This window comes from Coptis chinensis, chromosome 3, assembly GCF_015680905.1.
Source record: "Coptis chinensis isolate HL-2020 chromosome 3, ASM1568090v1, whole genome shotgun sequence".
NCBI classification, from domain to species: Eukaryota; Viridiplantae; Streptophyta; class Magnoliopsida; order Ranunculales; family Ranunculaceae; genus Coptis; species Coptis chinensis.
The window spans coordinates 113,219,634-113,291,290 of NC_141458.1; the positions used below are offsets into that span (position 1 = coordinate 113,219,634).

The following is a 71,657-nucleotide window of genomic DNA, read 5'->3' on the forward strand; positions in this document are numbered from 1 at the left end:
CGCCCGTATTTTTAAAATACGTTTTTATCTATTTAATTAATTAATTTAATTATTTATTTTAAAAATTCGCTGGTTTGGACTCGGGACACGTGGGCCTGGTTTTTGGGCCTGAGTCTGTGTTGGGCTTGGGTTTCGGACCCAAGTATATAAACACATTGTTTTGGACAATAGGGTTCATGGAGAATAAAATATATTAAAAATGTAGGCAGCTTGTTTACTCGAGCATTGGAGCACGACGATTCGGGCTGGGAGGATTCGTCGAGCTGTTACGTCAGGTGAGTAGAGTTTATCTCTCACCACTACCTAAACGATAATTTTTGTCTGTTTAGAATTTACAAATTTCATAAACTATGATTTTCGCCTGTCTATTATTTACGGATTTACTGTCGAGTGTTTCCGACCAGTTTTTATAATTTATGTGGTTCGGTCGATATGTTTTAGTTTTTTGAACTGTCAACGCTTTGTGGAGCAAAGCTTCGAGGAGCGTCAATGGCGGCTCCTCTGTCCGTATGCGTGACTGTTAAACTGTGATGGGTTGTGGATGTATGTTGAACTGCCGGTGGTAGTGGGGAGTTTGGGCGTTGCTTGAAACTTCAAGGGCGCGAGAATGGCGGTGGCCGAACCGGTGGTGGGGCTGTTTTTTTGGTTTGATTGGTTGGTTGTTGAGGTATGATTGAAGTAGCTAGTGTATTGTGCGTGGGGCTGTCGAATGGGGGATGACAAAGCTTGAGAAGGCTTTAATGGCGCCGAACGCCATTACTGTGATACTGAGGGTGTGGGTTTTTTATTTGTGATTCTCGGGTTTGAACTGTGTTTTTTTGTGTTGTGGGTTGTTGATGCATGTTAGAAGGTTGGAATTTGTGTGGGGCTGTCGATTGGAGCTTGGAACAAGCTTTAATGGTGGCAAACGATTTCGGATCTAGTTTAGTGATGTTGGGATTTAAGAATTTGAGGTTTTAGCTTTTATTAAAGTTGTAGGGGTTTTATAGGGATTAAAATCGGTGGGTTTTGTGTAGGTGGTGTGTGGAGGTTGTGGTGGTCGGTTTTGGTGGCTGTTGGTGGAGGGAGAAGATGAACAGTAATTTCGGTGTGGGCTTGGGCCTAATTGGTTGGGCCAAACCCCTTATTGTTAGCTTGGGCCAAAATCTTTTAGTTTTGTTTGGGCCCGATTTTAATTAAGTTGTTGGACCAGTTCTAATATTAGTCTATGGGCCCGTTTCATTTGTTTTGTTGGGCCGGTTTCAATTAAATTTTCGGGCCGAACTCAGTTGTGTTTTGGGCTAGTTCAGTATACGTCTTTGGGCCAATTTCTAATATTTCTTGGGGCCAGTCCATAGGACTTAAAATAGATCTATATGGGTTTTCCAATGTTTAGACTTTCGAGTTCTAAGGTTTGGGTTCGGCTAGTTGGGTCCGAACCGTTTCCGTAATCATGAGCCCATGAGCCATGCACATTGACCTTAGCCATGAACCATGGCTATGACTCTGAACCTGTCGAATATGGAAACGACAGTTTGACTTTGACAATGACAGTTTGACTTCGACCATGATGCGTTGACATTGACCGTTGACCGTTGACCGTTGACTTTGACATTTGACCGTTGACTTCGACCATGATGTGTCGACTTTGACCGTTGACCGTTGACTTTGACCATTGACTTTTCCAGTTTTTCTCATATTTGATTTTATAGACTATTGTAATAATAAAATGTTGTCGAACATTATATAACGTTGTTTGTCATTATCTAATTATGATTTGACGTGAGTAGTGTGTAAAACATATATATATTGGGCTTTGATTTGTGGATCGTAGGGATTTGTTTAATTGTGCTACATTTTATGTTGTAAATTGTATGGACAAATCAAATGTTGAAATGCTGTGGAAGCTGATATAAATTTGGTTGTCATTATCTAATTAAGATTTGACGTTGATATTGTGACACTATGTAATATGTTGGGATATATATATATTGAATGCAATAGTTTTGGAGACATAGATGTATAAAAGCTTTATTATTTTATATGTGGGATGCTACTATGAGGTAGTATAATATGTGTGGATATTTTCCCACAGATTTGTGGCGTAGTGCAATAATATACTGGCACGTGAAATAATGAAATTGGTTATTAGATATAATCGAGATATTTCTAAATATTGTGGCTTAGTGCAATAAGGTAAGGTAATTGACCCGCGTTGATATAGTGGAATGTTTATGAGTCATAAATGTATGACACCTGAATAAATTACGTAACGAAAATCCTAGAACCTGACTACCACAACTCATGTGATCTGCCCTGTGTGGGCGTATTTGATATATAAGATGTTGATATATAAGATGTTGTATATATATGAGATGTTGATTGACCCATGTGTTGGGCAATCGTAGCCGAATAGTGGCTTGATATATAAGATGTTGATATATAAGATGTTGTATATATATGAGATGTTAATTGACCCATGTGTTGGGCAATCGTAGCTGAATAGTGGTTTGATATATAAGATGTTGATATATAAGATGTTGTATATATATGAGATGTTGATTGACCCATGTGTTGGGCAATCGTAGCCGAATAGTGGCTTGATATATAAGATGTTGATATATAAGATGTTGTATATATATGAGATGTTGATTGACCCATGTGTTGGGCAATCGAGCGAATAGTGGCTTGATTATTCCGTTCGCAAATATTGGAGCGAGACGCGATATTTTATGCGAATAGGGGCATTACTTATATAATGGCTTCCGTGTGAGGGATTTACGGTGTCGCGGCATCCCGCTCGAGGTGGTTACGCACGGAGTGGTACATTATATAAGGGGAGGCATGTGGATGTACATGTTCGGCGTTGGGTAGCGATTGTGGTAGCCAGGAAAACTAGGTAAGACTTAGATACGACGTGATTTTAGGGACACACAAAGAAAGCCTTAATAATCTAATTATGGTAATATGTTGGTTAGTAGTTTAGTTAGAACCTAAAGCGCTTCGCGGAGGAACTAAATGCCTTTTTATTATGCGTATGGTATGTGGTATTAGTTGTTGGAAGTTAAGGCGCCTCAGTGGAGGAACTACCTGCCTTAATTATTATACTTAAAGATGTTGTATTAGTCGTTGAAAGTTAAGGCGCCTCAGTAGAGGAACTAACTACCGTATGGTTTGTGTATATATTTTGTATAAGAATAGGTTGTATTTTAGAGCTACTCACACCAGCATTTTTATAATGCTGACCCGATTTGCATGTTTGCTTATCGGGTGTGTTCATTAAATGAACACAATTGATAAGTCTTGACAGGTTTAGTGTTGAAGAAGATTGGTTGCTGCTTGAGGTTAGCATTAGCGTCACATTGCAAGATAGGCCTTGTTTTACTTTGAGGTGATATAGAGTTTCCGTCTAGACAATGTATTTGTACTTTCATTTGTAATTTTAAATAAGGAGTTATTGAAAAGAGATTTGTAACCTAATCTTATTTGTAAATTTTTGTAATGAAGAGGACATTTGTTTAATTGAATTTTTTATTGGTTTTTAATTATCGGCATATTTGAAACTGTTTATGGGTTTTTGGAAGTTGAGAGTGCGTCACACCTCGGAAATCGAAGAGTCGGGGACAAATAATGTTTTTCCGAATTCTGTCGAAATTCGGGGTGTGACATACCCACTCTTTCCTTTTTTTTTACATTTTCTTTAACACTTTTGTTATTATTAACCAAATGATGTTAATAATATGTATGAGGCTCAGACTGAATCTGCAAGCCATACAGTCCAACACACTGAACAATTGCACGACTTTAATGTACCTCCACATTTAGATAGTGAACAGTTGCACAACAGAAGTATACCGCCACATTCTGATCCTATTGTTGATTCAAAGTAAGTCTTTAATATCATCCAGACTCACGTACAATCAGAAGTTAACAGGTTGAGTAACCGCCCTTTGTCTACGACATTGTTCCTAGATCGAATGAATCTAGATTTTGTCATTGGTACGTTGTTTAATTATTATTATTATTATTATTTATTTTATTTTTAACTATTATTCTTTTTTATTCTTTTTACTCAATCTTTACATTGTTATCAGATAACCCAAGTACCATTTTAAGTGCACCAATCAGAGACGACATTGATGGCTATCATAATGACATTGATGTAGATAATATCAACTTCATAAATGGCATTCAAGGTTTGATTTTTTATTATGAATGTTTTTTCCGATATTACCATGTGTATTGGTTTGTAACATATATTTTATAATGTTCAATAACTACGTATACTATTGCTAGGGCAAGAGGATGAGATTAAAGGCAAGGGGGTTCAACACTCTTCGCTCTATAAAAGTTCCCTCATTACAGAAATCTTATCACAACTATGTAAGAGGCTTCGTTGACACTCCAGAATTTCAGTGACATGAAATAAGCAACATGCGTGTCTACACTCACTGTCATGCAGAGTTATTTCCATCTGAATCCCATCAATTTTGTTGTCTTGGAGGTAAAATTAAACTTCCCCTTTTAGATCCTCCTCCAGAATTGATGTATTTATACACAACACAGTCGGAACAAGGTGCGCATTTCAGGACAGACATCCGTGCTTACAACCATGTCTTTGCTTTCACCTCAATAGGAGTGCACTTCAATGAAAAACTAGCTAGCGGTAAAGATGGAGTATACACTTATCGATCCCAGGGATCCATCTACCATAAAATTGGTGGTTTTATACCTTCACATGACCAATGACCGCGATTTCTACAAATGTATGTCTATGACACCGATCATGAAATGATGAACAGACTATCTGAAAATAAGTTGATGAATCCTCAAGTTCTATCAATTTTGCAGAAAGTTCTTGATCGAACCCTTTCGTGCTTGCTCTTCGCCGCGTTGCTAGATCTGAAAATTTAATGGATGTTCGATTACATATCAAGGAAGTGCCATCTGACAAACATCGTTATACTTTACCAACATCTTCCCAAGTAGCTGCCATTTTAGTTGGGGGTGAGAATCCTGATGAACGTAAAGAAAGGGATATAATCGTAGAAACTATGACTGGTGATTTATTAAATGTGCCTGACACTACTGGCTTCTATGCCCCCTTCAATATCCACTACTTCACCCTTATGGAAACTTTGGATGGGATTTGCATATATCCAGTGATGATGCTCAAAGAATCAGTTGTCGTGAGTTTTATTGTTACCTGCTCCAGATAAATTATACATTCTGATGTTAATTAATTGTTTATTTGTATTACATGCAGTTAATTAATTTATCTTTCTGTTTGACAAAAATACATATTACTTTTCACTAGATCCGGGATAACCACGACTCAATATTGCTTCGTGGCGGTCGGCTTCTACAACAATATGTAGTCGATATGTATGTCAAGATTTCAACTCAACAATTGATTTATCCGTGACAACCAAGATACTTTAAGAGCCGAGTTATACCAAGGGTTGCATGACTCCGTACAGATGGGTGAAACAAATGCAGGTAAGACATATAAGACGTTTACACACGTCTGATTTGCATTATACATTGTTTAGACGCCCGTGACTTTTTTATTTTTATTTTGATTTTTTTCTAATTATAATTATTCTTTTTCTTGTGAAAAGGAGATTATAAAAAAAAAATAGTATTGCCCATTATTTATTGATTTTCTGTTGGAAATTGAGACCAATATTATGGAAGTGACCTAAAAGTAAAGTTGGACAGTATCCAGCCTATATGGAACTACCATGTTTTATGCATTTAGAGTTTTCTTTACATAGTTAAGATTTTAAAACTATTTTACTGTGATTTGTTCAGTTCATTTTCTTATCGAGGATAATATTCCTGTCCTCATTTGATGAAACATTTGTTTTTGGGTTTTCAATCTATGTATCTCTGATAATTATTTGAGAACTTTGGACTTTTAAATTTCTCTTTATTGAGATTTATCTCCTCTATTATTCGTGAACACAAACACAACATGTTATTGAAGCTAGAAGACATTCCAACTTTTGCTATGATTTTAGGTCACCAAAATTTGTTGTGAAATAACATGATACAAAACTGTGATGTAATATCAATTGGTACATCATTAGACATTTTTTTTCTTTCTTAAGAAAATGAAAGAAAATTTATTTGCTTATTCATTGATTAAATAATTCAATATCTCATGTTGTATGTATGTGTACAGCTAATGTCGGGAGACGAACTATCTCACCGCCATCCTATATAGGAAGCCCATGAGATATGCATGAAAGATATCACGACACAATGGCTTTGGTCCAAAAATTTGGAAAACCGGATATATTCCTCACCATGACATGTAATCCAAATTGGTCAGAAATTACAAAAAGGTTAAAGGAAGGTCAAACCTCACAAGATAGGCCTGATCTTACTACAAGAGTCTTTCATGAAAAATGTGAGGAGTTAAAGAAAGATTTGTTCAATAAGGGTGTCCTCGGAAAAGTTATCGCCCACGTACATGTGATCGAGTTCCAAAAACGTGGTTTGCCACACGTTCATATGCTCTTAATCTTGGATGAAAATGACAAGCTTAGCAACCCAGATGATTATGACATAGTTGTTAGAGATGAAATTCCTAATCCAGACAGTGAGCCTGATTTGTACAACATTGTCATGAGGCATATGATTTGATAAAATGACGCCTCAAAATGTATAGAGGAACTAACATTCATGATGTAAATTATACAATGTTTTTAGTACATTTTAGATGTGCTAGAAAAACTAATGCCTTCTTAGGGAAGGAACTAAATTGTCTCGAGGCGTAAGGGTTATTTAACTGTTCTGGCATTCGTCGAGACGGTTAAGTAACTGGATTAAACAATGAGATATCTATATTGTTATGATTTTCAGGTTATAACAGGATTTAAGTTTATGAAATGTTAAAAATACAGAGGAGATTCTGCCGAAATTTTTGTAAGATTATTCTGTCTTTGTTTAATTTGGGTTTCGCTTAGTTGGTCCGATCACATCCCGAGTTTCATAATGACTGTAGATGTCATGTGTCTTTGGTAATCAGTCATTATAAAATTTGGGGCGTGACATAGTTGATGACTGATGACATGCACCTTGGTATTGCCTTAATATGGTAAAATATATAAGTAGGAAACTAGCAGTTACATGATTCATCATGGGTTAGGGGGTAACGAATCAAGCAGTAGCTAGACTTGCTAGCAATGTTTTTGAGTGTGGTTGATGATGCTATTTTGAACTTTGCCCCTCCACTGAATGTATAGTGGAAAAAACTCTATGGGGTATTTATGATACAAGTCATTGAATGCAGTTGACAAGGTGTTCCTCTCCACCTATATTTTGGCACATTTAGCCTCCAAAGTTCCTATATGTTTTGGTGATGAGGGTATGTTAGCTAAACTTTTTGAGTGATTATATTGCAAATTGGTTCACGGGGGATTCTATAAACTGCTTATTCCATTTCTACTCTCTTTTTTATTGTTAAACTTCTATTTACTCACTCTACCGAGTGACTTTATATATATAATGAATAACTTTTGTGGATTGACACCTTTTCTACGAAGGTCTATCTGAATACGTTTATTTGTTTCGATGGTCCTGTGTCCTTAGGTCTGCTCAAAATAGCTCAATGCATGTTTTTTTCCCCTAATAACGCAAGCGACACCATACAATGGAAAAGGACATGCATGATTCTCACCAAAAGATATCTCATGGGAAGTGCTTCAGCGGTCACACAAGAATGTGCTTTTGTTTTAACCATCACAACTCCATTATGCAAAAGAACGTCATCACATTAAGAATTTCATATACTATCTTGAAAAACAACGCATTAAAATCAAACAAGAGGATGAAGAACCAAATGCCAAGAAATAATGTCTAGGATTTCAGGTAATTTACTCATTCAATAATAGTCATAAATAAAATATTGAAATAATAAATAATTGACGCTTAAAATTATTCTTATTGCAGGACAGATTGCGATTAGCTCATTAATAGACTCCTAACATATACAACGAAGTGCGCCAAAAAATTTATGTTGCAGACATACAAAAAAATGCTCAAGTTATATGTTGAAAGTTACTTTTATTAGATATTTTTGTTATTCCAAGGGATAATATACCTACATTAAACTCACTCTTCGGTCATTGTCTTTCATTTAAACTATTTGTGATGAAGCTTACTGCAACAAACATACTTTGTCAATTGTCTTTCCAATATGCAACATATGTTGGTAGTCAATTTCACTTGAGTCTTTTAGTCAGCTGTTCAACGAATATATCATATTCTATGTTGGCTATATTTCCATGGTGGTTATAGAAACATTTTTACAATGGTGTTGTTTTACTTATATTCTTTGAATTGATTGTGTTCAGCTCATTGTCTCATATTCTGCTACAGACTTTCTTTCAGTATGATTTACTGATTACTGAGTAGTTTGCTTTACTTGGTTGTTGAAGCTCAACCTTTTATCCAATGTTGCACATTGTTTGATGGTCATTTGATTTTGAGCTTAATGCTTTAAAACTTGGTGAATCTGTAGACTTGTAAATGTATCGATCTATCATTGAATCCTATGGAATAGGCTCTAGCCAGAATGTCATGTTGCTAGAACCAGCAATATTTGAACAATAATTGATGGGATCAGTGCAACTCCCAATCTTTAGGTCTAGAGAAAACCCGCGACGCAAGCATTCGCCAGAAGGTGCTACTAGGTCCCATACTCTTTCATCGGCAACCTGACAACTTATTGTAACATGAACAATAATAATCCAAAACTAGAAATAAAACCCCTTAAAAAAATTAGAACAACATTAACCCTTCAAACAAAGTATACATATATTATAAGCAATGAATCATTAGCTATCAATATACATATATTATTTATTCAAGTAGACTTTAAGTTTTTGAGTCATTAGCTATCTATGTAGCAAGTCCAGCCATAGGGCATAGGCTAGTACAAATATTATTTCTTAGCCAATCAGTTTCTCAACTTCTTGCATCATTTTTCTACGTTTTAATTCATAGTTTTCATACTATTACGGTATTCCCCGCCAAAATGATTCAAGCAATGAAGTAGACTGGCAAACCTACACGCTAGGCTAGAATTGAGTTAGTGAGGATTTCAATGGGCTTTATATTGCACAATAGTTCACAGACCCAGTTCCAAAATACTACGTTTGGACCAAAGCATGGGTAAGCCCATTGGTTTCGCTATAGGGCCTCAGTATAATGTGTACTTTTCAAGTTTTCAGTTAAACAAATTTCAGTCTTGGTACCAGCCAGTGTGCCACTCATACTGTCATACATTTTTCCTTCAATGGACGTATGATGTATCAGTCGAAATTTGGTAAATAAAAACTAACTATCACACTGTTATAATTAACAAGAAAACATTTCTACATTTATTCAAATTTATTTACAAATGAATTGAATAATTTAACAAACAAATTGAATGACAAGCATATAAGATTGACTGTTGAAGCCATTAACTGCGAAATGGAAGCCTAATCAGAGACCAGCAGTAAACGGCACGCCTGTGGCAGGTAACCACGACCGACCAGCTATAAAATTCCCTACGGTAAATTTTGACGCCTCAGATGGATTAGTTATCACACGATAACCACCCCATTTGACTCGTCTAGTAGTCGGTGAGCCTGGTCCCGAGTTCTTGAACTCTGCATAGTATAATGTATCAAGAGCAAAATTTCCATCCCATGGCAACCATCCTGCAGGGTCAACTAAGGTGTCAATATACGTTTGAAGGTAAACAGTTCTGGAATACTGTTTCCATGGTCGTCCAAGATATGTTCTGTATTGGCTCAAAACTGGCGTCAAATCAACTGCAGCCATTACTCGAGAATTATGTATTGCTATCCCGGTATTTTGATTTGGATCAGTTCTACCTTGTGCTGTGACCACATTTTGTTGTCCTAACATTCCTTTCCTTGCAAAGATCATGCAATTTTGAAAAACTACTGCTGCATTTCCGAAAATGAAATCAACAGTACCATAAATGTAGCACTCTTTGTAGAATTGCCTTTGCGAGTGAACGTAAAGAGTGTCTTGATATCCTTCAAAACCACAACGATAAAACACAGATAGATCTGACCCTGATCGGAGTGCAACTGCTTGATGATTTTGTGGCCCAGCTGTATTACGGAATGTTATTCCACTAGCGATAAATCCTTCACCAGTCACCGCTGTAAAAATGAGTTATGGCTTGAATTAGTGACATGCATTTTAATACTCAATTTTGTTAGAAAGAAAAATGTTAAGACTCGCTTACATACCAACAGTTGCAGAGTTGAATGTGGTAGAACCTCCACCTACGCTTCGGCTACCAGTGATAATTGTGCTCTGCATTCCATCACCAACAAGCATGATGTTTTTCAAGCTGTTCCCAATTACAACATTTTCCTTGTAAGTACCAGCTTTGACATGTATCACAAACCTACCACTTCTCTTCGTCTTTGACGCAGCATCAATAGCTGCGTTAATGGTTCGATAAGCCCCTGAACCATCTTGTGCTACGACAATATTAGCCTGTGATGCCGAAGCTTGTAAAAGCTTTCTATCACCAGTTGTTACCCAATCTGGATATCCGTTTGTATAACTCTGTTCCTCAGTACTAGGAACGTTGTTAATAGCCAAGGTGTTGCGTACTAATTTCGATACATTATTATTCATTTGAGGAAGCACAAAATCTGATACCCCAAGCTCAAGAAAACCGTTCCTGCAAGTTTCAAGATTTGTAAGTGCTGTACTTAACCATGTTTGTGCGTCGACGTCAGTGCAATTGGTATTGGGATTGATGGTATGGTTAAGTTGGCTGATTGTGTTTTGATACAGCTCTAAACAATCAACCCATGCAGCTTTCTCCCTTTTATTTCTGCATTTTGGTCCCAACCATTGGTTGTGACTTTGCGCAGTTAAGGCATTCTCAATGGTAGCTTGAACAGCCATATTTCTGAATTCAGATTTCTTTTTGGAAACAACAGATGATCGAAAAGAATGAGATTTGAACTGGTCTTTGCAAACTTCTGGGTATGGAGTTTTAGCGCACCACCAATTAATATCTTTTGAGACATTAGTTGACACTGTAAATGACATGAAAGAAGTAATGGATAGCAACGTTAGGAGTAGTTTTGTCATGATCACCATCAATGAATAGGAAGCAGGGCTAATTGGTGCTTTTTTTATTGAGATGTTCTTAATATTTGATTCACTTATATAGACATGAGATTGAGTTGCAAGACTGTCGTTTTCAACGTGGGTGGGTGACATTTACAATTCTAAGGTATTTTATAAGTTGTTATATATTCTTCATTATCAAAAACTGAGAGTTGGATATATGTGTATTGTAAAGTGTATGAAGTGAGTATTATATCAATAGCAGAGTAAAAATCGTGTTAATGTTGAATATTTCAAATCATGTTTCTGGATTTCTGCCAAGGACTAGAATTTTAAACGCACAACAAGCCTCTAAAGATCTCAAACTATGAACTAATGTACAGCCATGCAACAACGCGGCGGTGGTTTTTGCTTTTTTTATTTCAGCTACAAAGTGAAGATAACAGCAACTTGTTTCAGTGATGACTTTTTCAATTGTAGTTTGGACTTTAATTGGTGGCGGAGTACGCGTTTGTTTCATTCAAAGATGTGAAAAATAGAATATGTAACATGTAACAGATACTTATTTGGGGGAAAATACACAATGATAGATAACAGAAATTGTTAGTTATAGTTCTATGTACTAATCAAATTTGAATAAGAGGTGCTCTATATATTATCTGTGTTAGTACTTGGTAGTCTATTTGGATCAAAGTTTATCGATCTGCTGGACTTTGCAGAACTAACTTAATATATTAAGTGAAAATCTACTAATGTTAGTGTTCGACCTTCAGACGTGTGATGGTACATTAGTTAGACTTTGTGATGGGCATTAGGTCACAATGCTAACCTTGAATACATTTGATGGTTCTCAAGAAACGTATGATACCTTGAAAAAATGATTGCACTCAAGAACCATTACAGATTCAATAATCTTAATCAGACTTGATGCTATCTCATAAGGTGATAACGACTACTACTTTGAATTACAATGTCAAAATACAATAAAACTGGCATATACGAGAAGAACGACTCAAAAATGTACACGATACAGTGATACACAGCTAGCTCAAACTGGATAAGAAAATAACTGTGCGGCAATTATAATATGATCTTGGCCGTTTGACTAATTAGTCAGTCTAATTTTAGTTTGTTCATTGACTTCAATATATGTTATACTATGTCTTAGAAGTTCATCTATCATAATATTTAAGCAGATACAAGCAACCTTATTCTTTAGTTTCAACGAAAAACCAGGATAAATAATCATAGATTGGCATCATATGATTCGAAGGTTTGATTTGTTATGTTTCCGGTGCCAGTTTTTTTTCTTGATTTCATACTTGTTCGTTACCAAAGGGTAAAGTATGACATAGGTGGAACTAACTGGGAAACTTCCTATCTAAACTAACTTCAATAGACAATAGTTTATAGTTTATAACTGTTTCATGACTTCCTGTAGATTTGAGATCCCATGAAATAAACTCATTATTAGAGTATTTCCAATGCAAGTTAGTGTTTTTCACCTCCATGTAGGTTCAATTTCCCCTCTTTGCTACCGTTTTGGTGAAAAGCAAGGTGAGGGTGTCCAATGCAGAGGTGACTTTGAATCTCGGACATCCCATCCGAAGTTTAAAAAAAATAAAAAAACATGCAAGACGAAATGAAATATTCCGTCCGGAAAAAAAAATAAATAAAACACACGAGACAGAATAAAACATTTCGTCCGAAGCTCAAAACTCAGTGAAAATCTCAGTAGCAAGTGCTACCCTCGTTGTGACTTAGTTACAAGTCACCAACTTTGTTACCTTTGCATTGGGCAAGAATTTTTTGGTATTCAGAGGTGAAAACTCTCAATTTTTCCTCATAGTGACTTGTATTGGAAATGCTCTTAGAGGTCCCAACAGGGGAAATAGTAAATTTTTCAGCCAATGATTACTAAGAGAGAAATATTATGAATCAACCAGCCGATCTCAGGGGTCAGTGTGGTTTCATTTTCAAGCCTTATGGCCCGTTTGTTTTTTTAGTCTCTGAATGCTAAATACTGAATGTGCCCACCCTTTTGATTGCTGAATGTTAAACACTGAACTCTGAAAACTTGTTTGTTTTATATCAATTAATTCTGAAATTCTGAATACTGAATATAAATCATTTAATTTGGACGATTTTACCCAAGTTTGTATCTGCTTTTTTTTTTTTAACATATTCACTTTTAATTTAAAAGTAAACTGTAAATATAAAATATGTAGTTTTTAGTAATTGTATACCAAATATTAATAATAGTGCAATTTCAATGCATTTTGTACGCTATAAATATTGCAAAATGCAAACAAATCTAATCTCCCTTTTGATTTTGATTTTGATTGAATAGAGATCACATCGATTTTTTTGGAATAAAAAAAAATCACAATAAAAATATATTAATTAATTAACATTTTAAAAAAAATGTAATAAGGTACCCTATGTAATATAATTAAATTTGGGAAAATTAGAGTAAAATATAAATGAGGGGGATTAGATTTTATGGAATTAATAGGTGGCCAATTATTGTACTTGGTATAGCTTTAACCATGTTACTGCTTCAGACCATAGTATTGCCTTTTGGAAAAAGAATAACCAACCCATCGACCCTTCAACCTCTAGAGATCTTACGGTTTTGTACAAAACAACCAACTCTACTCTTATCCTCTCTCCTCTCTCTCTCCCTCTTCTTTATTTTCTCTCCTCTTTTATCTCTCTTCTTTATTTTCCTTGCTCCCACTAAAACCGCATATTTATTTGTGCAAGAAGAAGAATCACAACTTCAATTTCCACAGGAGGATGATTGGAAGGGCAATAGTTGGAATTGGGTTTGAGGAGTTCGTTTTTCAGCATTCAGGGAAAGTTTGAGCGCGGAACGCTGAAGAGCATTAGAGCCTTTGAATGCTTGATTGAAAAAACAAAAACAAACAAGAAAATGTTTCTGAACGCTGAAAACAAGTTAGTTGGAGCTTTCGAGCTTTATGAAATGTTAAGAAAAAAAAACTCATAAGCTAGCTTTCATAATTAAATTCAAGTACGTAATATGTGCCTCTTCAAAGTATTTTTCTTGGGTGATCGATCTTGGACACATCCATAAAAACACTCTCATACTCCATAACTAACTAAATGTTTTGTCATACCCCCAACAACCGCCTTAGTCCAATAATATCTCTCAAATTAATTTGGGGCATATTTCCAATAGGCGCAAAAAAAAAACACATTTTTTTTCAACAATCTTCTTCTTCTCTGGCCTATTCGTCAAAATTTGATTTCGATTTTTTTTTTTTTCATCCTTATTAGGTTAGTTGGTATTCATCCCCATTACTAGTTGATCGATTCAAATCAAAGGTGGGTGTTTGTATGTATATTAGTGAGAGCAATATTGCTAAAGAAGAGGTTATTGGAGAAAAAATCAAGATCATATTCTTTTTTTTTTATAGAAAAAGAATAACACGTTCTTGTTCTTTTTCAGTTACAAGTGAAAAACTTAGAGTATCTAGGGTTTAGTATTGGGTCCTTAATAGTGCCACAATGTATATATTCTAATAAATAAATTGTTTTGTCGTCTTAGGTACGCCTAATAAAAAAATTGTAATTTAGGAATATAAATGTGTCTAAAACAATTTTATTTATTTATTTTAAAATTGGGGTATGAGAGTGTTTTTTAGGGTGTGTCCAAGATCACCCTTTTTCTTTTATATATTTAGAAGTTTTTTTGTTTTTTTGGCGACAACAGGACTTGCGAAGCCCTGATACTGCCCAAAACAATTTGAGAAAAAAAATAAAGTGAAAAATAAATAAATAAATAGATATAAAAGTAGTATGCTCTTGATTAGGAGGGTACATGAGTATCTGGTTGTAACCCTAAAAATTGTCACAGAAAGGGAAAATCTCATGTCCTGTAGTGGCATCGACCAACGTGTCAATACGACCGAGGAAGAGGAAAACATGCAATCCTTCTTACAGTGTTTGTTCACATTCATATAATCAACACACGTACGCCATATCCCATTCTTTTTCTTGACTGCAACAACATTAGATATCCAAGTGGGGTATGTGATCTTTTGTATGTACTTGGTCTTAAGCAATTTATCCACCTCTTTTGTACGTTCGGGACCCATCTTTCTGAGTTTCTACTTAACTGGCACGACGTTCGGATCCAAATTGAGCTTATGGCAGGCTATGGAAGGATCAATTCCAGGCATATCCTCATAACTCCAAGCAAATACATATCGAAATTCTTGTAAGAAACTTATCAACTCTTCTCTAGTCTTTGGGTCCAACATGGTGCCAATTGAGACAAGTCGAGGTTCAGAACCATCACCTATGTCTACTTCGTCAACTGGTTCCAATGTTGGTGGAGTCCTCCTCTCATCCGACCCTATAGAATCTAATGGAATTACATCCAAAGGTGCCGACATTATGCCTTGAGAGGGGGACTCGTTCTATAATTGCTATTTGTCGGGTACTGAACCTGCCCCCAGTGTTATTGGAGCTATTCCAGAACCACTTTTTAGAAGAGCTGCATAGCATTGCTTGGAAGCTTGTTGATCTCCTTTGATCACCACAATATTGCACTTGTGAGGGAACTTCAATGTTTGGTGATAAGTACTTGGAACCGCCTTCAAGTGATGAACCCAACTCCTACCAAGAATAGCATTATATTGCGTAACTCCCCTGACAATCGTGAAGTTGACATTCAAAGCAATGTCAGCAGCCTTGACTGTCAATTCAATCTCTCCTACTGCATCGGCCATGTCACCATTAAATCCATACAAAGAAGATTTCACGGGACAAAATTCAGTTTATAGAATCGGCATTTGTTTGAAAGCATGATAGTTGAGTATATCTGCAGAGCTCCCAAGGTCGATAATTATCCTATGCATATCACACCCAGCAACTTCTAAGGACATAACCAATGCATCCGAGTGTGGAAAGAAAACTCCTTTAGCGTCGTCATCAGTGAAAACAACTGTGGAGTTAGAATTATGGATGTGATTAACTATGGACAATTCCTTGGTCGGTTTGGAAGTGACATTGTTAATGATACGCAAATGCTTCGCCTGTCTTTCCTGGTACCTTTGCCCTCTACTCAACTCCTCAAATGGGCGTTTCGAATTGCCCCCAATGATCGTGTGAATCACTACCTTATCCGTTCCTGTCTCCGTATTGTGTACATTGGTGCCAGGAATTGCGGCAATATTCTAAATTGGAGTACCCATATTCATCTAGTAAACCTTGGTCTACGAGATCCTGAATCCCATGTTTAAGAGACATATAACTCTTAGTTCCATGACCGTCCTGTTTATGGAACTTATAATACACGTTAGTGTTCCTAGCTCCAATAGCGCCACCGGGCTTCATCTTTGGAGGGTTCTTTAACATGTTCTTGTTCTTGATGGCATTGAAGATGTCCTCATAAGGATGAGTTAAAGTGGTAAAGTCCCTATCTAGCGGGGGTAGTTGCTCATTTCCTGACATGTCGCCAATATTTTGCCTCTTGGACTTATCTTTATAGGAATTCCTGTCGACTGACTTGTGCTCCGACTGTGGTTCCTCAGACTTCCTATCATCATAATGACTAGCATAGCTCCTACCGACAAGAGCGGAGGTGACACTGATTATCACTCTTTTATGAGAAGATTTCCTATCCAATTGGTCCTTTTCTAGTTCCACATACTTATCGATCCGAGCATGCAACTCTGTCATGTTGATCGTAGGCTTCTTTTTCTTCAAGGATGTGTATAGACCAGAAGTGGGATCTAATACCTTTCTAAAGGCCACAATGCGACATTGTCAACATGCAATTGAACCTTATTAAATCTTTTGGTCAAATCCCTAATACGCTCGTCCTTCCAGATCTTCATGTCAAACAGTGCATCAGTGGTCTTAATGCAGGGCTGGTTGCAACTAAATTTCGCAATGAAATTGATGGAGAGCTCCTTAAACTCGTGAATGCCGCCCCTGGGCAGCTTCGTGTACCAGATGAGTGCCAAGTTTGTCAAACTTGAAGCAAAATACTGACACAAATAATGATCTTCCTTAGAAAGATCCACCATTGCTTGACGATAACTGAGCACATGAGAGACCAGATCTCCTTTGCCATTAAATTTAGAGAACTTCAGTGGTTTATAATCATGGGGGATGTATCTGCTCATAACATGTCGTGAAAAAGGAGTTCCAATGTCTCCCTTGATGGCTGACTGAACGACTGACTCATTCATCTTAGTTGGTTTCGAACCTCGTAGTTCTTCCAATATTTGCGCCTTGAGCTGCGCAAGAGTAGTAGGTTCATGAGTGGGAGTTCTTTCATTGTTGTACCTCGAACATGGACTCTCATAGTTCTCATCCCGATGATGACGCGGTCCAGGTTCCCAAGATCGAGTGGAGGAGTTTGCAAAACTGGATTGGGGAACTGAGGGATTCCGAGGCAATAAAGGTTCCCTTGGAACTGAAAGTCTTCATCGTACCGAGGGTGACCTGAGAGCTGTGGATTTCGAGCAAACACATTTGAACGTCCATCCCTAGTACCTCGAGAACCATAATACCAAGAGAAGTTAGTTCCGTGTGAACTCGAGTGTCGGGTTGAATCCAATTCTGGATTATAATCCAAATCTGGTTGGTCGCTATGGTACCCAACGAAGTAGGGGATATAGGGCACAAGGACGTAACCATCACCATGGTCGAGACTTGGTAGCTAGAATTGCCCCTTCGAGTTTCCATCAGCAGGCAACACTCTTGGAGGTGAACGACCCTCCTTCGTACGATAGTAGTCTTGGAAAAAACGCAAACGAACCTCCTGTAACGCCCGTATTTTTAAAATACGTTTTTATCAATTTATTAATTAATTAAATTAATTATTTTCAAAATTCGTCGGATTGGATTAGGGATCGTGGGCTGGTTTTGGGCGAAGTGCATGTTGGGCTTGGGTTTGGACCCAAGTATATAAACACATTGTTCTGGAAAATAGGGTTAAGAGAATAATAAAATATTAAAAATGGGGGCAGAGCTTGAAGCTCGTTTGCTCGAGAGGTGGAGTGCGACGGCTCGGACTCGGAGGAATTTGTCACACCCCGAATTTCGACAGAATTCGGAAAAACATTATTTGTCCCCGACTCTTCGATCTCCGAGGTGTGACGCACTCTCCACTCCCAAAAACCCATAAACAGTTTAAATATGCGGATAATTAAAACCAATAAAATTTTTAACTTAAACAAGAGTCATCTTCATTATAAAAATTTACAAATGAAATATACAAAAACATTGTCTAGACCGAAAATCTATATCACCTCAAAGGAAAACAAAACAAATCCACGAGATGTAACGCTTAACATAAAACCACAAGCAAAGAACCACTTTTTTCAACACTAAACTGTCAAAACTTATCAACTATGTTCATTGAATGAACACACCCGATAAGCAAACATGCAAATCGATTCAACATTATAAAATCTTTGGTGTGAGTAGCCCTAAAATACAACATATAATTATACATATATATACACAATACATACGGCAGTTAGTTCCTCCACCGAGGCGCCTTAACTTTCAACAACTAATACAACATCCTTAAGTACAATAATCTCGGCAGGTAGTTCCTCCACTGAGGCGCCTTATGTAACGCCCGCATTTTTTTAATACGTATTTTTATAATTATTAATTAATTAAATTATTTATTTTTAAAATTCGTCGGACTGGACTCGGGATACGTGGGCCTGGTTCTTGGGCCCGAGTCGGTGTTGGGCTTGGGTTTCGGACCCAAGTATATAAACACATTTTTCTAGAAAATAGGGTTCAGAGAATAATAAAATAATGAAAAATGGAGGCAGAGATGAAAGCTGGATTTCTGGAGGGTGGAGCGCGACGGTTCGGACTACGGAGGATTCGTCGGGTTTTAGTTCAGGTGAGTAGCTATTTTTGCTAGTTCACCGAAGTTATAGTTTTCCTATATCGGTATATAGAGTTCTGTTTTTACACTGCTCATTCTTTGGTTTTATTCTACGTCGTATTTGTCGTGTTAGTTAAAAACTTTAAACTCTAAAATTTGTTTTGAATCCAAAGCTCGACAAAATTTGTTAATGGTAAGCCCCACCGCAGCCAGACGTCGGCTTGTGTTTCGTGTACACTCTGTTTGGTCGTGGTTTTGGAACTCTGAACATAGTACTGTCACAGCTTTGTAGCCGGCAGTAATGGCATCGCCAAACCGAAACAGAGAAAACGTCCCCATGGTTTGGTTGGAACTTGTTGTTGGGGATGGTTAGTGTGTTGGGAGAGTTGGGTGTTGGGCTGTTGTTGTATGCGGGCTGGGGTGAGTTCGAAGCTTGAAGGTCCATCAATGGCGGACGCCCAGACGTCCTCCAGTAAATCGTTTTTTTATGTGTTTGATTGTTTTGTTGATTATTTGATATTGTTGTGGGTGGTTTGATGATGTTTGGGGGTAGTAGGGATGGATGGGGGCTGTTGGAAGCTCCCAAAACTCATTAATGGCGGCGGGATTGATTTCCAGATCTAGTTTGGTGAAGTTTGGATTTTAGGATTTGAGGTTTTAGCTTTTGTTAATGTTATAGGGGTTTTTGCAAGGGTTAAAACCGATTGGTTTTTTTTGGGTGGTCGATTGGAATGGTGGTGGTCGGTTTTGGTGGGTGGTGGTGGAGAATGGAGAAGAGAAGATGATGCGATGGAATGAATTTTGGTTTTGGGCCTTGGGCCAAAACCTTAAGTTTTGTTTTAGGCGGTTTTGTTTTAGTTGGGCGACCTTGTTTTGTTTTTAGTGGCTAGCCGAAATTTCATGGTAGTTGGGCCGAAATTTCAGTTAAATTTTCGGACCACATTAGTTATGTTGGGCCAGTTCTCTTTGATATTAGTTTTCGGGCCGAACTCATTTGTATTTGTGGACCAGTTCAATTTAAAGATTTTTGGACCGAACCACTTAACTGTTTTTTGGGCCCGCTTTAATATTGTTGGGGACCACCCATAGGACTTAAAATAGATCCAATTGGGTCAGGTAGAATAAATAAGTGGACTTTTAGACTTTCGGGTTCTAAGGTTTGGGCTCCGCCTGTTGGGTCCGAGCCATTACCTTTGGTCATGAGCCCATGAGCCATGCACCTTTGACCTTAGCCATGAACCATGGCTATGACCCTGAACCTGTCGAACATGGAAACAACAGTTTGACTTTGACGATGACAATTTGACTTTGACCATCGACCGTTGACTTTGACGGTTGACTTTGACCTTTGACCATGGCATGTTGACTTTGACTTTGACCATGACATGTTGAGTTTGACCTTGACCATGATGTGTTGACCTTTGACCTTTGACCGTTGACTTTTGACCGTTGACTTTTACTGTGGAATGTTGATTTTTCTAGTTTTTCACATATTTGATTATATAAAATATTGTCGATATTATATAACTTGGTTGGTCATTATCTAATTTAGATTTGACGTGAGTAGTGTGTAAAACATATATATATTGGGCTTTGATTGTGGATTGTGGATATTTTATTCATTCACGTTTTATGTGTATATTATATAGACACATATAGTAATAAAATGTTGTGGAAGATATAATTTGGTTGTCATTATCTAAGAAAGATTTGACATTGATGTTGTGTATTTTGACACGTGACGATATTGAGATATTAGGAGATATTATATTCCTAATACGTTATAATAAAAATGTATGTGATACGTTGAAGCATTGTGACATGAGATAATATGCTGGGATATTTATATTAATGCAATATCTTGGAGAAATGTATATACACTCCATTATTTTATATGTGAGATGCTAATATAGTATTGGTGAATATTTGTCCACGGGAGTGTGGTGTAGTGCAATAATATATTGGCACGTGAAAGAATGAAAGTGACTATGAGATATAATTGAGATGTTTATAGATATTATGGCTTAGTGCAATAAGGTAATTGACTGCCGCGTGATATAGTAGAAATGTTTATGAGTCATTAATGTATGACTTTTTGAATAAATTACGTAACGAAAATCCTAGAACGACTACCACAACTCATGTGATTGGCCCTCCGGCGTTTAGGTTAATCCGAATGGCCTTCGGCGGCTGACTTCCGGGCGTTTCAAAAATTTGAATGGCCCTCTGGGGCGAGCCGAATAGTGGCTTGATTATTCCGTTAATGAAATATAGAGCGATGATGCATAATATTTTATCGAATAGTGGCGGCTTACATAGATTTGGCTTCCGTGTGAGGATTTACGGTGTGTGGCATCCCTTTCGTGGTGGTTACGCGCGAGTGGCTCATTATGTAAGGGAGGCATGTGGATGTACATGTTCGGCGTTGGGTTGCGATCATGGTAGCGAGGAAACTAGGTAAGACATAGATCTGACGCGTGATTTTAGGGACATAATTAAAGAAAACATTAATTAATATAATTATGGTAATATGTTTGTTAATGATGTATATGTAGATAGATGATTATATATGGTTTTGGGAGAAGGGTGGGTCAAACTAATTACTTGGAAGAGACGACCCACTCTCGTGATTGAGCATGAAATGAGGCATGCGATATAATATGTTTGTTTGGTTATTTGTTTAGTTGAACCGGGCGCCTTGATGGAGGAACTACATGCCTTATTTATTATGTGTATAGTTTGTTGTGTGGTTAGTGGGAAGTTAAAACCTCCGATTGGAGGAACTACCTGCCTTAATTATTACTCTTAAGGATGTTGTATTTGTCGTTGAAAGTTAAAAAGTACCTCGGTGGAGGAACTAAGCGCCTTGTGGATTGTGTTTATATTTGTATAAGTATATGTTGTTTTAGGGCTACACACAAACAGCATTGTTTATAATGTGACCCGATTTGCATGTTTGTTTATCGGGTGTGTTCATTAAATGAACATAGTTGATAAGTCTTGGAGGTTTAGTGATGAAGAAGATTGGTTCTTTGCTTTTGGTTTTGCGTTAGCATTGCATCTCGGGATAAGTTTTGTTTTCCTCGAGGTGATATAGATTTTCAGTTGAGATAAGGTTATTTGCATTTTCATTTGTAAATTGTTTTTGGTAATGAAGATGGTATTTGTTTAAGTTAAAATTTTTATTGGTTTTAATTATCCATATTTTAAAAACCATTTATGGGTTTTAGGATTGGAGAGTGTCACACTTTCGGAAATCGAAGAGTCGAGGGGACAAATAATGTTTTTTTTCCAGCATTAAATTCGAGGTGTGACACCTTAACTTCCAACAACTAATACAACATACTATCACGCATCATAAATAAGGCATGTAGTTCCTCCATCGAGAGTTTTAGGTTCTAACTAAACAAATAACCAACCAAACATATTACCATAATTAGATTATTTCGGGCTTTCTTTGCGTGTCCCTAAAATTTCACGTCATATCTATGTCTTTACCTAGTTTCCCTGGCTACCACAATCGCTACCCAACGCCCGAACATGTACATCCACATGCCTCCCCTTACATAATGAACCACTCGTGCGTAACCACCACGGCGGGATGCGCGACACCGGATAAATCCTCACACGGAAGCAATTATGTAAGTAATGCCACTATTCGGCATAAAATATCGGCGTCATCGTTCTATTTTGCTTAAAGCGAATAATCAAGCCACTATTCGGCTCGCCGCGAGAGGCCATTCAGATTAAGCGAACGCCCGGAAGGGCCCGAAGGCCATTCGATTAGCGAAGCGCCGGAAGGGCCAATCCATGAGTTGTGGTAGCTAGGGTTCTAGGATTTTTCGTTCGTAATTTATTCAAGTGTCATACATTAATGACTCATAATAAATCCACTATATCGCGTGCAGGTCAATTGCCTTATTGCACTAAGCCACAATATATAGAAATATCTCAATATATCTCATAACTATTTTCATACTTTCCGCGTGCCAATATATTATCAGACTACACCACACTCCCCGTGGGCAATATTCACTCAATACTATGCTACCTCATAGTAGCATCTCACATATATAATAATGGAGTGTTTATACATTTATTTCTCCCAAACATATTGCATTATATATATATCCCAACATATTATATAATGTCACAATATCAACGTCAAATCTTAATTAGATAATAACCAACCAAGTTATATAATATCGACAATATTTTATTACTATATTTGTCCATACAAATCAAATAGGTGAAAAACTGGAAAAATCAACATTTCATAGTCAACGGTCAAAGGTCAAAGTCAACCGCCAATGGTCGGCCAATCCAAAGTCAACCGTCAATGGTCAACACATCATGGTCAAAGTCAAAGTCAACATATCATGGTCAAAGTCAAACTGTCGTTTCCGTGTTAAGCCGGAGTCAGTGGTCATAGCCATGGTTCATGGCTAAAGGCAAAGGTCCATGGTTCATGGGCTCATGACCCAAGGTAAAGGTTCGGACCTTAAGTGGCCAAGCCCAAACCTTATATTGAAACCGGGTCCACAAATTAATATGGGCGGTCCAAACAACGGATTAATCAGGCCTAATAACTAACTAGTGTTTAGGCCCAAAAACTTATACTGAACTCGGCCAAAACATAATTGGATTCGGCCTGAAAATCTTTAAATTAAACTGGTCCAAGAAAACTAGTTAGATTTTGGCCCAACCACTTAATCTAAACCGAGCCCAACAACTTAAAATAGAATCCGGGCCCAAACAAAACCAAAAGAAACTGGCCCAAACAAAACAACCAAAATCGGGCCCAAAAACTTAAAACTAAACCGGCCCACAACTTAATCAAAACTGGCCCAACAAAACAAAACAAGGTCGGCCCAACCAAAACCAAAGGCTTTGGCCCAAGGCCCAAACCGATTTACTGTTACTGTTCATCTTCTCCAACAGCCTCCACCACCAGCCCAAATCGACCACCACCAGCCACCACTAATCCCCACTCGTCCCAACCAAATCGAATATGACGAGAATGAAAAACCACACAATATTTACAAAACAGAAACCCTCAAATCAATCAATATATATCTTCTTCGAAATTAGATCTAGAAAAAAATTCGAACCGCCATTAATGGCTTCTCCAAGCTTTCACAGCCCCTATTCGACCGCCCTCACCCACTCAAACACACCCCCTCTTCAACCAAACCTTTGGGGTGTAATCAACACCCAACCCGAACCTCCAAGCCCTCAACTGCCGACGCCATTGACGTCTCCTCCAAGTTCCAACAGCCCACCCAATCATCAAATCAGCCATCCACATCCAATACAAGATACCCAACACTTCAACAATAGGAGTTTACAAACCAAACAAGGAGTTAAATTATACAAAGCGATTTACGTGGTCGACGCCATTATCGCTCTATCGAAGCTTCGTGAGCGAAGCCCGACATCAACCAACGAATTTCAACCAACAAATTCCCCAAATCCGCGGTTCGACTAAAAGTATTGACCCAATATCAATGTCGGCCGGTATAGATAATGCGATACCCTAGTTCGACAGTTTAATTACAAATCCGAAATTCAACAAAGTTTAATGATACAAATGGCACGAAGTCCAATACAGCAGAATAATGAGCAGTATAAAAAAAACAGAAACGGTATACGCCGATATATGTAAACTACAAATCCGATGAAATAGCAAAATAGCTACTCACCTTTTATTAACAGCTCGACGAATCCTCCTAGCCCGATTCGTCGCGCTCTAACCTCCAGCAAACGAGCTTCAAGCTCTGCCTCCATTTTCATAATTTTATTATTCTTTGAACCCTATTTTCCAGAACAATGTGTTTATATACTTGGGTCCGAAACCCAAGCCCAACACCGACTCAGGCCCAGAAACCAGGCCACGTGTCTCAAATCCGGTCCAGCAAATTTTGAAAATAAATAATTAAATAGATAAAAACGTATTTTTAAAATACGGGTGTTACAGAATTCGTAGGTGCTGTTCATACAGGTGAGTAGCTATTTTGCTATTTTACCGGATTTGTAGTTTACATATATCGGCGTATACTGTTTCGGTTTTTTATATGTTCATTATCCTGTTGTATTGGACTTTCGTGCCATTTGTTTTATTAAATTTTGTTAAATTTCGGATTTGTAATTAAACTGTAATACTGTGATACTGTGTTGTTGGAACTGTGGAGCTCTGTTCAAACTTTGAACAGGCGTCAATGGCGTCAGCCTCACAGAAATCGTCCAACATAGTTTTAACTCTTTGTTTTGTGTGGGTTTTAAACTCATATGGTTATGTAGTGTTGGGTATATTGTATTGAAGGTGGATTGTTGATTGGATGATTGGGTGAGGTCGGGTTTGATTTTTTGGAGGCTGTCGAAGGTGGAAACAGTTTTATGGCGTCGTCTGCCTTATGTGGGTTGAACTCAGTTTGATTTAAGCTTAGTTGTTATTGGGGATGATGGAGTAGTGTAGTAGGTGTGAGGGCGGTCGAGTGGGGGCAGTGAAGCTTGGAGGGAGAAGCTAATGGCGTTACTGCCATTACTGGGACTTGGGTTCTTATGCATTTTTAAAATCATTTGAACTGTTTTTGTTTGTTTTGGTGGGTGGTTGATGTATGTTGGTATGTTGGAATATGGATGGGGCTGTTGAATGGTGGTGGAAGCCATTAATGGCTGATAAACTTTCTAGATCTAGTTTGGAGGTAGGAGATGGAGTCAATAAATCGAGTTGGAAGTTAATTAAAGTTGTGGGGTTTTCACCCACACCATTTTCGGCGATGTTTGTTTGGGGTGGTGTGTAAAAGGTTTTGTGGTGGCTGGTTTTTTGGTGGTGGTGGAGAACTGCTGGAGGAAGGAGATGACCGAATTTGGGCTTGGGCCTGGGTCGGTTTCCTTGGGCCTAAACCTTTTGTTTGGTTGGGCCAAAACTCAAATTTTAGGTGGGCCGAAATCTAATTTAAGTGGTTGGGCCCTTTTCTATTTGTTTTGTAATTTTTGGATCAGTTTAATTAAAGTTTTTGGACCGAACCACTTAACTGTTTTTGGGCCCGTTTCTAATATTGCCTGGGCCAGTCCATAGGACTTAAAATAGATCTATTTGGGTCTTTCACTATTTAGACTTTCGGATTATGAGGTTTGGGCTTGGCCAGTTGGGTCCGAACCATTACCTTGGTCATGAGCCCCTGAGTCATGCACTTTGACCTTAGCCATGAACCATGGCTATGACCCTGAACCTGTCGAACACGGAAACGACAGTTTGACTTTGACCAGGACAGTTTGACTTTGACTAGGACAGTTTAACTTTGACTATGACAGTTTGACTTTGACCAGGACATGTTGACTTTGACCGTTGACTTTGACCTTTGACCGTTGACTATGAAATGTTGACTTTTCCAGTTTTTCACACATTTGATTATATGGACAAATATAGTAATAAAATATTGTCGGAAATTGTATAACTTGGTTGGTCATTATCTAATTTAGATTTGACGTGAGTAGTGTGTAAAACATATATATATTGGGCTTTGATTGTGGATGTGTGGTACATTTAATTGTGCTGCTACGTTTTATGTTGTATATTATATGTACAAATATAGTAATAAAAATGTTGTGGAAGCTTGTAGAAATTTGGTTGTCAGTATCTAGGAAAGATTTGACATTGATGTTGTGTATTTTTGACACGTGACGAGATAGAAACTTTAGGAGATATAATATTCCTAAAATGCAATATCTTTGAGAAATTTATATAAACGCTCCATTATTATATATGTGAGATGCTACTATGAGGTAGTATAGTATTGATGAATATTTGCCCACGGGAATGTGGTGAAGTACAATAATATATTGACACATGAAAGAATGAAAGTGATTATGTGAAATAATTGAGATATGTCTAAATATTGTGGCTTAGTGCAATAAGGTAGTTGACCTGCACGTGATATGGTGGAATTTTATTATGAGTCATTAATGTATGACACTTGAATAAATTACGTAACGAAAATCCTAGAACCTAGCTACCCACAACTCATGTGATTGGCCCCTTACGGCGTTTGATTAATCCGAATGGCCTTCGGGGTAAGTAATGTGATTGGCCCTTCTAGCGTTTGATTAATCTGAATGGCCTTCGGTAAAGTAATGTGATTGGCCCTTCCGGCGTTTGTTAATCCGAATGGCCGCCGGCGTAAGTAATGTGATTGGCCCTCCGGCGTTTGATAAAATTTGAATGGCCCTCTGGCGTAGCCGAATAATGGCTTGATTATTCCGTTCGCAATATAGAACGATGATCGCATAATATTTTATGCCGAATAGTGGCATTACTTACATAATTGCTTCCGTGTGAGGATTTACGGTGTCGCGGCATCCCCGGGGTGGTTACGCGCGGAGTGGTTCATTATGTAAGGGGAGGCATGTGGATGTACATGTTCGGGCGTTGGGTAGCGATTGTGGTAGCGAGGGAAACTAAGTAAGACATAGATACGGCGTGATTTTAGGGACACGCAAAGAAAGCCTTAATTAATATAATTATGGTAATATGCTTGGTTGATTATTTGTTTAGTTGAACCTAAAAGCCTCGATGGAGGAACTACATGCCTTATTTATTATCGTGATAGTTTGTTGTGTGGTTAGTGGAAAGTTAAAGCGCTACCGATTGGAGGAACTACCGCCTTAATTGTTGTGTTTAAGGATGTTATATTAGTCGTTGAAAGTTAAAGCCTCGATGGAGGAACTAAACTGCCCATTATGGATTGTATATATATATATGTATAATTATATGTTGTATTTTAGGGCTACTCACACCAAAGATTGTTTATAATGTCGACCGATTTGCATGTTTGCTTATCGGGTGTGTTCATTAAATGAACATAGTTGATAAGTCTTGTGACAGTTTAGTGATGAAGAAGATTGGTTGCTACTTGTGGTTTTGCGTTAGCATTGCATCTCGGGATGTGTTTTGTTTTCCTTAAGGTGATATAGGTTTTTGATTGAGGCAATATTATTTGTATTTTCATTTGTAATTTTAATTAAAGAGTTGTTGAAAGGAGATTTGTAAGTAATCAGTATTTAAGAATTTTTGAAATGAATAGGACTTTTGTATAATAGAAATTTTTATTGGTTTTTAATTATCCGCATATTTAAACTGTTTATGGGTTTTTGGAAGTGGAGAGTGCGTCACACCTCGGAGATCGAAGAGTCAGGAACAAATAATGTTTTTTTCGAATTCTGTCGAAATTCGAGGTGTGACACCTCCTGTCGACCACGTTCGGCCATCACAACATCCATAATGGCTTGGTTGGTTATGGCAAATGGGGGAGTATCGTCATTGGGTTCATCTTCTTCACGCCCCTGTCCAAAATGACGATCTCTTCTGCGTTCAGATTGTCTTTGAGAAATAACATATGGGTTATTGATCTCATTATTCATCCCTCATTACCTTGATTCGCAGATTGCTCTTGTAGTAACCATGATTTTGAATCAAAGTGAAAAAAATTATTATATTTTTTAAGAACAAAACCCAAGAAAAAGTTAGTGGATAAGAGAACCTATAACCGAAAAAAAAAAAAAAAAAAAAATCAACCAAGAAATCAAATCAATTCTTTATGGTACTCCACAGACGGCACCAATTGTGTGGTGATTTTTCCCAATCTAGAAACACAAGTATTTTGTTGATGATCAAAGAACAATGAGAAGTATTGAATCAAGAAGAAGAAGAGATCTAGAAGATGATGAGTTGAACCATGTTCTTAATGGCTGCCTACATATCATGTGAAGATGAATCAAACTCAAAGTGTAGTTCAACTATTCTATTTATAAGCATAGATTAGGTTTCCCAATTAGTGTTTATATAACTAGGAGACCTTTTCTTGTTAAGTCTCATCTTGACTCTTCTAGAAGTCCCATGTTTCCCAAGTCAAATAGGTCTTCCTTACTGACTTAAAACAACAGAAAAACATGTTTAGATTCGGAGTAGTAGTTAGAGCTCTGAGCATGGTAATTGAGCTCCGAATTTGGAGTTCATAGTTAGGAGTTGGTTATACGAACCTACTACTCCAACTAGTTCCAAAACCTACGAACCTCCTCTTATTGTCTCACTTCCGAACCTAGGAAGTGAGAGGATTTGGATTTGAAATGTGTTTAGTACTTTTTACCCACACCAATACCATATCCGAGCCTTAAGAAGATGCTGTCACGTGTTACATATCTATTTGCTAAAATATACACACACAGTTAGTATCTAGATTAGTTTCATGGGTTTCAATATTTATCATTGTATAACTTTTATTTCCAAATTCTTAATATAAATTTATGTCTTGAACAAAAACGTCTCTTGTCATAAACACGTATAACTTGTATTCCTCGTCACTCAAATGAAAATATGGTATGACAGACAAACGAGAATTTATTTGTGTACCTGAAAGGATTGTACATGCATAGTACAAAATATTAGGATATGGGTATTTATCGATACTCAATTTCTAGATATGTATCGTAGATATATCCCTCTCTTTGGGGATATTTGACATTGTTTCACATGCAAATATCGTAGATATATCCAAAATATCGACAAATATCATAGATATTGTGGATATTTCTTGATATATCATGATATATTATTTATATTTATTTAAAATATAATGGTAAATATTAAATAAAATTATTATATACACAAAATATCGCTAAATATCGCTAAATAATGCAAATATCGTCAAAATATCACCAATATTTGCAGTCGTATATATCTCTTAACATATCGTGATATTTATATATCTTTTTCTAAAATCTGGATAGATATTTCTAAATATCGCGATATATCGGGATATTTTGTATTATGTGTACATGTAATACGAATCTACCAATGTAGGTCATTGCAGGATTAATATTTCCTACTGGACTCTGCGTAATGGTTTAAACAATTTTATCACTTGCAAGAAAAAAAAAATGAAAATACTCTTTAAAGGCATAACCAATTACCACAAAGCAAAGAACAAACATGTATACTTGGTTCTTCAAGGCAATCATTCACTGGTTAATTGGTTCATTCCAAATGTTTTTATGAACACATTAGCATATAGCAGATTCACATATCTCGGTGGATTCCACTGTAAATAAGGGTCTATTTTTCTCTAGTTCCATCTCTTTACTGAATTATTTATGATTCGTATCTTATCTGCACAATAAAATATATCAAGAAACCTAAAAAACCAAAAAAATCAAAGGTGCCGTGCTAAAATATATCATACAAACCTTTTGCTACTTCTAATCCATCATTCATTTTGCTTTTAACCTGACTTTCCCCGTTTTACTTTTTAGTGCTTGTATTGAGTCGTTGTAATGAAATACGCTGATACATGGCATCTTTAATGTTGCATTCCTCAATCTAAAATGTTAAAAAAAAAAATCGCCCTAACAATCAAATTTGGTTGCTACATCAAACTCCTAGAAACTAGATTCATAAAATAATTACCAATGTATCAGGTTTTAGAATAAGATGCCATGGCTACCTCATTCAGTAACAATCAAACGAAATAATGTGGATCTTTTCAAACGGCTTTCAGTTCAACACATCGACTAGGTGCAAACCCTCGCACACATGACCCAAGTACCTAACCCTATAGTGGTTCATCATACTAGCCACTGTGCACGTGGTACCTACGTGGGCTCTACTGATTTTTAAAAAAAAAAATTATAAACATTAAATTATTATTTTATCTCTCAAAAAAACAAAAAAAATCTGGAAATTACCAAATTGTTTCTAGGACATACACCAAAACACTGTTACTCAACCCCTATATTTTCCTATATACTAGCCACTGTGCACGTAGTACCCACATGAGCTCTACTTAGTTTTTTAAAAAAAATTATAAACATTAAATTACTATTTTACCCCTAAAAAAAGAGAATTACCAAATTGCTCTTGAGACGTACAAGATATTTTATCCCTCAAACATAAAGAAAAAAAATTACCAAATTACCCCTAAGACGTACACCAAAACACTATTACTCAACTCCCACATTTTTCTATATACTAGTATACTGCTAAGCAATGGGAGTGAGCAGAGTGGGAGAGGAAGATGGAGGAGTGGAGATTTAGAGTGTCTGGAGAGAGAGGAAAAGGGAGAGTGAGAGAGACGAAGAGAAAAAACAAAAGGGAATAGATGAGGACACATTGACAGAAACCAACCAAGTTGGTTTTTGTCCGCATAACCCGTCCCTTCTCTTAAAATGTTTGCTCCGCTCACGGATTAAAGATATTAAAGATATACCGGTTTTGTGATCCGATATATTCCGACATAACCTTCAGACAGTGGAATCTGTATCAAAGAGTTTCGGACTGACTTGGAACCTCAACCGGCTGCTACGACCAGTAAGATACAAAGGCAACCCTCGTTTTTGATCTCTAACACTGTTTTTGGCTCTAATTATCTCTCGAGTAGGCAAATTTAAATCTCTCTTTTTTTTATTATTTAGCTATTCCTCCTTTATGAGTTTGAAATTATCAAACAATTTAACAAATATATTTACCCCACAGACTATAATCTACGTTTCTTCAAATTAGAAGTTGACGTTTATTTCTACAGGTGTTGGCAAATGGCGGTCAATCTGAGTACTAGAACAACAACACCTATTATGAATCTCATATCTCAATACGATATCATCCCCAGTTCTATATCTTCCTTTTTCACTCCCAAGACAAAGAACAAGTGCACGTTTTCTACAAATTACCGGTTACCTGTTGCAGCTCAACAACAACAAGGAGAGATATCTTCCGCATTGGAATCACTACACTTGCAAAAAGAAGGCCTTGATTTCCCTACTATTATGGTTGGTTTTCTAATAAATAAATATATTATATTGATACTTGTCACACGATTTAACAAGATACTCTTTTACAGCTGAATGGTTGTAGTGGCAAGATGGGAAGGGCGGTTATAAAAGCAGCGGTTTCTGCGGGAATTCAGGTGGTTCCTATATCGTTCTGTAGTGAAGAGGAGTCTGGGAAGATAGTAGAAGTAGAGGGGATGAATATTCATTTACACGGTCCTTCTGTGAGAGGAGCAGTTCTTGCATCTGTCTTTGCTGCTCATCCAAATTTGGTTGTCGTCGATTATACCGTTCCTGATGCCGTCAATAGTAAGTATTTGTGGGTAAAAGAAAATGCAAATTGTACAATTTAGAATTATTAGGAACCAGATGTTCCGACACAAATGACTTATTAGTAGTTCGTGAAAGCATAGCTAATTAATATCTTAGTTTATGCCTAAGATATATGGATTGGATAACTGTATCAAGGAAGAAGTATGTAATGTATATTGAGCTCTATTCAAATTGTTTGTTTATGATTGAGAGGAATACAACATTGTAGTAGGAAATAGCAAGAATAGTAGGAGTTCTTATAGCAATCCACATGTGACTAAAAACTTCATTTGTCAACATTTTTGTATATGATATCCTATTCGTTGATCTTGACAATAGTTTGCTTAATTGTTGTTTTATCTGTCTTTATTTTGTTCTGAATTGTTAGAAATTTTTTCTAGAGCCAGGATTGTGTACTAACAAGAGGAAAAAGGAATTATGCATTTAGTATCTTACATGCAGCTAACTATAATTTCTGTTTATAAACTTTTTAATCAAGCAGTAAATCATATAAGTTTATTTTTTACCATTTTAATTATTGTCATTTATATATCTCAATGTCTAAACTATGGAATCTGATTTGCAGACAATGCAGAACTATACTGTAAAGTTGGAGTGCCTTTTGTAATTGGAACTACTGGTGGAGACAGAGAGAGCCTGTACAAGACTGTGGAGGATTCGAAAGTTTATGCTGTAATATCACCACAGATGGGAAAACAGGTAATTGAACCTTAAATTTCTATGGTGCAATTGGATATCTTTCTTGGTTTGCATGTTATAAGTCCATAATGAAACTTGTTGGCATTGACTTCTTTAGGTCGTTGCGTTTCTTGCTGCTATGGAAATAATGGCTGATCAGTTTCCTGGAGCTTTCTTAGGTTATTCTCTGCAGGTATGATATTATTCTTGATGGATTGCCCATCCCTCTGATCGTCACTATTTCTATGTGAGGCCTGTGAAGTTGTGATCATGGATCGCACTATCAAAAATATCACTTGGTTATATACATTGTCTTTCAGGGTGCCCAGTACTAATTTATTTCACAATTTTGTAAGCACTCAATGCCTTCGTTTATGGTGTGGACCAACTTATTAAAAATCTATGTTGATTTTCAGAAACATGATAGTTTTAGGCAATTTCCATAGATCATTCCATGGGTCTGCTACATGTGATACACAACTGCCTTAAAATTTGCATTGGGACCTATTGTTCTCACCCCGGACACAACATCCATATTCTACGTATCTCAAGGTGGATGCGGAGTGATTTATTGACATGGGCCTACACCATATTGGCAGAAACAATTGTATCCAGCAAAATGCATCCGTCCTGTCGCTTCTTGTTTCTGAGAAAAATATATTTTGACAGGGCAAAAAAGACAGTCTTCCTTTGCCTCACTATTTGAAACGAGAATGGGAAATTTTGCATATTTTGGCATCATGTAGGTGCATGTAACCATCAAAGCACCATTTTACTTTTGATGTCATTGACATTTGTGACACACAAAAGTGTGGATGCACATTGTTTCTGAAAGACGCCTTGCATTCCATTGTTCTGATGTTGACATCATGAGGGTCATAATTCGAACCTTACTAATCCATCTAGGTGATGGAGTCTCATCAAGCGAGCAAATTGGACACATCTGGAACTGCAAAGGCTGTCATCTCATGCTTCCAGAAGTTGGGAGTCTCGTATCAATTGGATCAGGTATGTTTATATACCTCGCTTAGTTTGCTAATGAACTTTGTCACATTCTTTTCCTTTCTCCTTTTCTATTTATCCCTCCCCCCTTCTCCACTTGGCCTAGAGTGATGGAAAACTAAAATTCAAACTTCTGTGGGAATCTTGTAGCTCCTCATTGCTCTTGGCTGGGTCCAATTTTTAATTTTTTTTATTAGGTTAAAATGTGTTACCTAAGTTGGATGACTGGATCAGATGCAAGTCCATGCAAAGTAGACCTACCCTACATTTGTAATATAATCAGATAAACCTGTCTTTCCTAAAGATTTGATAAGTCCAGTCAAAGTATGTGCAAGTAGTGTCCAGTGTCGACCACCAATACCACTTTTTGTACATCTCTACGAGTTTTTATTTGATATTCAATGGTTCGGTTGACACCAAAGATTCAAATTATAGCTTGTATGGTACGATATATTTGAGATAACAATCATCGTTGAGCCGTGAATAAGTCTACGTTACAGCTTTTGTGTTTCCATATTTCTCAGCTGCTGACAAATAATTTCTCATTTTCACAGATACAACAAATTCGAGACCCTGAACAGCAAGTCCAGATGGTGGGTGTCCCAGAAGAGTACTTAAATGGTCACGCGTTCCATATGTATCATCTGACATCACCTGATGAAACGTAACTGACTATCCTATGCATTTTTTTCAGCTTGTTGTTGACTGCTGAAGTCCTTTAAATCTAATACACACCAAAATTCGTGTTTCTGCAGAGTTTCTTTTGAGTTCCAGCATAATGTCTGTGGTAGGTCAATATATGCAGAGGGTACCATCGATGCTGCCATTTTCCTGGCGAAGAAGGTGCCAAATCCTACTCTTCATTACTCGTTCATTAACTTATTTTCTTGTGATATATCTCATGGTGGAAGTAATTGCTCATATGCAGGTTCAATCAAAGGCAGATAAGCACATCTACAACATGATTGATGTATTGCGTGAGGGCAGCATGCGGTGATAGATATTTTCTGATTGCACGTAGTTTCTATAAGGATGTTGTAATGGTTTTACTTAACAGGGCTAATGTGTTCGAGCCCTATGATTTTGAATATTTGATATGGCTGGTGAGTAGCTATTGGTTGTAGACTTGTAGTAGAAACTTTTGTTTCCTTCTTTTTGGGTTGAAGGGATGGAGGGAGGGAGAGAAAGAATGGCAGGGGAAGGGACTGTGTAGCGGAGAATTTAGGACTAGACCTTACATATTGAAGATTATAGGTGTCGTGTATCCTATTGAAACTAACGATTTTCCTTTTGTAATATTAAGTTGTCACCTGGACACCTGCTATTGAAGTTCTCTCAAGCCATTTATTTTAGAAAAAAGTTTTAGTGCTCCCTAATTTGATCTCAGTTGTTGCTTAGTAGCTGGCATCACCAGTCATTTGACCAGAAGTAATGCAAAATTTGGTCTTCATCTGGTTTCTTTTTACTCTTGAGTGGTTGCAGGCATAAACAATTCTCACAAGACAAGTGAAAATGAAGAGGCAATTGCTTTTCTCATGATAACAATTCTCTACTGCAAAATGAGTTTTATCCATGGGAGGGTTTTAGGGACATTTTTATCTTAACACGTAAACAAATTCAAAATCGTTAGGACATTTATAAGTTTTGGATTTGGCTAATTTTTTGTAGATATGATTTCCTAACTATTCTAAACATTGTCAAAAAAAATCAAAAAATTCTAAACTTGTCAAATGTAGTTAACAATTTACAAAATTTGGTTAATTGTAGATCGTTCATTTTTACCATTTTCGATACTATATTTGTCAAGTTTAGAAAATTTTGATTTTTTTTATTATTTGTTACAATGTTTAGAATAATTATGAAATCATATCTACAAAAATATTAATCTAATTCAAAATTTATAAATATCTTAACAATTTTAAGTTTATTTAGGTGTTAAGATAATCTATGTCCTAGAACCAGTATCAAACACACGCAGACTCATAAGAGCATTTGCAATGCAGGTGATAGAGGGGGGGAAGTGATAACTATCACCTACTTTCCTCTAAAAGTTCGGTAATGGGGGTGATAAACTTCGGTGATAGTTTTCCGAAGTTCAAAACAAAGTGAAACCTTCCACCGAAGTTTATCATCGACTTGTTAACCCGGACGGGATGTTGGATTCCGTCTCGTGTTTTTTAAAAAAATGGGTTTTTTTTCGGACGGGATGTTAGATTCCGCCTCGCATGATTTTTCGGTTTTTCGATTTTTTTAAATTTCGGGACGGGATGTTTCATTCCGTCAGATTTTTTTCATTTTTTATGTCCGCACGAATCCAACATCCCGTCCGAGATATTTTTTATCACCTAAAAAGACATCTTCACCTTGTTTATCACCGGGTTGGTGATAGAGGGGGTGAAAAGTGAGGAGGTGGCGGTGATAGAGGGGGTGAAAACTATCACCTGCATTGCAAATGCTCTAAAAGGAAAAAAGTTGTTTTTTGGATTTGATAATATGCCGAGTTGCCGACCGTGGAAAAGCGTTGATGCCAGAAGAAGAAAATCTTTGCCTAAAGGGCAAAAAAGTAAAAAAAGTAATAATTGCTTTTGACTAAAAACCCGCCCGCCGATTCAACCCTAATACCTGCTCATAAAAAGGGACTTGTTCTCTTCCACCGGAATAAAAAGAAGTAACCAACTTCTCATAAAATAATAAAATAATAAAGATGGACGGAAGCTCAACTGAAACATTGTCTTGTGGTCGATGTGGCAAGCCCGCTTCTCTCCAGTACGTAAACTTTCTCTTTCTCTCCTAAATTAAATTATTAAAAAAAATCATCATCCTTAATTCTTGTTTTTATTATTATTATGGCAGGTGTCCAAAGTGTGTGGAACTGAAACTTCCCCGTGAAGGAGCTTCATTCTGTTCACAAGACTGTTTCAAGGCATCGTGGAGCACGCATAAGTCAGTGCACTTGAAACCAAAGCTGTCATTGATAAGTAACGCTGACGCTGACGATGTTATCTCGGTAGCACTTAATCAAGGATGGAAGTACTGTATAAAGAGAGGCCAGGGTCGGACAATAAACTTTCCTTATTTTGATTGGACTGGGTATGTGTATATATACATACATTTTGCAATATAATATACTTGTTATTGTTATACGCACTGTTTATGATTTGTGTTTTTTACAGAACGCTTCGACCTTATCCTATATCAAGTATGCGTAATTTACCTGAATATATTGACAAGCCTGACTGGGCTATTGATGTGAGTTGTGTTTTTTTTTTACTTTGGTATCTATACCATTGACTGGGCAATCATGTCGGTTTTATTTTTATTTCAATTTCCAGGGAACTCCCAAGATTGAACCTAGTAGTGATCTGCAGCATGTAGTCGAGGTGAGTTTGTAGTTTGTCATTTAGAGCGTCTGAAGCATATGTACCTTTAGATCATCTTGCAGTTGTCTTGGATGGTGAACTAACTTTTCGTTGTTTATCTGTTGGGGATTTCTCTTTTAAGGTCAAAACTCCGGAACAGATCAGAAAGATGAGAGAAACATGTCGAGTGAGTTCCTTTGAACTTACGGAGTTTTTTTAATAGTGGACTTACCAATTACGTGCTGTTTGTGTATATGAACATTGTTTATGCTTTTATTTCACAATATTGACATTTAGGCAAAGTGATTTTTTCCCCTCAAATTAAATCTGGAAGTATCTGTTAATTTGGTAAACAGATTGCTAGGGAGGTCTTAGATGCAGCTGCTTGTGTAATCAAACCTGGTGTTACGACAGATGAAATCGATGCCGTGGTCCATGAGGCAACAATTGCTGCTGGTAAGATTTCTCCTTCTACCAATTAAGATTCGTTCTGTTGAGTTTTGCTCAGGCATCTACCAATTAAGATACATTCTGTTGTGTTTTGGTCAGGCATGTATATGTTCAGTTATTGTGGCCATAGATGAATCGATTTACAAAGTTGCATTTTGCAGAAACTATTTATGTTTTATGAGAGAATAACTTTGTATATTGGTTGCTCGTAAATACAGGAGGATATCCATCTCCCTTAAATTATCACTTCTTCCCAAAGTCTTGCTGCACGTAGGTACTTTATTGATATAATTTCTTCTTATTATTGTTTGAAAATAAATGGATCATGTCTAATACATTTTGTGTATTAATTTATTTCTGGGGCACAGGTCCGTTAATGAAGTCATCTGCCACGGAATTCCAGATTGCAGGTGTATATTATGATATAATCTCTCTCTCTCTCTCTGCTCTTATCCCTACTTTTGTAGATAGTGTTTGAAACTTTAAATTTAGTATTAGAAGTGGAAGCACCATCTTGTGAGAAGTCAAAAGTAAAAAATAAAAAATAAAATAAATGTATTGTTTTAATTCTCTTGGAAAGTGTTACGTAGTTTAAAACCTTCAGTGGAAAGACAATATCAGGAACATCTCGTTCCTTGATAAAATTAACCATTTTCTGTTTTTCATTTTTGTGGATCCATGGATTTCCTCGAATGAAGCCATCCTTACACTTGGCGACCTCTTCATAAGAATGTTAAAAAGCGAAAGATCTCATTCTCGTACTTGGACTGTCAAAACATCTGGAAAAAAGAATGACTGATCATGCTTGTGAAGTTGCACTGCAACACAAGATGGCCCAAGTACCTGTGTTTACACACGTAGTACAAAAAATCTTCGAGTACTAACATACGATTAATAAAAAATTCAATCATTAGAATTTTAACAAGGTAGGACGGCCATGCAAGGGAAATTGTTGGACGGACGTAACTAGTTTTTCAGGTTTGTGGTATTGAATTTACCAGCTAAGCTGGTATCTGCCTAGAGGATGTAAAAAGTATCCAAAATGTTTTTCCTTCATAACTTATTTTTAAGTTTCAAGATTTATCTTTTTAGATTGAAAGTGAAAAGTAACTAGTCCAATTACATTTAATGTACCAAAAAGTTTTTATTTTATTTTATAAATATTGCTGATTTGTTTGTTTAGAATCTGATGGTTCAAGAAAACCCAGGCTTTGTTGACAAATTACATAGAAACTTTCCACTGTTCTTGTAGAATCTTCTTACAACTTGAAAATGGCTAACCTAATTTACTTGCGTGAATCATACTTGTTCTTGAAACTCCATGGACCTTGGTGTTTGGCATGAAGGCACCGAGCTACAACGCTGGATCAGTTAAACAGTCTGTTAAAATTTGAATACATGTTATGCTGAGTGTTTTAAAAGAAGAAAAAGATAAAAGAGTTGAATCTCTAACTTCATCACTTAGCCAAGGCGCCACAACTCTGAACTTAAGCAAATAATTGAGGTGTAGTTTTCTTGGAAGAGTGATTCTTTCATGATGCACCCAAGTTTAACTTTAAGCTTTTCAATATATGCTTACAAGTTGATAGGATTATTAGTTATGTCAGATTAACTTGTTTTGATTGTTTCAGGAGGTTAGAAGACGGTGATATTGTAAATGTTGATGTGACCGTCTACTATCAAGGTGTCCATGGTAAGAATTTTTATCTTAGTACCTACTTTAGTGACTGTCCAGGAATGTATCTTGACGATGGTGTGCAAATTGGACAGGTGATCTTAATGATACATATTTTGTGGGAAATGTTGATGAAGTGTCTCAGCAGTTGGTCCGATGTACTTATGAGTGCTTGGAAAAAGCTATATCAATAGGTAATTATAAGGTTTATAGATGCTAATTGTGAACTGGTAAATCCTTCTAGGATTGTTGGGCAGACCCTTATTTTTCAAAAAGAGCTTCAGCAAATGTAAAATGTATCTGCAGTTACATCTATCAGAAACTCACTTGTTTTTTTTTTTTTGTATTCTCTTTATGTCATCAAGTCCCCATATTTCTTGAAAAGTTAGTTTGTACTAAAATAACCTAAACCAGGTGAATTGCTAGTCTTTCGAGCTGTTCAAAATATGTTGTAGGTAAGGGAATTTTTAGAAGTGAGAACTGGATGGCCATCAAATGATATTGAACTGGTATTTAAATTATTTCACTTTCAGTTTCCTTTTGAATGGTGAAGGGCACTATTAGTAAAAAAGAAAAAAGTTATTACTAGGTAGGATAAGATTGCCTACTCATACAGAGTTAGCATGTTTCTGTGGGCTTACTGGTTTGTGGATTAGAGAGCATAAGACAGTAATCTTTGAACAGTTAATTACTCATGCAGCTCATAGAACTCGAAATGGTAGGGAAATTTATTCATTGCACTTGTTCCCTTTTTTGGTCTTTCCTTGAACATTGAAGGTGCTAGGTCTTTCCTTAAACATCAAAGGTGCTAGGTTGCACGCATTTAGCTAATAATAAATTAATAATAAACACACCAAGTAATACTCAGATACGGTCATACGTGTTAATGTGTTATGTCGACAAGTTCCTATAGAGTTCACTTTATATGATGGTGAGACCAGAACGGCGTGGGACGCAAAAAGAACTCAAAAAATTTGATTGTTTATCTTGTAAGCATAGTGGGTCAATAGTATATACTACTACAATGATAACTGTTAGAACTCTGCATTGATCTGACAGCTACTTGCAGGATTTATGCCTCTAGTTAATTGTCTTCCCATTTTAAGGATTTTTTTTTAATATGCTTATATTGGGTATTGTTGTATGAAAATGTCTTATTGTCAGTTCCAACATTACTTGTCTTGTGGGAGGCTGTCCTTAATTTGAATAGTTGAATTAATGTCCTATTTTTCTTTCTTGAGCTCAGTGAAACCGGGAGTTCGATTTCGGGAAGTCGGAGAGGTCATTAATCGACATGCTATAATGTCAGGATTTTCAGTGGTATTGTGAAATCTACCGTTTCAAATTTCTTTAACTTCATCATTTGTTGAGATGGTCAACATTTTTCTGACATGTTTTTTTCTTTGGCAATTCTTCCGAAAATAGGTGAAGTCATACTGTGGTCATGGTATTGGAGAGCTCTTCCACTGTGCACCAAACATTCCACATTATGGAAGTATCCTTTTGACTCCAGCTTTTTAAATTCCAAGATGTCCTTTGTTTCCCCAATTGTTTCTGAAGCAGAATCTCTCCTGTTGGATTTGAGTCCTGCTGAATATGTATTTAATTCTCTTGCTAAGCATAGCATGTAAATCTTTTTCCCTCTCTACAGTTTTTTCTTTTCTTTTGATGTGTTGTTGACCTTAATCAAACAAAGAAAATAAAGCAGTCGGTGTGATGAAAGCTGGGCAAACCTTTACTATAGAACCAATGATAAATGCAGGTCTATTTCGAAGTTTTGAAGTTGAAATTCTGTTTTTTGGGCTATGCTATATTAGTTTCTGATACTATCATTCAAGCACTAACTAAACATCCCCCTGTAGGAGTCTGGCGTGACCGTTTATGGCCTGATGGATGGACAGCTGCTACTGCAGATGGCAAACGCAGTGCTCAGTTTGAACACACTCTCCTGGTAATTTTAGTCCATAAACTTTTTACTCAGTCTACTGACTACTGCAACATGATGCTTGCACTTAAATGCTGTTGTGAACCGTTCCATATATAAAAAGGAAAATGTGGTTTCCAAGTGCAATATCATAAATCATAATAGTTCATAAACTGTTATAACAGTAGCTTTTATGCTTTGCCTTGGTATGTCGAGGCAAATACTGGCTGTTAGCTAATCTCTCTTTTACACACATGGTGCACTTGTTTCCTACTGTAAATATTTTACATGAAATTGTTATCTACAAATTGAAAAACCTAGATATGAATTATCTTACATCATGATTCAACATGACCCTGTAAACTTGGTGCTGTGTAGGTGACGGAGACTGGAGTCGAGGTCCTGACAGCACGGTTGCCCACCTCGCCTAATGTTTATCCTTGGTTAAATGCGTAATGGGCCATAAGCTCAATTAAGGGACTAGTGTTTGGGAGCAGAACACTGTCGTCAATGGAGATTAATAAATAGCATTTTCAGCAGGGTTAGTTTCACTGTATGTAGTTTCAGAGTAGATCATTTACTCCAAGTGTGGAATATTGCGTGAGAAATTGTACCAAGTAACGTTATTGAGGTTCTACAGGATGATATAATGAGGTTTTGATTAAACTGGGTACTTCATGGATTGCTTGATTAATGAACTCAATGAGCAATAACAGTCAACATGAGCTATATAGTCACAGTTCAATGGTTTTGATTCATCGGTGACAATTTTTAAAGAAATTGATGCACCGTTCTGATTATTTTGTTTGATCACAGATAGGGCTGGAAATGGTACGGGATTCAACCCGAATCCAACCATATCCGAATCCATTTTAACGGAGGATATGATTTTTATGTTTGTGACTAGAATCTGATCCGAATATCTGAAAACCTGAATCATTTTAACGAGATTTATATTTTGATGTCTAAAAATTAATTTATATTTTACAATATATGAAAATTATTAAAATAGTGTATTTTTTGGTGTTTTTTAATGGATATGGATATTTGAAGTCTGACCCAAATCCGGGAGTTTTGAGTGAGAATCCGATCCGAATTTGCTCCATTTCCAATTTCCAGCCCTAATGACAGACGAATCTTTGGGTTTGGAGTTGTGATGATTATGAGTACGTGGTCCATTGATTTGTTTTATTACAAATCTAAAATTTGATTTCTTGAAAAAATTAAACTTAAAATGAGATTACAAGCCCGACTCTCCGACTTGACTTTCTTCGCTTAGGCTGATTTGAATCAACTCTAAATAGAACTGATGAAATATGAAGCAAATTTCTTACATGGCCTCTCCTCTGGACCGTGTGCTTTTGGGATGGACAGCAATCAAAGCAAACTGCCCACAGTGAAAAATTATCTTTGCGCACTTTAATGTTTACAAAATGACTACAATTATCGCAAAAGTAAAAGCACGTAATTAGTGAAGCAGTCCCAAAATTCGAATGAATTTCTTACAGTAATTTCATTTTATACACCGTTCAGGTACATGTAAGTTGAATATCAGGAAGCTACATGCTTTTAGATAAGTGAGATACATGTGCGTTCGGACCTGCACGAATGCTTATTGCCTTCCAAGTAATACGTGATCACAAAATGTCAGGCAAAATATGAGGATTCTAATCACAAAAGCTTTTTCTGTGCAACAAGAGAAACCATTCAACACCGCGCAAACTATCTTTGAGGATAGCAAGACCATCGAAGAAAACTGATATCTACAAGAGGTACTTCCACCAATTCTTCAACCTCGGGAATAAATAAAATACAATTGACTACTTAAATCAAAATCAATAATTGCCTGAACTTCAAAAGAACTGATGCCGAATTATTCCCAAACCAGAACCAAATCAGGCATAGTGGTATACAAAGTCCTAAATCACGAAACCATGGAACCAAATGAGAGAAATTACTTTTACCACTGATATTACAGCAAAAATTGGAGAGAAACTAATATATGCAGCTCAGAACCCAGATGAATCAACTAAAGATGAGTATGACGCATTTTCATCAGCAGTTGCTTTTCTTATAGCATCCTTGATTGATTCCTTGTTGGTAGTCTTTAAAATCGTCCCCACTTCCAGACCAACCAAGTCATACAACTGTGACCTTTGGTGTTTTGCTTCCTCAATGTCACCTTCCCAGCAAGTTTCAGATATAATTTCAAGTGCTTTGTCGATTTTGTCACCAGATATAACATTTTCATTTTGCAAAAGGACCAGGTAACTCTGGTCGGCAGAGGCTTTCCGTATCTGACATATATAGTGAAAAAATAATACTCTTACTATCTTGATATAAAATCCATTATGTACAAAGCATACAACATAGTGAAAACCCTACAAAACTCAACACAAAGGTATAGGAGACGCCTTTTTCATAACAAGAAAACACTGGATCGAAGATCCACTGACCAGCACACTTTTATCTTACTAAAATACTAAAAGTGAGGGGAAAAAAAAGAAAAAGAGTGGGCAATATGAGGAAATAAGACTTCAGAAAAAACAAGTTTCACTTTACATGTATAAGTTTATTGCAATACGTATGTCTAGTCTAGGTCATGGCTAAAAGAACTTTGTACTTGAGCGCCTTAATCACTAGGCAACTCTTGTACGAGTTCTATGTAAGAGCACAGGCCTACACTGTGTTTTGGTGCTAGAGTTCCTTGGATTAGACAAAGCAATTGCCAAAAAAATGAGTTCTATGACTCATCTTACTATATGGACATCATAATTAATTGCAACACAAACCTTTGGATATCGATGGCCAAGAAAGGAAATAAGCTGAGAAAAGGCGAGAGAGTTGATTTGGTTCAAAACAGAAGCTATATATCCCAAAATAGAAATTCCTGTATATAACTTAGAGAAGTCCTTTGACCCCTTCAATTCAACAGCCAGGGTATCCAAAACAGTAGCACAGAAATGACTTGAATGGATCTGTTGACACAAAATTGTTCACAACAAAAACAAGTTAGATATCGAACAATGTCACTGATGATGGACCCATTCACTAACAATTATCTTGGAAATCATTAAAAATACAAGAATATTTTCACATCATTCATACATTCAACCAAAACAAAATTTTCTTTCCGATAATAAGAAATTGAGCAGTAATTGAAGATTATATAACAAAACCCATATATTAAATTTATAGACTGACCAATTTTGAAGCATAAAGTTTGACAATTTAGTAAAGACAACAAAATGACAAAATAAGCTTGGGAGTGCAAATACTGCAAAATTATATAAGGAATGTTAGAGTTAGAGTTCTAGGCTAATATTTTAGGCAATTTCTATTATTGTAGACCCTGATTTTCATATATATATTGAAGTGATAAGGCCGTATCCTCTCTCCAAACTTCTTCTCCATTAACATAGATACAATTTCACCAGGCACATGGCCGTCACTCTCTACTATCTATGTGCCTATGTTTTCTGTATTGCCATGCGAAACATATGTGGGCATCTCCAAGCTGAACAATCAGATAAACTTAGAAGCATGCTGATTGGACATAATATGGAAGTAGGTTTTCAAGCTGAGAATACAGTTGAGATCCCAAAAGAAATTACTTCTAGGTTTAGTCCAATGTAAATTATTTCTTTGGCATGTGTCTAGTTTTAAAATGTACTGACTCAAGAATGGTGATCACCGATCAGTGCTAAGAGAATGGTTGAAGGGAAAAAGAGTAACAACTATGTCCCAAATAGATACTGAGGAAGTGTGCATAGAAAATGAGCTCAAGAAAGACATCATAAGACATATTAGTCTAACAAATGAAGCTTTGGATTGACTAGTAATAACTTGGCAATTTGGCATTAAGTAGCATCTCTGATATGCACATCCCAGTGAACAGGGACAGTGATGAAGGGAAAAAAGTCTTGTTATTTATCAATAGTTCTAAAGAAAAGAAAGTGTCATGCTTGGTGGGGCAGGATGGGGGTGTATCAGACGCAAAAAAAATTAGAGAAAGTAGTGTGTGGGATACACCAAGAAAATAAAATAAAGAGCTGGAAGAACGAGACATAAATGCTATATATGGTACAAAATAGGAGCAACTCACCTCCGTGCTCAACAGAACCTGCTTGCTAAAGAGAATCTCAATGGTCTGCAAAAGAATATGAGTGCATCAAACAGTAAGCCTGTGAGACCATTAGTAGAAAGACCAAATAGATGATTTAGTGAAGCTTACCAATCAGATTAAAAAAATAAATCAGCAGCTGAAATTTAGAACGTAATAGTAGATTTATTAATACTAGCACTTGCAATATCGCAGTTGCATTTAGAAGCGAATGCAGTATATTACATGATACATACCACTACAGATTTTACTCAAAAAAATCAACAGAAACCAACATAATGCATCTAACTAAAATTGCTCTCTTAAACTAAAAACAAAGGCAAGGAACAAAACAACATTGGCGTGCAGGGGCTCTGCATCAAACAGACGATGTTTTATATAAAACAACAGCATATATTATTCCGAGGGCACACATGACGACCAACTTCTAAAAAATTTACAACTACTTTTCTTCTCTCGAAGTTTTATGAAACAAAGTCCTTTTCAATAGCCCTTAGCTGTAATACAGAATAAATTGTAATGCATTTGAGCATAACTAATTACCTTCAGAGTGGGTATGATAACCCTGTCACATCTCTTATAATGTCCGAGGACCCACAGGAGATCAGTACTAAGCATATATTCCTTGGAGCTTCTTCTCGCATGTTCTTCTGTTTCAGTAACTTTGAGATACTCCATTAAAGCTGTAATTGATGCCTTCCGCAAGGATTCTTGTAATCCACCCACAGATATAACCAATCCAGAGAGCACATGTTTGCTGTAACAACTAAACTGAAGCACCTGTATAAAACGTGGAAAAGAAAAAGAGGGCACCTGCATGAAAGTAAAGAGTTACTCTTGAGCCAAAGAGTCAATCACGCGGTATTGAGATGAAGCAGATGAGGTATACATACTGCCCACTCTGAATCCCGTTCACTTGCAACAATTTCTTCTAGCTTTTCCCTATGAGGTATGCATGGAATAAAGATGTTTCTATTGAACAAAATTCGCTGGAGTGTCTTTGTTGCTACAACTCTAATTTTATCCATTTTCTCAACAGCTTGTTTTACGATTCCTCCAACCAAAGTAGTTGCAACACCTTCATCAAACAGTGAGTTCCTCTGGTCGCTGTTACCAAATCCATGATCCGTCGGCTCTAATACACAATCCCCTCCTACACTATTTCTTGGAAAACCAATAGACTGCCTCTCACAGAGGATATATGTGCATCTTTCCAAGCCATCCATGGCTGCCTCTCGGACCCAGGACCCAACATCACCTCTATTGTCCACAGAATAGTCAGTAAGAGCTTTGAAAAGAGTCTGCATTACTTCATTCTTTAGCAGAAGATACAGAGACTTGTCTTCCTCCACTGAACCAAAAGTAGAAAATTTTCTTGACTTCGTTAATGTTTCACACACTGACACAAGTCCTTTGATAGCATTTACACGTGCTTCAGCATCCTTATCAGCAATGTTGTCCTGCATATAAAAAAACTTAGCTTAGCAAATCAACAATATATTAACTGCTTCAAAATGGAGAGTCGAAAAAGGAAAAAATAATTTGAAAGAGATATGAGCATCTGTACCTCAATTGCACAACTACAAAGCTTCAATAACAAAATCCTCCATCTATTAGCCAAAACGTCATAAGGTAAAACACCTATTGCCAATGCTGAACCTCGTCTTGCAGACACATTAGGGTCATCCAATAGTTTCAGGTATTTTGATGCAATATCATTCGTGTTTCCATCATCTATGCTGACAAGATAGGCTGGAACAAAGTGCTTTATAGCTTCAACAGCACAACTCTAATATGATAGAGACATATTCAGACTTTCTGTAAAAATTCTGAACAAAGATATCAACTCGTTATCTGGAAACTATACCTGTATCTGGGCATTTGGATGTTTTAAATTTTCCACAAGAGTGTCAAGCAAACTTCGCTTTGACTTTTCCGGTAACAATAGATGAGTGATAGAGATACAGTCAATAAACCGGAAACAGCAGCACGATAATTTCTCCACCCTTTCCACGATAAAGGCGAAGCTTTCTCAATAGCAGGAACTATACCATAACAGATTTCTGCTTATCTGTAAGAACAAATAAATAAAAATAAATTCAAATACCAAAACACACACACACACACACACACGCACACACACAAACTACATCTCCTAGTCTAACAACATACCTACACAAGTTCTACAAACGGTATCTGTACTAATGTAGGACAACATGCCTAGTACCAGTATTTGTACTTCTGTAGGAGAACATGCCCTACACCAATCAGTCAGGTATAAATAGAACCAAATAGATTGAGGATAATTTATGTTCTTTCTTGAAAGTGACACTTGTTTGTGAATTTAAGGCTAGATGAAACATTTGGGCAGTATTGACTCTAGCAGTCTAGCGTGCTCGACCAAGTGCAGCACAACAAAACTCCTTATGAGCTCTGAGAAAAATTTATAGTACAAGTAGAACAAACAAAGCATAGCAGAAAGCCTGATATTTATTACAATTTCCAAACAAATTTAATTGGCAAATAGAAGATTAATATACCAACCAGTGGAAAGTGTATGATCACACTTATGTAGAGCCAGAACAAGTTCACCAGCAGCTAAAAAGTTGCACCATGGGCATACACAAATCAGTTGAAAGAGTGCAGGGAATCAATTTTTCCAGAACAAAGTCTGCAAAATATCCAGGATCATACTTAACGAGAGCAGCAAGTGCTTCTCACGGCTAATTCTCTTAAGCCCTTGTCCTACACAAATCAACAATGCATAAAATTAGATGGCAAGAGTAAATTTTGTTATCAGTAAATTAGATGGTAAAATGAACACCAAAAGCAGCCAGAAAATAGGAAAATTAAATCCATCAATGGGAACTATGTGAGTGCATACAATCTGATGTGAGCAGAGACTGATTGGAAAATTTTGATGATAAAGATGAGTACAATGTAGGCTAAGGTATCCTGCTACAAGTTAGTCAAAGATGATAACAACCAACCCAGTATACTCGAAAACACTACAAATCATCCTTCACATATTACAGACTCATAAAGACGACGAAGGACTCATGAGATATTCCATCCACCTCTCACCAAAAGAAGAGCAACCCTTTGATGGCATTATGAATGAAGATATTTCCTCCGTTAAGTATCAACTGCATGAGCGGGTTTGTTATCTGCCTTATGATTGAAGATGAGCTGTTGTGTTGAATATGGAGGTCCCAAATCCCTTCTATGATGTGTTCTTTCAATATAGTACTTATTTGGACAAAATGGAACTGTTGACTGTTGCTAAGACCCAAGGAATAGGAGAAGAATTCCTGTTAACTTCCCTTTTTCTTAGAGTTGACTTGGTGTTAACTTATGTCGCAATCACTATCACATAAAACACAAAAAAATCCCAATATTCAACGACAATCACAAACTTTCTGCTCAATTCATTCAACTCTAATTTCTCAAATGCCTATATATTTATTTATAGCTTTAAAAGGCTTTCATTCTATACACAAAATTTCAATTCAAATTTAAAATTCGTTATTAAAAACGACACTCAAATAACCCTAGACTAAAGAACCTTGAAATAGAAAAGAAACCTACTTCTAAAAATCCCTAAAAACATACTAATCAAATTGTAAACCCTAAATCACATCAACTTATTTGCTTATTGAAATTTTTTAGCACTTTTCGGATTAATTAGTTGTTAGTGACATAGGTTTCTCTTGGTTGACGTGACACTTCAAGGATTTTGAGCTTGTTCGCTCCATGAATTTAATTTTGGCCAAGGTTCTCTCCGTGGCCTTTATTGGTCTTAATAACTCACAAGCAAATTGCCACAGAACTGATCATATGCACTACCAAACAATAAAATACAAGAGTAAACTGACATTGGCCGTGCATGGTTTACGTATCATTTCACTTATTCCTTTATAAAAATGATGCAGTCTAAACATTCATTTTATCCGTTTTCTAGTCCTTCCCTAACCATTTTTATATTTTATTAATTCTAATGTTTATCTTATCTTTGGTTAGTTTAAAACAACAACAATTTATATCAAGAACTTGATAAGCACGTGTGTGCTTACAGATAATAACTAACCAAAATTTGTGGGGCTGGGGATTTGAGAAGAGAACATGTAAGGAGTGCCCTTACAGATAATAACCTTCCAAGATAATAAATTGAAAACAAGAGCCACAAGTAAGAAGCGCATAGAAACCTACCCAATGACAGATTTTGCTGTGTAGCAGCTCTTCAGCAAAAGGATGAACGTACTGCTTGTACTGTGCAATGCACACAGCAACGTGAAGATAAGAGTTCATTCTTGAAGAGAGAGAAAAATAATCTGCTGAGTTCACTATATCAATTCCATTAGGAAAACTTCCCTGTCTTCCAACATTCTCCTGAAAAGCAGCTGCAGCCGCTAGCCTACAATTGACCTAAAAATGTACAAATTCAAAATTGAAAAGCATTAACAAGTAAAATAATAAAATGAAAACACATTCTGGAAAAGAGAAAGAAAAAACTACCTCACGGTCATAGCAGGCAACAATCAAAAGGTGTGGGGCAAGATGTTCCAAAATGCTTTTCATATCTGAATGATAGTAGGCACGGCCAAATGCCCAACAAACATAGGCAGCAGCATCACGCACATGAGATCCAACACTATGTGGACCTCTTCGAACATCATAATGCAATGCCTGTATCAAATGAAATAAATAAATTTAATATGATTTAGAATATAATACACAAAAGAAACAGGATTTCCAAAAGAACGGTAAAAGGATAATACAGATTTAACAGAATTCTTCAAATTTTAGATTCAATATAACTCAAATATTATATCAAGATAAAGGTTAAGAAAGTGAGCACATCGCGTGATACCTTAACGATAACAGGCACTACTTTGGGAAGACTGACAGGTAATAACAACCCTCTGCGAGCCAGTTCAGCCAATGCAAGACAACCTCCATGCCAAGAACCATCTCCCTACAAACTCCAAGATGTATCAATTGGTGAAACTACAAGAGTACAGAATGAAATCAGTGAGTGTGTGGGAAGTGGGATATGGGATAAAAGGTGAAAATATACAGATAGAGATAATACACAATTTCTTTCTTGTCATTTATAGAGAGAGAGAGAGAAGAAGGGGAAAAGTAGTATTGCAGCAAACCTCTCCTGCTGAAAAGAGTTCCAGTACAGAAGATAAAACTTGGTCCAGCAAGGGCAGATGTTAAACGTGCAGTTATTAGGTCAATGCCTTTGGCTGCAGACCATCTCACTCACGTGTCCTAAAACACCAATGAAAAATGACATCCACATTATACTAATAGAGACAGGTAATGCAACACTAACTGAAAATAAAAAATAAAAAGACAAGTCATCAAAAAGCACCCTATCAACCCTTGCAATTTATTATCCGCAAAGGAGGACGATTCCGATTGCAGAATTGGGCATTCCCGTATAGTTGAGATCGTCTATTTGGAATATGATGGTGGAATGTCTCTCTATCACACCGTCCATCGACCAAAATGAAGATATAACCAAAAGCATGCAATAGATTCTTTGCCATGATTAGGTACTGTATCTCTCAAGCCTGACAGTAGCACCTCAATAATTTCCTCTAAAATTTCTGGGACGTCCATTTCTTCTTCTCCACTGAGATCATGATTGCTTTGATTATCTTTGTCAACAATACTGACTAAGACATTCTCTTAATGAGCTGTTGGATCCTGCATGGAGCACAATAGAATAGACAAAGGAAAAAATAAATTAAATCAGCATTACTCAAAAATCTAATGATGCTAATTGCAAATTTATTTCTTCTAGTTAGTTGTAATGTGTGGGAAATTTTTTAAAAAATACGTGGGGAGTGGAAGAGTTTGGGTAAGTTTAGAGCTCTTGAGTGGGAAAAGTTCGCATTGAGTTAAACTAAGCAATAGGTTTAGGCTTTTAGGCTTTTAGCCTATAAAGAATGCGGAAGTTGCTACAACTTAAAACATGATGGCGAAAAACGGGGTAGCAGACCAATAACCGCGGAGAAAAGGGTAGGGCGTGGGAACAGATAAAGGTAAGAAAAATTATTATTCAAATTCTAATTGCCAAATTCTTTTTCTTGCTCTGTTCTGTGTTTGCTAAATGGGGGGCGTCAGATGTGGAGAACACACTGTGTAAAAGGGGCACAGGAACTGTATGGAGAGAATCTAGTAACACTGGGCCAAATATCTTAGGAACTTGTGTCATTCGACAACATCAAAATAGTTATAACCTGAATGGTTATAGCTATTAAACGCAGTATAAAGACTAGAAGAATACATATAAAACGTACTTGCATAAGAAATAGTTTTGGAACTCTTGCAGTTTAATAAATTGCATAAGCATCTGAAGAAATAAAATGTCCATTTCTAAAAGCTATCATGAAAGTAAAAGGCTATACCAGGTCAACAAAAGCGGCAGTTCATTCAGATGATAATAAGTAAAACATTGAATAATGTTTTATTCTTACCTACTTATTAGCATACGTTGGCAAGCGAGGGGGGAGACATGTAAAGTCAATACTTGAGGTAATTTAGAAATTTCGAAGCAGCAAAATTCGAAAGCAGCAGTATTTGACTTCATCAAAGCTGAGGTGTTGCTCCAAATGATAGGAACTAGATCAATCAAAACAGTTCGGTACCAGACTGCATTGTAATAAGAACAATAGTTTTTAGAGCTAGCAGCAACCAGTTAGTTAAATATGTGAATGATGAATTTTAAAGAGGGATCCAAATCAGACAGTTCATAAGAGAGGTGGAGTTCACGGAGGGGCTGTCCAACATAGTTCTGCGGTCCCAAAGAAAAATGGGAAGGTGCGGATGTGTGTCGACTTCACCGACGTAAACCCAGAATGTCCGGGATAGTTATCCTATGCCGGGAATGGACGACCGGTAGACGGGATGGGCGGGCTTGAGAATATTCTCATTTATGGATGCTGCCCATAAGGGTACAACCAGTCGCGATATAATGGTCCTGACGTGAAAAGACATCATTCGCGGGTGGAAGGAGGCACATACCGCTATACGAGGATGCCATTCGGTTGAAAAACGCGGGGCTACGCCCAAATGGGTTGGGAGAGAAAATGTTTGAGGGCAAGATCCGACGGGCATTGAGATATACATCGATAATATGGTGGAGAAAAGCATGTCAAAATTAGAGCACCCGAGGGTTGAGGGAGACGCCCAGCCATCGGGCCCACAACCCAAACTTAACCCGCAGAAATGCACATTTGGAGTCACCACAGGGAAATTTCTGGGGTATATCGTGACGCAACGGGGAATAGAGGAAAACCCCGAATAGATAAGATCGCTGGTGGAGATGCCGCCGCCGCAAACAAAACAGGAAGGAAGTGCAATGTTAGCGGTAGAGTCGCTGGCTCTCAACAAAGGTTTATCTCAAAGTCATCCGACAAATGTAGGCCATCAGATCGACCGCTGAGGAACACCACAGATTTCAAATGGACAGCGGAGTGGGAAGAGGCATTCGGGGCTTAAGAGTTATTTAGAGGAGACATCGCTGTCTTTATTCGCGGGCCGAAGCGGGGAGAAAACTATTTTTGTACTTGAAGGTCAGTGCAGATTAATCAGCCGATCCTCGCTCGGTAGTAGATAAAATAGAAAGCACGATTAGTACTTCCAAAGCAAAACCTTATTAGACGCAGAGACTAGGGTAATACCGGTAGAGAAGCACGCCTAGCCTTGGTGTTCTCGCCCCGGTCGGGCCCTATTTCGAAGCCCATGCAGTAATCGCGGATGACTAACCCCGCCTCGCTGTGCTCGAGGCTGAAAAATCGGGGAGGATGCTGAAATGGGCCGTGGATGCTTAGTTCATATAAGATTCATATCAAGTCGACAAATGAGAAGGCTCAAAAGCGGTGGCGGAATTCTTGGCGAGTTCCCCGCAGAGACCCTGGGGGGAGGAGATGGTTTTGGAGCCCGAGAGAGGAGGAACTGGATTGTCCGAACCCCGATCGCGAGGAATGGTTGAGGGTATTTGGTCAATCCGGATCGCCAATAACAGATGCCGCAGCCGAATAGGCGGGAATACCGGGTCAATCCGAGAACAATAAGTTAGAAAGCGGCATAATGAAATTGGGCTTTGCAAGCATCAAATAACGAATATGAATATGAAGTGTGATCGGGCATGAGAATGGCGGTAGAATCAGGCGCGAGAGAAACTCACCGTATAATCGGACTCAATTTGGTGGTATGCCGTGCGAATGGAGGATTCGCTCGGTGTCCTAGAATGACAAGGTATTTGGGGTCCCGCGGCTTCAGGCCTCGGTTCAACCAAATCCGATTCATCCATCCGAACCGCGGGGAGAACCGCCACGCCGATGCTCCGCTTACGTGGGCCGCCATTCCGTGATCCGAGGAAAAGGACAATTGAGATAAGGAAATTGAGCAGGCCGAAAATACCGAGGGAAAAGTTAGAGGTAATGGTCACGATGGAGGGTGATGACGGATGGATGGGTCCGCTCAAACAGCTTCTTTGAGGGGGTCGAGGTGAAAGACCATAAAGAAAGGAGAATGGAACAGCGCCCCTGAGGTACATTAATCGATTCGAGGAGAATTATATAGAAGGAACTTCAACGGGCCTCTGTTGAAATGTTTGGGGCGAAGTCGCTCAAGAGGTGCTTTCGATGAAGCTTCACGGGTGAGATCATGGGAGCCATTCAATGGCCGGACAAATCCAGACAATCGCTTTGTTGACGTAAGGTTACTTTTGGCCGCGACATGAAAAGAGACGCCGTAGAAGTTCTCCGTGAAGTGTGAGAAATGTCAAAGATTCTCTCAACTGATATGGGCCCCACCGAACCACCGCTTGCCGTGTATCGAAGTCTATGGCCATTTGCAATGTGGGCCCTCGACATAGTGGGGCACGCCAATGGCCCGAGGTAAGAGGAGGTTCCCCGTTAGTCGCGACAAACTACTTTACAAAGTGGATTGAAGCCGCCCCCGCAAGAAGTGGTAGAGGAAGCCCAAGTAATTAAGTTCTTGTGGGAGAATATCATTTGCCGCTTCGGTCAGCCAGATGCTATCGCCGCAGATAATGGAGCCGCAGTTCACTTCGATCGAGTTAAGAGCTTTCTGCAGGCCTATCATGTGAAGTAAGGGTTCTCGGCCCCGTACAACCCCGAGGGCAATGGGCAAGCGGAGTCCTCCAACAAGACCATCCTAAACAATCTCAAGAGAAAGTTGGAAAGCAAGAAAGGATCCTGGGCCGACGAGCTCAACCATGTACTATGGGCATATCGAACAACGCCGCGGACCACTACAAAGGAGACCCCCTTTTCTTTAGCATATGGTGTCGAGGCCGTGATACCAACGTAACCGGTGGCAGCCTACTACTAGAACCTCAGCCATCGAGGATGGATCAAATCAGGCATCCTAGCCGAGATATGAATCTAGTCAAGAAAGAAGAGACACCGCGATCCGACTAGAAAGAGTACCATCGCCACCCCAACGGCAATACAACAAGAGGGTGAAGCCTAGAGCTTTAAGGTGGGAGACCTGCATCGAAAGGCGGTAACCCCAACACCAAGGGGTGAGCGAGGGAAAGCCGGGTCCAACATGGGAGGGGCCTTATGTGGTGATTGAGGTAGGAGGGTCGCACACCTACAGTTGCAAACCTTGGAAGCGGGAGAGTCGTTGAAAACCGTGGAATGTAAAATTCAGTTAAAAAATTTCATGAGTAAATGTAATGGGGAGGGTCTGTAAGCCACATGAGCTAGTTGTACATATATAAAACTTTAGCACTTTTGAGATGGTTAATGTCGCTGAATTTTACCGCCTTCGTGAGTAGAGGAACGGAAGGGGAGAGCCTTCCGAGGACGAAGTCTAAAACTCGGTCGGGCAAAAAGAGTGTCCACGACGGGTGCGAGATCTCGGGCGAGCCGAGGCGAGAGGAGTCGCCCCGAACCCGATATGAGAGGCCGGCAAGGGGAAGCGAAGAGGCTTCCTCTGTCCGCGGACAAGGGGTCCGACATGAGTATAGGTCAAGCGGCGGTCCCCGACCTGAACAGGGGGAAAAGGAGCCAGGCTCCCACCAAACCGTGAAGACGGATGATAGAGGATCCTTACCACTAAAGTCATGCAAATATCGGATACCGACAAGGACACTTGGGATTTACAAAGACAAAATATTTGATATATCCATAGTCAGTTATCCTCAACCGGAGAGAGTAAAAATAAAACGAAAGGTATCAGAAATACTACACATAGTAACAAAGAAGCCTGGCCACGGCACAAAACAGGCCATTTCAAGTAGAACACACTTAAACATTTTCGTGAACCACTGACTCGGCGGCTTCCTCGAGGGCGGCATCCGCAAAGAAAAGATCTATCACCCCGCCACTATGATGATAAAGATCATCGACCAATGAATCGATATCGCAAGTAGCATACCACCACTTCGATGGGGACCGCGGTCGGGCTTCGTGGAGAAGGCGCCTTTTTTTGATAAGCCGCCAGGCTCCTCCTTAATCTTTTGGCCACTCTTTGTCGGCCCCGGGCGCTGAAGTGATCCTAGAGCTCATCCATGTCGGTGTCGTCGTCGCTTTTGGAAGGAGCCGCCGCCTCGCCAGCCCGGTGTTTCTGAGAGAGGCCACCAGGGCGGTATAGCCGAGCCAAGAGGGTTTCCGCTGATTACTAAGGCGGTCATTAACCTTATCCATATAGGCGAGGTGGGCGGCCTCAGCATTCTTCAGCTGGTCCTGGGCCCTGAGCTTCTCTATGTCCGCGAGCCTCATTCTTTTTGCTCCAGCGGCAACGCCGCCAACCGGCCGTCGATCCGCCCTTGCACCAAAAGGCCTCGATCATGTAAGAGATGTCCAAGCTCATCTAAAAAGAAATAACAGAGGTTAGAGGATTCAAAGGGGAGGAAAGGAAAGGCACCCAAGATAAAGAGAGAGAGTACCTTCTCCCAAACAAAGGTAAAAGGAGGTCCGGTGAGTCCTTAACGCCCCCATCAAAGATAGGCCATGTCCCCGGGGAGATGAGACCCATAGAACAGAGAGGAGGCCACGACGGCGCTTGTCCAAGGCCGAATCGCGAATGTTGAGAGCGGGTTCAAACCTTGAAGGTGGGGCGAAGTAGGAATGGGCTCGGCCCCTCTTTCAGAGCTGGGGCCACTTCCTTCCAGCCGCCGCCAACGGAGGGGAGCAGCAGGTTGGTCCGCTGGACCGATGGGCGGGTTCTCTTCAGATGTAGAAAGTCCGCCGGACGCTTGGAAGCCGGAGGAGGGGGATGGATGAGCGCAGGTGGGGACGATTAACGGAGACATCCTCATCATCCGAAGTCATTGCCGAAAAGCTTCATATTTGTGGGCACCCATGTCGGATGAGGAGAAGAAGGGAGAGCGAATGAGGGGAAGAGTATTGGTCTTCCCAAGTGGTCGTGGACCGTAAGGGTTTGGGTCACCGAATGAGGTGGGAGGCGGAGGATGACCGGTGGGGACGGGCGAAGTTGGTCGGCGGCGCGGGGAAGCTTTTTGGTGTGGCTCTTCTTCTTGGGGAGGGGTGAATCCCGAGGCTTTCTCTTTGGGCGGTGGGGCGGTAAAAGGGGAACAATATTTTCCAATAAACTTCATTGGGGATCGGGAGAGGAGGAGCGGCGATGATCGGATCAATTCCTAGTACCGCAGACTGGCCCCCTCAGTCGTGAATCTTCCCGAATGTGGTGGAAAAGAAATTATCGTAGCTGCGACTTCGAGTCCGGACGCCAAACCCGAAAAAAAAAACGGTCAAGTCGGCGGGGAGCAAAGAAGACCTACACCAAGGGATTAGTAGAGAGGCGCACTTCACCGGGGGAGAAAGGCCGATGATTAAGGCTCAAGCCGGGAGGAAGATCCGCGGAGAGGAAGTTCCCGCAGATGTAAAGGGGGTAATGGTGCCACAACTTGTCCGAGGAGGTGACACGGCGCATAAAAATGTTGCTTCCTAGGTCGAACACGAAAGAATGGTATCCCACCCGACATCCTTGGTGCTCTTTTTTATGTAAAATGAACGTCATGTCATGGACCGTTATTTTGGAGACTTCGGACCGTTGTAGTGGTTCGCAGATATATAACCCTCTAGAAATTGTCGATGCCTTGGCAAGGAGGGATGTTGAAGTGATTGCATACTTCGGCGCCAAGGCGGGTGAGGGGCAAACGAGGCGGCTACAATCTGCCCCACCGTGGGCAACTAGGATGTTCGCCGGCTTATAGGGAACCGTGATGAAGGTAGTAGGTTAGGGGGCATTACATGCTCCAATATGATGTCGCCAGGTATGCCGTAGTCGCCTTTGACAAACTTCGATTAGGTCGGCGGCTGCGGGGTGGGGGCTGAGGAAGGGCAAAAGGGCGCCCAGAGGTGGAAGGAGCCCCGATCTGGTCGGTGTGAGGGGGGGGGAGACGACACCACGGGACGGGGAGGAGGATGAGGTGTCAGATCTGGAAGCCGACATTGAGGTCAGGGAAGAAGTTAAACAGACAAGACCAGTTGGAGAGAGAAGAAGCTGAATAGTCTCAAATTCAAGAGAGAAACACGAAATATAGCAAATAATGGATTAAGGAGGAAAGGGGACCAACCTGAGGGAAGAGAGAAGCAGTAGGAACAAAACCCTCCACAAAAGAAAACAGGAAGAACAGCCTCGCGCGTGACCGGAGCAGTTAACCAAGAGGAAGAGTAGAGAAAAGGGAGAGCAGTTAGGAGGAAAATGAAAAACTAAATGGAAGAAGGAAAGAATCGAGCGGGCTTTTTATAAGAGGAAGGGGCAAAAGAGTAATTGGAAGGGGCTAAAATCGAGGCGACGCTAAAAGGGATCAGTCAGGGAGTGACGCGTGGATGCGCAAGAAACGAGGGGACGCAGGTTATAATGGGACTCGTGAGTCCAGCAAGGAAAAAGAATCTTTGGGAACCGCGGAGGGAAACGGGACATCAGGGACTCTCGACTCCCCGATCACTAAATGGTCGCGGACTCGAGAGGGGGCATCTGTAGTGGTAGTATTGGGGTCCCAAAGTATCAAAGAGAGGATGCGCCCGAGTTAACGAGAGATAGCATGCCGCGACGTACTGGATCGGAGCTAAGTCACGTGGTCGCCGTACGGAAACCCTACACGCATAGAGAAGGAGACCGCGAGATGGAGGGACAGGTGGAGGGCCCAGATGAAGAAAGGAAAGGATATAAAGAGAAAGTGAAGAGAAGAGAAGGAGGAGGAGGCAGCCATTAGGAAGAGAGAGAGAATAGTGTTTGAAGAGAGAAAATAGTGAGAGGAAAGAGATTAGAACTGTAACAAGGGTCGGAGAGCTAGGGGATAGTTCTGATAGTAGAAAAAGGGTTGTAACAAGATTAGTTTAATACATTTACATATAGTTTCCGATTTCTCGTTTATTATTTGATAAGGTTGCATTTGCATCTAGTTTCCGATTTCCTGTTAATTATTGTTTGTGGTTAATTCAATGAATTTGTATCTAGTTTCCAATTTTCCGTTAAGTATTTCTTGAGGTTAGTTCAATGCATTTGCATCAAATTTATTTTTTAAGATTAGTTCAAAGGCAATTGCATCCTTTTACTGATTTTCTCATTAATTATTCTTTAAGATTAGTTCCACGATTTGTATCATGTTTTCAATTTATAATTAATTTTTCTTTGAGGTTAATTCAATGCAGTTGCATCCAGTTTTCGATTTCCCGTTAATTTAATCTTTGAGGGTTAGTTCAATGCATTTGCATCCAGTTTCTGAATTCCCGACAATTATTTTTTGATATTAGTTTGATGTATTTGCTTCCAAGTTTTGATTTCCCGTTAATTATTCTTTGAGGTTAGTTTAATGCAGTTGTATCCATATTCCAATTTTCTATTAATTATTTTTTAAGATTAGTTTAATGCTTGCATTTGCATCCAGTTTTCGATTTTTCGTTAAATATTATCTGAGGTTAGTTCGATGCATTTGTATCCAGTTTTCGGTTCCCCATTAATTGTTCTTTGACGTTAGTTTCATTCAGTATTATATATGTTTTAAAATATTTGTCATTATTGTTTTGCCGTTATTTTTTTTTCATTTTCTATTATATATTTTGTGATGTTATTTTTTGTATAATTTAATTTTCCACATGTAATTTGTTTTGGTTTGGTATATAATTTATTTAAGCCCAACGCTCACTTTAAATCTGAATCTCAAGATTCAGTTTATTATCTTCCCAAATGAACTGCAATTTTGGGAAGATAATCATTATAGTGAGTGCTTCATAACCACAAAAAATTAGATTTTAATTCATTTTGTAGGTAAAGTTTTACGTACGTATTTATTTTAAGTTAACTTAAGTAGGTTACTTTTTAGAGAATTACTGATATATATATATATATATATATATATGTGTGTGTGTGTGTGTGTGTGTGTGTGTGTGTGTGTGTGTGTGTGTGTGTGTTGAAAATTTATAAATTTATAAATTTAATTGGAATATGTCATAATTATTGTGATTTTTGGAATCCTTAACTATGAATAAATGTTTAAATTTCATTGTCGATAACGCATCAAATCTAAAGGGTTTTAGGAAAATCGTTTTCGGTGGAAACTATTGTTTTTAGCAATTTAGTTTTTTGTCTCATATTTTTTTTTCGTAATTAGCTATATTGTTTAGGAAAAGTTGGAGACTATGAAACTCTAGATGAGATTATTTTTTCGTAATTAATTATAGTGTTTAGGAAAAGTTAGAGACTCTCTGAAACTTTAGATGAGATTGTTTTCTTATTTATATCCTACTTTTTTATAAGTAGTAATAGAGTTTAGAAAAAAAGCTGAGTCCCCTCATGAAAGTGTTCCAAAAAATAGATTGGTGAGGGTATAACTATAATATATATCTAAGGAATTAGAATATGTCGTAATTATTGTGGGCGTAATTGTGATTTTTTGAATCCTTAACTAAATAAATGTCTAAATCACACAATGGATGACGCAGTAAATCGAAGGGTTTTAAGAAAATCATTTTCTGTGGAAATTATTGTTTTTAGCAATTTAATTTTTTGTCTCCTATTTTTTTTTTTCATAATTAGCTATATTGTTTAGCAAACGTTGGAGATTCTGTGAAACTCTAGATGAGATTGTTTTTTCGTAATTAGCTATAATGTTTAGAAAAAATTGGAGAGCGAGTCTATAAAACTCGAGATGGGATTGTTTCCTTATATCATACTTTTTTATATTTAGTAATAGAGTTTAGAAAGAACTGGAGTCTCTATGAGGGTATAACTATAATATATATCTAAGGATAAAGATAAATATTTGTTTCTTATTTTATCTCATACTTTTTCTTAATTAGCCATGACACGTGGACACTCTAAAAACGCTTCCTCAATTGAAAAAGGTAGAGCTATAATATATATATAAAGACTAGAAGAAATCTCCCATTTAATTTGGGTTATACAATTTCTTGGTATCACACCTGAGTAGGATTGTAGGCATTAGGATGAGCTCCCAAATTGTTTAGGTTCCTTTGTTCATCACTTGTCGAGGGACCTGACTATTGTAAAGTAAAGACCCACAATCAAGATAGGTTTGAGCATTCAAAATAATAAGGAAAATAAACAAATTTCTTTGTAAATATAATCTCAGAAGTTCATCCACTCACTTTTAAAGTATCACACATATCGATTGGGATATTTGATAGATTGTGAGTCATGGTTGCATTTTCATCTCCAGTCCTACACAAAAGAATGTGAGTGTACATGTGACAAAACAATGTATTCAGAAATCCAAATACCAATACAAACCTTTTTGCTTGGATTGAACCGTCTTCTTTTATGTGATCGCCTCCATAACACCCTTTTTTTCGATTTTTGACAAGCCCCGCTTGGCGCCGCTTTTACTTTTGGGACCTCAATTGCACATCATAATAGGAATATTGTGGTGAATTATAATTAATATTTAATGTGATTTTTTTCTGAATTTCCCACATCTCGTTCTTTCTCAAAAACATCTAAGGCTATCAATTCCCCATGGACTAGTCCTAGCATCGTTGAGTTTGCATACGCACACAACGAATTTGACTTTGCACCAATAGCAATAACTTTTTGTGAATTATGTGACAACTCACTGTAACGAGTCGTTTGCAATGGATCCAAGTCACTAGAAATTGCATCACCATATGCATCGTAGACAACTTCATTTATACACTCCTACGACCACCTCTTCAAATAATATTGTGAATGCAGACTTGTAAACACCAATTCATGGAACAATTTTAACGCATGGGAGCAAAAGATACCTTAGAATTCAAATCAATAAATTTTTTTAGATTTAATTCAAATGATTAGCAAAACAAATATAATATCAAAAAAATACCTTGGAATTCAAATTTTATACACGAACATTGCACTGTTTGTTTCGCTTGAACATATGTTAGTGTACGATCCATTTTGTCTTTTCCCCTCTTTTTAACTTTGTAAATAATAGTATTCCCGTCTCCAGATTCCTGCAATAAATGAAGATTAAAAAATTTTGTGTACTCTTGCTGGAAAAGGCTAAATATCTTTCTTGTATATTTTTTAGACGCTTCTTTCTCAACACGCCAAGTAGATCGACATTAAGTTGGGTGCAATTTGCTTAGACTTGGTTGTTGGGAAAAATGATACCAATAGATCCCCACTAAGATAACTTGTATATGTACACTCTAATAAACTCCAATCAAAATCTAAACTTTCACTACAATCAACAACCTCAATCTATTCTAAGCAATAGAATTAACTATCACAAACAAACAATAGCAATGTAAAGTAAAAACATAACACAATATAATGAGACACAAGATATACCGTGGTTCGGCCAATGATACATACTACCACATAAGCCAATCCATTTATAAGAGTGGGAAGGCAGATTACAATCACTCCTCTCAAGTATCTCCACATTTACTAGATCTCTCTCCACTAATCTCTCTTCTTACAAACTTTATCTCTTTGCAAGGGTTTTCTCTCAATTTTGATTGCCTCTCAAAATTGGTTTCTCTCTCATATATTTCGGGTCAAAATCCTAACTTCTTATATATAGTTTCCTGAAATTTCGGTGTAAAATGAAATTCCAATTCATCTCAGTTTATCTGAAAAAAATCGAAACTTAATTTGTTTGTGCAAAACCATGGGGGTGTGCGCCTCTCTCACAAGGCATGTTCAAGGGCATCCGCCTCTATATATAGTGATCCTAATAGTCAATACTAATGTCTTCACAACCTGGAGAAACTCGGCCATGCAAAGCTATGGGGCGTGCACCCTCCTCACAAGGCATATCACAAGGCGTCCACCCTCTATGGTGATCTCAACAATCAGTACCCAATCTTCACATAGTGAGGGACCACCAAACATTAGTTTCTGCTACTCTTTCATTCTCACACAAACGGTCCATAACCTTTGAGTACTGGTCAACAAACTGTCACAAAATGATAGTACTCCCAAATTAAGTATTGTTTCAACAGTGCAGTCACTGCATTAATTATTGATGCTCTCGCTTCTTTAAGTTGTTGTCATCCCAACACAAAAAAAAAGTGTGTGCATAAACTTGTGCCCACTTTTCACATACGTGACTTGTACAAAGTGGTCAACCAAACATTTTCTTCCAATCTAAATTATTTAAGCATGGCTTCCAAATTCTCTACAAATTCAGTTACCATCTCTGGTTCATATATCCATTTCTCGAACATCGAATAAATTTTTTTGAACTGACCAAACTTCTTCGCCAAATTCTTGAGAGCATTCATATGTAGGTGCTAATGCTAAAGACAAAGTTGGTGACTACTATCAAAAAATACATTATCAATAGCATTAGAAATGACCATAGTTTGATCAGTGAAAATAATTTTTGGATGCTTTCCCCCTGTCTTCCAAGAATGTGTTAAATAACCAAACGAATGATTGTGTGGTTTCATCACTCAATAAGCCACACCCATAAAGTATTGTTTGCCCATGACTATTAATACCAACAATTGGAGCACATATCAGATTATAATTGTTTGCTTTGAAGGTCATGTCGAAATCAATTGCATCACCGAATAACCCATAATCTCATATTGACTTTGCATATATCACAAAAGAAAACTCCAGTTATTTCACTGTCTTCATTGTACCAAATAGAATAAAAAAAAATCTTTCTTTTTCTCCCTGAAATAACCAAGAAGACATTGGGCACGTCTCCTTTCTTGAGATACTCTCTTCGCTCTTTCTGTAACCGATTATTACAATCAATCCGAGTGTAGTCCAAATATTTAGCTCCTCCCGCTTCTGCGCAAGCATAAAAGTAAATTTGACTTGATTTTAGTCTTGCCGAATACATTTTCTTCATCATTTCTTCTTGGGATTCATCTGTTGACCTATGGGATCTTAACAAATTAGAATCCAATGGAGGAACAAGTTCCTGATTATATTCACTAATGAACTTAATCAAAATATACTTCTCATTCTTTTTAGCCTAATCTCAAACTCATCCAAACACTTTCGAATCGCCTTTCATCTCTTTCTTTTTTTTTTTCCCGTTTTGATCTTTTTGTATACTCCTTCAAAACAATAATAGAGACAACATTTTAATATTTTGGGTTGTTAACTAGTATTACCCCCACCCCCACCACTAGATGAGCCAATTAGGATTCCCCACTAAATGGGAAATTAGGGTCTCTCCCTAAAACACCACGGTCAACTTGGTTTGACCGTTAACTTTCAAGTCAAACAATTGAAAATTACACAAATGCCCACATTGTTTTCAAAAAGAAAATATTCAATTTTAATTAGGTGGGGACATTTATGTCATTTTCAGTTGTTTGACTTGAAAGTTAACAGTCAAACCAAGTTGACCGTGTGTTTAGGGGTAACACTAGTTCACCCTAATATTTTTTTAGAATCTAAGCGACTACTGTTCGATCTTTTAATCCTAACGCTAAACCCAACTGCTCATGCATAATTGTTATAATAATTACGAGCATATTTAACACTGTCAAATATCATCATCCCAAGTATTAGTTCCATTATCTTTACTGGAAAAAAACAATTATAGGAAAAAAAAAAACTAGTGGAGAAGAAGAGGGATGGAGGGAGAGAACGGAAGTTGGTGGGAAAAGAAAGAGAGCAATATTTTGGGGAGAAAATCGCGGAGGAAATTGTTATTTCCTTTATTGGATAAATATTTTGTTTAATTAATAATTCTGGAAAAAAAAAAAAAAAAAAAAAAAAGAGGAGTGAGAGTTTTGTTAACACACATGGCCACTAAGAGCGTTGGTAGTATCTACTAGCAAAACGGAAGGTGAACAAATTCGGACTCGTAGTGGAACTATACAACTAGAAGTGGTCGTGAAGTCCAGCCTTTGCGGAGTTTGCAATGATTACTAGTTTACTACCCCTTACCCCTGTGAGGTTATCGGTAAACAATTAGCTAGGGAAATTATTTTCACAAATTAAGACAAATTTACTTTTCATTTTTCTTTGTTTTAAAGTCATTAAACTTGATTTTGCTACTAAAAAAACAAAACAGCGCAACCTTCATCAGCTGATACAATTATTAGAAAAAAAAATCATTAGTTGCCTAGCTGGTACAAACCATAGTTGAAATCAAGCAAAGTTTGCTAATGATTTAAAACATTGCACCTGTTTATATACATATAGGGGAGGGATCCGTTTACCATGATTTTTTATATCATGGTTTATACCATGCCCTTTTACAAGACGAGTTAAGAGCCAATATTTTGTGAATATGATCTAGTAACTATGAATAGCTACTCTACTAAAATTTGGCTCATTTGGAAGCCTCTAACCTAGTTTAAAAAAATGTTGCCAACTTTGAATTTTTTTTAACGATCGAGATTCTTCAATTTTGAAATCATCTTTTGATATTGTTAAACACCATCAAATAAGATGAAATTCTGTGAAGGTGATCTCCATGGTTTGTTAGACATATCTACAAAAAATTAGGTTCTAGTTCGTTTTGTAGGTGAAATTGTGGGGCATGATATATTGATCCCTCCTATATACTAAACATCCATGAGCATGTGCTCTAAAATCAAGAAAACATTCACAACAAAATAGCTTTCCTGGGTACAATAATGTTACATAAGGATTGATATCTTGTCCTAGCCATATATTTGATTACCAACCATTGCACAAAAAGTCTTCGATATTTTGAGAAATATCACTAAATTTGTAGGCACCAAAGGGAAAATTTTATAGAATCTCTTCAAATTTCAGTTGATCAGGTCTTTAAATGTATTGAAAGTTGGAACTGATCGGCTTTAAGGTACCACAATATTTCAAACATGTAAGCATAATTGATTGACAAACATGTTTTTAAGTAAGATTCGTAACCCATTGATGGGTGGGGTTCGAACCCCAGGCCTCTGGTATCATCACCCAAAGATTTTACCAACTTTTGACACATGCACATGTAAACGTAATTGGTGTTAATAATCTAAGAAATACAAATGATTTACAATGTTCACTTTTAGTGAATTTATAAGCATATTTGTTTCGAAATTTGTCCGATAATAAACTCTCTGACTTGGGAGTTTCAAAAGAATCTTAAGAAGTTAAATGTTCATTGAATCAATGTTCACGATTCTGAACGAAATGTCAGAATTCCACTGAATATTTCGATTTAAAAAAAATAGAAAAACTAACATAGGATCGAAATATTAATGATTCCGAAATTAGTCGAAATCAAAATATGACATAGGTTGAAATATTGTCAATTTCGGTTTTCTATATTTTCGGAATTCCAAATATTCCGAAATCTCCAACTATGCACTGAATTGAAATTATTTGAAAATTTGTCCAAAACATTGTTTCTTAATATAATCTCTCCTTGGAGAATGAATTCGATAGTCCACACAATGCTCATCTTATACATACAGAATTACAGATACATACGAAAATTATTCACATTTGCGGGGTAAATTGAATGAATTATATACTTAATATAATAACAGGCCATGCACACCTTATTGACAATTGACGACGAAGATACTATTGAAAGAATTAAAAAGACTTGTGGCACAGAATAATGTGTCTCTCGGACCTTATGATAGTTTCCTTCAAAGACCAGGAGTGAAAGGAACTTTGGTTGGTGGTAACCATGAATTACCACCTATGAAGTTTGCTACGGTGAACTTTGAAGCTTCAGCTGGATTTGTTATTACCCTGTAACCAGGCCATTTCACTCTATTAGCTGTTGATGAACCTGGACCAGTGTTCCTGTACTCGCCATAGTATAAGGTTTTCAGTGCGAAATTTCCAACCCATTCCATCCAACCAGCTGGAGTTATCTGGGCACCCATAAATGTTTCCATATAAACCGTCCGGGAATACTGCTTCCATGGCCTCCCCAAGTATACTATTGTTGACCCGAGATCCGCAGTAGCCAGTAGTCTGGAATTTTGAATTGATATTCCAGTGTTTTGGTTGGGATCCATTCGACCTTGGGCTGTTAATGTGCAGGGTTGTCCAGGCATGGGCTTTCTAGCATAAATGTTGCAGTTTTGGAGAACAACGGCAGCATTTCCAAATATAAAATCAATTGTACCAACTATATTGCATTCTCGGAAAAATTGTCTCTGGGAATGTACATAGAGTGTATCTTGAAATCCTTCAAAACTACACTGATAGAACACGGAGAGATCGGAGTCTGACCGTAGTGCAACTGCTTGATGATTTTGAGGTCCAGCTGTGTTACGGATTGTAACCCCTCGAGCAATAAATCCAGAACCCCCAGTTGCTAAAATTTAAAAATTCGAAATAGTTAGAGCTTTTTCAGGTCTAAAATAAGAGTAAAAACAGTGCAGAAATGCCTTGGTTTCAAAGTTCAAACAGTTCTACTCGTCTCAAAAATTGCAACAAGGTATGTTGGTCTTTATAAAACAATATAATGACGAGCATAGTGACGAAAACGACGCAATGATGGTTTCTGCATATAAGCAACTATTCTAATTGGTTATGTGATTGAAATAATCAATATGAAATAAATCAATAAGCAGGGTCCCTTTACTAAACAACGAACTAATTTCTAGTATAATAAAACGTAGATTCTCTGAAAATCTCACTACTTGACCCTTCAACTCATACAATCTAATTAGTATACATTCTAATGTATATAAGAGTATAGCTGTGTAGATTAATGTTGAACACATCAACCTTCTCGTACTGTTAGTTTCATCAAATTGACTAGTTTTAAATGTCTCTAGTTTATCATGTTAAACATCTAGGAAACAAGCTCAAAATATTAAACTCTGGATAACTAGTAATTGATATAACTAAGTGAAGAACTAAGTCACTAACAGGAATTCCATGGCTTCAACAATTAAATATAATTGGAACATCCAAAACTCGATTGGCTATGAATGGAGCGGCAGCAGCCGCTTCTTATACACGCAAGATTTTATATGAACCTCAAGATGAACAACATTAAAAAAAAAAAAAAAAAAAGATCTAGACAAGTATAAATTTCTAGTCAAATAATTTAAACTAGTAGATATTAGTGCCTTACCAAAGGTAGCCGAAGCGAAGGTAGTGGAACCTCCTACTACGCTCTTGCTTCCAGTAAGAATGGTCTTCCCTATGCCATCACCTATCAGCATGACATTCTTCGCTTTGGTCACAACATTTTCACTGTATACCCCTGCTTTCACATATATAACAAACCTGCCCTTTCCCTTCCAACTCGCTGCCGCATCAAAAGCTTGTTTGACTGTCTTGAACTTCCCTGATCCATCTTTAGCAACCACAACATTAGCAGCAGGAGCTGCTGCTTGCAATAGCTTTCGGTCACCAGTTGGTACCCAATCTGGGAATCCATCCTTGTATTTTTGTTTACTAGGTGCAACCTTGTTAAGTTCAAGAGTGTTGCAAATCAGTTTCGAAACATTATTTGTCATAAGTGGCGACATATACTCAGAGACCCCAAGCTCTTTGAGCCCATCCGAGCATGTACCTAGGTTTGTTAGAGCTGTACTTAACCAGGTCTGTGCATCCTCACCAGTGTGCTTGCTATTTGGATCGACAGTTTTATTGAGTTGGCGTATGGTGTTGTCATATAACTCTACACAATCAGCCCATGCAGCTTTTTCCTTCTTGTTGCGCAACTGGAGTCCAAGCCCCTCGGTGCGACCCTTGGCTTTTACCGCTCGCTCCAAGGCGAGGTGCACCGCAAGTTTTTGGAATTGTGACTTATGCTTGATAGAATGCGCAACAGGTTTGCTACTCAAAAAAAACTCGCATGGTTCAGGATTCGGTGTTTGGCTGCACCACCATTTTATGTCGGAACCAGTTTTATCAGATGTAACAGAGGAACAAAAGAGAAAAACAAGTAATAGCCCCACAAATAGACGAAATGCCATAAATATTTTTCTCAATGGCTTATCGAATTTTCTCTGTTGGACTGTTGGTGTGTTTATATGTCAATGAACTCCTATATTTATAGTGAAGGGTGCAAAAGTACTAGTGATGTGGATGCCAAGTTGTCAACAATGTTAAATTGATCGATAAGAAAATTGTTTAGTTTCTATTTAACCACTTGGCATTTGAAAATAAACAACGTTTGTGGAAGTATGTTTGTGATTATATTAGGAAAGAAGGGAAGCTTCACAGGTTCAATTAAGTATAAGATCTGACGTTCTCAGCTAATTAGTGATGTATAGATATGATTGTTCAACTTATGGACTTCTTCTCGTAGTTGACAACTTGACATGGAAAGGTGACTTACCATTGGCATGATGCGTGTTGTTTTAGAAATTCAGAAACTGAAATCATGAGATGCATGCAGTAAAATTTGAAAACTAGCTAGCTATTGCAGTCATATACATTCCGGGGTCCATTTTGATCTTAAATAATTTGAGTTTTTTTGCCTGTTTGATTCAACGAGTTATATGTTTAGTCCTGTTAATCATGCAGACAAAATTTCTAGTGCTAGTCGCCTGAATGATTGAATTCAACATCTAAATTGGTTTAGCTCTAGCTAGGATAGCGCAGATGTCTACGTGCATCTCAAATTCTCAATGCACAACAAATGTTGTGCAGTTGTCTGTGGCTTGTATAGGTCACAGTGGATTTGGAGCTAGCATTGTTCATTCCTCGTAAGAAATTGTGTAATAGTTTTAAGAAGCAAAAGAAATGTTTTTTTTTTTTGCTTTTGCGGTAATAATGAAAGATATCTACTGAAACCTATCGCAAAATAGCTAACCACCGGAAAACTCAATTCCCTAACTATGAGAAAATCAAACTAAAATAATGAACCAATTTTAGCTTCGGTTAATCAAGTACTAGCTTGGGCTTAAGCTTTAACCAAGTGTTGGAGGAAAGTTACTAACCATGATGTGACTAATTAGTACCATGCAAGGAAAATTAGGATCAACCAATACTACAGAGTCGAAGATCAAGTTCAAGGATGAGAGAGATAAAATTTTCCTAAAAGTTAAAAGTTGTTATACTGTCTTCTTTTTCATATAAACAAAATCCTGGATTTTGATAAACATATGACTGTATGAGGGTTCTATTAGCCATTAGGGCTGTTATCCTTCCAACTTTGGTACCTAGGTCGTTGACTTGGGAAATCCCAATAGATCACGACCAACTACCAAGGCCACAAGAAACCAATACAGATACTAACTAAACTATTCAATGTGCACGTTTAGGTAGTCGTAGAATAGAATTTTGCGGAAATGTGAAATATTGAATACAATTGATACACAGTATATAATTTAGAAATTTAATCCAGCAATAATCTCATCCAATATTTGACCTCTTCAAAATATTGGTTGTGCCTTCAACACGGTGAAGTAAGATTGCAGGCCTCTTCTTACAAACAGATGGATAATTGGATTTCATACAATTTAGAATATGGTAGGTATAAAAGAATGAAAGATCACATCCCATTAATTAGCAAATAAACAAAATAGCATCTCGTAACAAATTGAATGTAGCCTCCCTTTAAAATCTTGTATTGTAGAATATGTTGCATCTGCATATATAATTAAAGATTTTAGAATTTTGGCTAAGAAAGATTTGTTTATATTTGAAAATTTTCTACAATACAAGGGAAAACTTCACAAAAATACAGGTTTACCTTCATTGACATAGTGAAGATTCAACTGTGAAGTGGGTAAATATCCCAACACTGTAAATACTTCTCTCTGGTTTTGATCTGATCCCAAGTTCTGAACCTGAATCCACTATAAACTTTTAACATTCTGCTCTTCTGACTTCCGAGGGTGTGGCTCGAATGCTCCATCCGTCATTCCGTCCCCCTTGTACTGAATTCAAAAAATGGGCTAGAACCCCATATTCTCTAATTCAAAAACTATTATTTTCAACCATGGAGCCGGAATTGGGTAAATTAAATGCCATATTAGGTTGCTCGGACCTATAGAATGTATAAGTGTATAACTAGTTCCTTCGTCAAGCCTGTGTACTAGTCCAATAGTAGGGCTCTACTTTGGCCATTGACAGGCCCAAGTAACCTCAAAATTATCAGGCATCCCTCTACACGCACTGGGGCCTGGGAAACATCCTCTTGCACCTGAAATCATATAGTCAACCGTTTGTCCATTGACAAACTTTGAGAATTAATTTTGAGGGAATTTGTAATAGATTTCGAGGAGATGAACCCGTAAAGACTCGGGATGCTATTGATGGATTGTTCCCAATCCGGACCATGTCACCAACATCGTTTAAATTTATAACGATGTACATCTATGTCAGCTACGTTTTTGGTCTAAGTTGCTGACATTGTCTGGGTTGGGAACAAAATGACAATACTGAGTCCTGTTTGAGAAATTACCCCATTAATGTTAGGACCTTTGCTCGATGGATGCTTGTATATATTTTTAAGAAATATGTAACACTTGGGCAGAATTGGCCCACACTTAATTAGTTGGCCACTTATTTTGTGCAAAAAAACTTTCCTGATAGCATTATGGCCTTTTATGAGTTCCTGAATCCAAAGAAAAATTAAAGGTTCAAGAATTAGGGAAAACGAGATGCAGCCTAAACTTTTGAACATGCAGCATTCGAAAATGGAAACCACCAGATATAATTACTTAAAGTTCGTAACCTTGCAATGGATTGAATCAATGGTCAGCATAAAATGGGACCTTTGTAGCAGTCAACCATGAAAGGCCTCCTATGAGTTTTTCAACAGTGAATTGTGATACCTCGTACTCAGTTGACAAGAGATGATAACCACCCCACTTAACACGCCGATCGGTCCAAGCACCTGGACCATAGTTCATATACTCTCCATAATATACTGTACCATCAAGATATAATTTTTCAGACCATTTCAA

General features: G+C 37.7%; 5 protein-coding genes and 2 pseudogenes across 7 annotated transcripts; 3 read left to right on the forward strand and 4 right to left on the reverse strand.

The window, feature by feature from the left end:
* Window positions 1–6,246: 6,246 nt before the first annotated feature.
* On the forward strand, window positions 6,247–6,630 carry LOC147513117 (uncharacterized). The gene has a single exon (XM_086598861.1). The coding sequence runs from the start codon at window positions 6,247–6,249 to the stop codon at window positions 6,628–6,630; it is 384 nt and encodes a 127-aa protein (XP_086454987.1).
* A 2,691-nt stretch (window positions 6,631–9,321) lies between these two features.
* LOC147513118 (pectinesterase 2-like) lies at window positions 9,322–11,164 on the reverse strand. Its single transcript, XM_086596144.1, has 2 exons — window positions 10,260–11,164; window positions 9,322–10,169 (listed from the first exon to the last, which is right to left on the reverse strand). Exons 1-2 carry the CDS (start codon window positions 11,128–11,130, stop codon window positions 9,478–9,480), a joined length of 1,563 nt encoding a protein of 520 aa, XP_086452270.1. The 5' UTR covers window positions 11,131–11,164; the 3' UTR covers window positions 9,322–9,477.
* Window positions 11,165–31,032: 19,868 nt separating this feature from the next.
* On the forward strand, window positions 31,033–35,199 carry LOC147513119 (4-hydroxy-tetrahydrodipicolinate reductase 1, chloroplastic-like). 2 transcript variants are annotated; one of them, XM_086596146.1, is made up of 9 exons: window positions 31,033–31,352; window positions 31,567–31,810; window positions 31,882–32,119; window positions 32,709–32,842; window positions 32,940–33,014; window positions 33,728–33,829; window positions 34,378–34,487; window positions 34,579–34,666; window positions 34,752–35,199. In XM_086596146.1, exons 2-9 carry the CDS (start codon window positions 31,577–31,579, stop codon window positions 34,818–34,820), a joined length of 1,050 nt encoding a protein of 349 aa, XP_086452272.1. In that variant the 5' UTR covers window positions 31,033–31,352; window positions 31,567–31,576; the 3' UTR covers window positions 34,821–35,199. The 2 variants fall into 2 exon arrangements, with proteins under 2 accessions (XP_086452272.1, XP_086452271.1); XM_086596145.1 differs by having other exon boundaries at window positions 31,187–31,418.
* Window positions 35,200–36,281: 1,082 nt separating this feature from the next.
* Window positions 36,282–41,897, forward strand: LOC147513120 (methionine aminopeptidase 1A-like). Its single transcript, XM_086596147.1, has 15 exons — window positions 36,282–36,589; window positions 36,677–36,913; window positions 36,997–37,072; window positions 37,156–37,203; window positions 37,325–37,369; window positions 37,539–37,638; window positions 37,851–37,902; window positions 38,001–38,042; window positions 39,264–39,325; window positions 39,403–39,501; window positions 40,554–40,627; window positions 40,733–40,802; window positions 41,004–41,069; window positions 41,170–41,258; window positions 41,610–41,897. The coding sequence occupies exons 1-15, from the start codon at window positions 36,528–36,530 to the stop codon at window positions 41,685–41,687; spliced, it is 1,200 nt and encodes a 399-aa protein (XP_086452273.1). The 5' UTR covers window positions 36,282–36,527; the 3' UTR covers window positions 41,688–41,897.
* Window positions 41,898–42,878: 981 nt separating this feature from the next.
* Window positions 42,879–50,567, reverse strand: LOC147513121 (tubulin-folding cofactor D-like; annotated as a pseudogene). The gene is made up of 12 exons (XR_015216114.1): window positions 50,514–50,567; window positions 50,225–50,329; window positions 49,870–50,040; window positions 49,564–49,779; window positions 47,899–48,099; window positions 47,222–47,425; window positions 46,922–47,143; window positions 46,248–46,814; window positions 45,898–46,167; window positions 45,337–45,381; window positions 44,024–44,209; window positions 42,879–43,528 (listed from the first exon to the last, which is right to left on the reverse strand). The product of XR_015216114.1 is annotated as a tubulin-folding cofactor D-like (transcript).
* A 15,637-nt stretch (window positions 50,568–66,204) lies between these two features.
* Window positions 66,205–68,773, reverse strand: LOC147513122 (pectinesterase 2-like). The gene is made up of 2 exons (XM_086596148.1): window positions 67,865–68,773; window positions 66,205–67,096 (listed from the first exon to the last, which is right to left on the reverse strand). Exons 1-2 carry the CDS (start codon window positions 68,712–68,714, stop codon window positions 66,417–66,419), a joined length of 1,530 nt encoding a protein of 509 aa, XP_086452274.1. The 5' UTR covers window positions 68,715–68,773; the 3' UTR covers window positions 66,205–66,416.
* Window positions 68,774–71,441: 2,668 nt separating this feature from the next.
* LOC147513123 (pectinesterase pseudogene) overlaps window positions 71,442–71,657 on the reverse strand; it is a 3,692-nt pseudogene continuing 3,476 nt past the window's right edge.

What these genes read in the sequence shown, in the direction of transcription:
- LOC147513120 (XM_086596147.1), top strand. Translation starts at nt 36,528, where the DNA reads ATGGACGGAAGCTCAACTGAAACATTGTCTTGTGGTCGATGTGGCAAG. An exon ending in TTCCCAAAGTCTTGCTGCAC is followed by an intron (nt 37,903 to 38,000) that starts GTAGGTACTTTA and finishes TCTGGGGCACAG; the next exon opens with GTCCGTTAATGAAGTCATCT. An exon ending in CTACTATCAAGGTGTCCATG is followed by an intron (nt 39,326 to 39,402) that starts GTAAGAATTTTT and finishes CAAATTGGACAG; the next exon opens with GTGATCTTAATGATACATAT.
- LOC147513122 (XM_086596148.1), bottom strand. Translation starts at nt 68,714, where the DNA reads ATGGCATTTCGTCTATTTGTGGGGCTATTACTTGTTTTTCTCTTTTGT. An exon ending in CTTCGCTTCGGCTACCTTTG is followed by an intron (nt 67,097 to 67,864) that starts GTAAGGCACTAA and finishes TTTAAATTTTAG; the next exon opens with CAACTGGGGGTTCTGGATTT.
- LOC147513119 (XM_086596146.1), top strand. Translation starts at nt 31,577, where the DNA reads ATGGCGGTCAATCTGAGTACTAGAACAACAACACCTATTATGAATCTC. An exon ending in TCTCGTATCAATTGGATCAG is followed by an intron (nt 33,830 to 34,377) that starts GTATGTTTATAT and finishes TCATTTTCACAG; the next exon opens with ATACAACAAATTCGAGACCC. An exon ending in CCATTTTCCTGGCGAAGAAG is followed by an intron (nt 34,667 to 34,751) that starts GTGCCAAATCCT and finishes GCTCATATGCAG; the next exon opens with GTTCAATCAAAGGCAGATAA.
- LOC147513118 (XM_086596144.1), bottom strand. Translation starts at nt 11,130, where the DNA reads ATGGTGATCATGACAAAACTACTCCTAACGTTGCTATCCATTACTTCT. An exon ending in ATTCAACTCTGCAACTGTTG is followed by an intron (nt 10,170 to 10,259) that starts GTATGTAAGCGA and finishes TCATTTTTACAG; the next exon opens with CGGTGACTGGTGAAGGATTT.
- LOC147513117 (XM_086598861.1), top strand. Translation starts at nt 6,247, where the DNA reads ATGGCTTTGGTCCAAAAATTTGGAAAACCGGATATATTCCTCACCATG.